The following is a 60,948-nucleotide window of genomic DNA, read 5'->3' as shown; positions in this document are numbered from 1 at the left end:
AAGAGGCCTCCTCCTCGGAGTTGGCTTCCAAGGGGGCGAGATGATAGTTTCAGCAGGTTAGTGTGGGTATCCATAAACACAGGAGCCTGCCCTGATTCTTGTCTGCAACCCTGGCATCCTGCAGGTGTTCCTCACATCGCTAAGGCCTGAGAGGAGAAGGCAAAGACTTCTGGGAGAGGCTGACAGCAGAGAGTGCCTGAAGCAGCCATCCTCAGTTTCCTGAGGCTCCAAAGCAGCATGAGAGAATCCCAAGTTTTCCTGGGTCTCCAAGAAGTGCATGAGAGAGAAGCAGCCCATGGATCCTGATGATGAAGCCGATGGACAGGTAACCACACCTGAGGATCAGGCAGAGGGCAGCTTAATGGTGACAGATGACACCCAGGTATCAGATGCCTCTCCACCTTTAATGCCTTTTCAGTGAATGAGGCTTAGAATTCAGACAGAGTCTTAAGGGGCATGGAGACTTTTACAGAGATTATCAAGTTATAAAAATTACAAAGTAGACATGAATTTCTATACCCATGAGATGTATTTCACTCTCTGTGAATAGCTGTTTGTGTGTCTGGAACACCATCGGACCCAACTGAGAAGTGTGTGAAATTGCTCTGAAAATGAGCTGATTTAGAGCCAGTATATCCTGGCAAATTGAGGCTGTGTCCCCTCTTCCTCAATCACTTGTGTCACAATCAGGAGGCATACATGTATGCATTTCTCCATCATTCACTCACTGATTCCCTCAGAAAACATGAAAATCCTGGGTGAACTGTGGAGCTCCATAAATGTGAGTGGAGAGGGGAAGTGGAGCTCTAACACAGCGCCTTGGATTTGCATGTTTTTATTTTTAGCTTTTTTGTTTTCTAAAGTTTTACCTATCCTGTCACTCTATCTTCACAGCTCCAACACAAGTGAAGAGAAGAAGATGGTGTTAACTTCGCTGTACAGGTGATGAAAAGGAGAGAGACACTGAGATGTGACCAGAGTGACACAAAAAGTTAGGGCAGAGCTAGGGGGGAAAAAAATCCTTCTGTTCTTGACTCTGTGCTTCATGCATCTAGGTAGAAGGACATGGGAACATATGTTTGGGTTAAAATTGCCATCAGCTCCCAGAGGTCAAAGCTCGAAAAATTTGGGCAACAAAAGAAATCAAGCAATAGTAGACTATACTCCAAAGAATATGATCAAAATTCATGGGTCTCTACCAGTAGACATAAATATAAGAGAATAGCCAAACTTCCCTGCAGAAGAATTACAAATAATTTATGGATGTATTACCTGCTCAAGGAGGGAATTGTGGGCTGTGCCTAGTGAAGTCTTTTAGAGGAGGGGGAGGGGGGAAAGGAAGAGGAGGAGAGGGGAAGGGAGAAGGAGGAGGAGAAGAAAGAAGGAGGAGGAGGAGGAGGAAGTGGAGAAGAGGAAGAGAGGAGGAAGGAAGAGAAGGAGGAGAAGGAGAAGGAGAAGGAGGAGAAGAGGAAGAGGATGAAGAAGGGGAAGAGAAAATGGAAGGAGAGGAAGGAGAGGGAGAAGAAAAGGGAGAGGGAGAGGGAGAAGGAGAAGAAGAAAGCAACCCAGCAGCCACGGCCAACACAGCAACCAGACAAACACCACCTCAGCCAGGTGCTCAAGGTCAACATCAACAGTGATAGGTCATGTTGGCAGTATGTTCCCTTGATATGATGTAAAGGCACTTTACCTTTGTGATCTGCCTCTCAAAACCCAAAACCTCAGCTTAACCATGAGAAAAAATGTCAGACAAATCCCAATTTATGGACATTCTGCAAAATACCTGACCAGTATTTCTCAAAACTGTCAAGGTTTCTCAGACTTTGACGAGTCAAAGTCTGAGAAATTGTCACAGCCAAGAGGAGCCTAAGGAGACATGATGACTAAAGGTAAATGTAGGATCCTGGATAAAGGGTATTAGACAACATCTAAGGAAATCTGGACAAAGCATAGACTTTACTTAATAATAATTTATTGATTTGGGTCCACTCATTGTGACTAGTATCCTATCTAGACATGAGCTGTTAGTAATACGGGAAACTAGGTACAGCGGTATATAGGAACTCTGCAAATTTTTATGAGTGTAAAATAAAAAGTATGTTTAAAATGAATAAATTTTAAAAACAAAGACGAAATAAAGATAAAATTAAAAAGGTGCAATTAATTTATTGCCAGCATTACAAGGGAGGTGAAGGTAGCATAAGTCTTTATCCTCCTTACCATGAATCTGTCAAGTTTGCAATCAGCTTTTATTGAAGTAGTACATAAAGGGCTGCATTCCTAACACAAATATATGGTCCTTCCAGTGCCTGGCAGATCCCGGATAAACAATGTCATCTCCAGAAGCTCTGTTCTTCCAGTTCAGTTAGCCTATGTACATCATTTTGGTCATAATTCAGCTGTACCTAGAACTTGAGACTCTATTACATTCATTTGTTTTATTTTCAGAGCCCAGAAAGCTGTGGGAGATTGGGAGTCAGAATGCCTTTGAATATCACCTAAGTTCCATGCTTTTCTTATCCTGTTTCTTTAACTATGAATAAAGACAGTGATGGTCCCCGAAACAGTACAAGGTTAACAGTTACAAGGTTTGTGGAAGCCTTCTCTACCTAGAAAGGGTTTTGGAGTTTTATTTGGGCATGCCTTTATCTTTGGAGAGATTAGGGTTTCCTGAATTTTTTTTCTTCTCTTAAGCATCCCTCTGGCTTATTCCTCTCAATCCAGTTCAACAGACGTTTGTCAAGTATCATTGATGTGTTAGGCACATTAAGAAATACCTCAGTCAGGTAATGGCATTCCCAGAAATACAAGAAGATGGAGAAACCTGGGCTTGCCAGAATTCTCATGGGAATTGCTGTATGTGACTGGCCAGATAGATAAACTGCCCAGAGTAGGGATAATAACCACAGAGGCACGTATCAATTATAATGCATTTGGTCACTGGGAATTGAAAATCCAAATGGAAATAACCTGAACCAGGTTGTTTTTATTTATTTTTTATGGCTGTTTTAGCTCGCTTTTTCACTGCCGTGGCTAAAAGATGTAGCCAGAACAATTGTAGAAAAGGAAAAGTTTATTTGAAGGCTTATAGTTGCAGAGGTCTCTGTCCATAGGCAGCTGGCTTCATTCCTTGGGCTTGAGATGAGGCTGAACATCATGGCGGAAGAGTATGGTGGATGGAAACAGCTCACATGATGATCAGGAAGGAGAGCGAGGGAGGGAGGGAGGGGGAGAGAGAGAGAGACAGAGAAAGAGAGAGAGACTCCACTTGACAGACACCAAATATACTTCAAAGGCATGCCCCCACTAACCCACCTCCTGTAGCCACACCCTACCTACCTTCAGTTACCACCCAGTTAATCCCATCATGGGATTGACTCACTGATTGAGCTAAGGCTCTCACAACCCAATAATTTCTCCTCTAAATCCTCTTGCATTATCTCACACATAAGCTTCTGGGGGACCCCTCACATCCAAACCATAACATTCCACCCCTGGCCCCCAAAAGGTCATGACCATCTATCTCACAATGCAAAATACATTTCGTCCATTTCCAAGAGTCCCCAGTCTCAACAATTCCAAGATTTCCTAAAGTTAAAGTCCAAAGTCTCCTCTGATACTCAGAGTAAGTTTGCATCGTGAGTGTTCCTGTAAAATTAAAAAGCAGTTTACAAGTATACAATATGTAAAGGTACAGAGTAAACATTTCCATTTACAAAAATAAGGCAGGGAAAGAAGGAATAGGACCAAAGCAAGACCAAAATCCAGATGGGCAAATAATTCCTGTAGCTCCTCATCCAGCATCCAGGCCATATGGCATTGGCCTTTCTGTTGTCTCTCTTTGGGTCCTGTAGCTTTCTTTGGTGGACGTTCCACACTATTGGCATTTCTTAATCTTGGCGGACTCCACTGCAGCTTTGACTTCCTCTTCACATTTCCACACATTGCCCTCTCAGGGGCATCCAACAGAGTCACTGAGCCTGGAGCACTTTGCCTGGCCTCCCACGCCTTCCTTTGAAATCCTGGTGGAAGCCTCCATGACCTCCTAACTCTAGCATCTTGCATTCCTGAAGAACCAGTACCACATGGTTGGCACCAAGGTCTGCCACCATCTCAAGCAGTAGCCAAGCTTCCAGGGACCCCGGCTGCAGTAGCCTCTGAGTGCATGGGTGGCTGAGCATGTTGAAAAAACTTCCTCAGTCCCTTTATGCAAGAAAGGTACCCCATGGCTCTCTTCTCAAGAGGATTTTTACTTTTACTTCCTTGAGTCTGAGATGAATATGATCTTGCCAGTTACTGAGATGCCCTCAAGCCCTTTCTTACTGTCTCTGGGCAAAGTCTTTAGCATTTCTTCAGTGGCAGTAAAGTCTTTAGCAACAGTAACTTCCTTAGCCCCAGTTTTACTCCCACCTTTCAATTTCAAGTTTTTCAAATTTTTTGCTCTGCATTCTGCTCCTAATTCTCAAAATAAATTTGGCTAAAAGCTGCCAGCATTATCCATGTCACCACCTGAATGCTCTGCTGTCTAGAAATATCTTCTGCCAGATCAAGAAGTTCATCACTTTTTTGTGGGGGGTGGGATACTGGGGATTGAACTGAGGGGCACTCAGCCACTAAGCCACATTCCCATCACTATTTTTTTTGTGTGTGTATTTTATTTAAAGACAAGGTCTCACTGAGATGCTTAGTGCCTTGCTTTTTGCTGAGGCTGGCTTTGAACTTTTGATCCTTCTGATTCCATCTCCCCAACCACTGGGATTACAGGTGTGCACCACCGCACCTGGCCAAGAAGTCCATCACTTTTAAAATCAAAGAAAGTCTCAAGACATGAGTAAAATGCAGACAACTTCTCAGCCAGAACATAATACAAATGGTCTCTAATCCAATTATCAATAGCGTCCTCTTTTCCTCTAAATCCTCTTGAGCCCTGCCTTCACTGTCCATGGTCCTATTGTCATTCTGGTCTTCTGAGCTCACACCAGAATTGGCCATAAGCTCTACTGACAACAATATAAAGCATTTCCAACTTGCACTGCCAAACATCTCAAAATTTCTCCAGCCAATTCCAAAAAGCTCCAAATGCTGATGAACCACATAGTCAGGTGGGTCACAGTAACAACCCCACTCATGGTACGAATTTCTGTTTTAGTAAGCTTTTTCACTGCTGTGGCTAAAAGATCTGACCAGAACAATTGTAGAGAAGGAAAAGTTTATTTGAGGGCTTATAGTTTCAGAGGTCTCTGTCCATAGGCAGCTAGCTCCATTCCTCAGACTTGAGGTGAGACTGAACATCATGGCAGAAGAGTATGGTGGAGGGTAACAGTTTACATAATGATCAGAAAGCAGACACAGAAAGAGAGAGAGACTCCACTTGCCAGACACCAAATATATACCCTTCAAAGCCATGCCCCCACTGACCCACCTCCTGAAGCCACACCCTACCCACCTTCAGCCACCACTCAGTTAATCCCATCATGGGATTAATTCACTGATTGGGTTAAGGCTCTCATAACCAGATAATTTCTCCTCTAAACATCTTGCATTGTCTCACACATGTGCTTTTTGGAGGACACCTCACATGCAAACTATAACATTTGCTCACCTAACAATAAGATCTATAATTTAGGTGAGCTTCACATTTCAATAGTATACATTGGCTTATCCATAGCTTGAAGGACTCAATTTTTCATTCTTTTGTTCTCTTTTCTACATTGATGGTTTTAACGTAAAAGTAACTACTCTCAGAGTATTGAGATGGCTGCCAGCAGCAAGGAGGGCTCTTGTCTCCTTGTTCACAATGTTTATTATGGGGAGGGCACTGACAAAACCAAAGTCACAACCCATGACCTTGACCACACCTACCTCTAGTCTCTTGCCAGTCCCTAAGTCTGAATTATTCCTTTTAACATTTGAAATGTTTATTAGTACTTTGTGTTATTTATTTTTTATGTTTATTTGTTTATAGTCAGTTCCACCTCTGAAATATAAGTTCCATTAGATCATGGGTTTCATCTTGGTCACCATAGGTCCCTAAGTCACTCTTTCTAAGGAAACTAAGTCCCTTCCTCAGTCCATAAGAATGAATCTGCTGCAAAGATTCCTCCATTTCTGCCTCCTTTCTATGCCCATAATGCCTCCTGCCTGAGTCCTGACAATTAGGCAGGGGTGCTGCCAATCAGGGTTTTCCTGGAATAAGAAAACCATAGATGTCCCTGGGGGTGTGTCAATTGAAAACAGTCTGAGTTGGTATAGTCTGGGTGGAAAACAGGACTGGTGACTAGAAAAGCCTGGGTAGAGATGGAGACAAGACTGATGCAAGAATTGTTCTTTAAGGAGGAAGACTGGTGGTAATAGCAAGGTTAGTAGACAAATAGGTGAAAAACAAGATGGTATGAGGAGAGCAGTTCAGGATTAAATTTGAATAGGAGACAGGCATAGCAGAGCTCCTCTGTCAACATTCCTGAGCAGAGTAACCATACTTTTACATGTTGATGTTCCATGAGTACTGTAAAACAATAGTCCTTCATATTTCAAGAGCATTTTATAACTTATAGAACTTGCTCTCAGATATTATCTCCTCTCACTGTCACAGCCATTCCATGGTGGTTGGCTTGAGTATTCCCATTCTATAACTGGAAAAACCAAGTTTCAGAGCAACTACCCAAACAACACACAGCTAAGAATATCTGGATGCAGGTATTCCCCTACAAATCCTGAGCTCATTTTCCCTCAGTTGAATTGGAAATTGGGCTAATGTCCTGAGATGGCAATAAATTTAAATCCCTTTAGGCTATGTTTTCTGTTTTTCTTTCTTTCTTTCTTTCTTTCTTTCTTTCTTTCTTTCTTTCTTTCTTTCTTTCTTTGCTGTTGTTTAGAGTTGGGATGCTGTAAACTTTTATATACATGTGAAATTTTCCATGATAAAAAGGTTTTACAATTTAAAAGACCAGAGTTAAGTTGCTTGGTCAGCTCCTGGCTCTGCAAAGAGGAAGTCAGGCCCCAAGGAAGTCAGGTGCTGAAAGGTTTGAGCTTCAGAGCTTGAAGATTTGACTTTAAAAAAAGAAGAAGGAACATGTGGGAATAAGGAATACAGAAAATCATATGAATGCTCAAACAGCTAAAAAAATAAAAATAAAATAAAGGCACCAAGGAATGATTTGTTCCCTCCGGGTTTTATATTCTCTTGCCAGGTCTTTTAATTATGTTCCTATTCTTTTTTTCCCAAATTTAATTTTCCCCCAGACTTAAATAAAGAACAGATGATGCCTCATAGAGGACTTGGTAAAATAGCCTTTCCAAGTTATTCTGCCTGAATTCAGGTCCTGGATTGTTCTACAATTCACTGTGTGATCTTGGGTTATTAACCTCGTAGGAGGTTCTTTCTCTCAACTGTATCATAGGATTTAGAACATTTGCCACCCAATGGTCTCCCAAGGAAACTGAGAGGAGGCAGAATGACAGCCATGAAGGTGCTTGGAAAATTTCCAAAGAGGGATGCCTGAGGTTGGGTCCCTATAGACCAATGCCCTGGCTGATCTAAGCTGACAGAGCCTCAGTGATCCAGGTAGCTGAGAAACAACCTCAGATCTTCTGAATCCCATCATCTTTCTGCTCATCTAAGATGTCTCCTGGTTTGCCTGGTTGTTTTGACACAATTTTCATCTCAAAAAGTGTTGCCAGTTTGCTCTAGTGCATCAGGAAAGAGTATTCTGGAAAGAGATGTGTTCAGTCCTTGATTGTCCAAGCTAAGGGGCAGAACGCAATCTGAGAGAGCAGATAATCTCAAGGACTGTGAATCATTTTACTTCAGCAATGTGATGATGATAATAAAGCTTTACCTTCTTAATTTTGTTCTGCTCAGGCTCAGCTTTGCAACATGGAAGGAAGAGGTGGACGTTCTATGGTGGAAAGAAGGTCAGCTGAAGTTAAGCCTGCCTCAAGATTTTCCTCTTTACTGTCATTTTGAAGAACTTCAGTACACATGCTGATGGCTCATTTACAGCCTGGTGTTCCTGTTTCTTGTCTTCTCAGTGCCACTGCGACTGTTGACCACCAAGTCTTCCCTCATTCAAGAATTGAGTCCTATAGGTCAAGAACTTCTAAAGGATCAGCAGTACAAAAATCAGAACTCTTCCTTCACCTTGAGGTCCACTGGGGGAAAGAGGGGAGTAAACTACAGTGTAATTGGTGACTAGCAACATGGGATGTATTAGTAAGAGCCTGTTCTAAGTTTAGGGTGACCAGAAAAGAGTTTGGGGAGGTAACACTTGAAGTTGAACTTGAAGAATAAGTAGGAACATTTAGGTGGGTGGATAAAGGTGAAAAATGAGCAACGTCATGCAGGCAAGGGAAAATATTGGAATATTTGAGGAACAGCAAACAGTTTGATGGGCTATTGAGCAATAAGAGATGAATCCAAACAGGTCATCTGGGGTCAGATCCAGCACTAAGCTTAGCCTGAAGGAGAAAGGGAGCCACTTCAGAGAACCGAATCAGATTCTCATTTTAGAAAGCATGCCCTGGCAGACATGTTCCATGAAAGGTGTATGAGTATGAAGGAGTGGGGTGGACAGCAGCGGAGACCTGTTGGGACAATCACAATAAACCAACTGAGAATGGTTCAGGACCTTAACCAAGGCAGTGTCTATGGAGAATGTGAAGATCTAGAGAGAGAACTGAACTGAGAATACAAGGGACTTGGGGGCTATGGAATGTGGGGAATACATGTGAGGGAGAGGAAAAGTCTAGAATAAGTTTCAGTTTAGGTGATTGCATGGATATTCAGGCTGTTGGTCTACATAGGATACATAGCAGGAAGATCAGGTTTGGGGAAAAGAGTGATATATTTAGCTTGGAAAATACTGACTTTGAGGTGGATATGGTGGGACATCTATGTGGAAAAAGTCTGAAAGTAAATGACTTGAAGGATGTGGAAGTCAGAGGAGAGGCTGGGGCTGCAGACCCTCACCATAAATGTCAATGAGATTGCCAAAGGAGATTGGGAGGGGGAGAAGAAGAGAGTACAGGAGAGAGTCCAATCTGTGTCTCTGTGCAGGAGGAACCAGGTAAGAAGACTGAGGAAGAGGTTAGAAATATACTAGGAAAACCAGAAGGCAGTGGTGTCAGGGAGACCTGGGATGAGGGGAGGTTTAAGAAAGGTGAGAAGACAATGTCATCTAGTTCTTCAGTGGGATACATATGATGAAGACCAAAGCTGGGGACAAGAGAGAGATGCTGGAGTAAGTCCCAAGCAGCTGATGTGCTTAAGGGAGAGCCTTAGATAGCAGAGTTGTCTTTTCCCGCCCACGTTCCCCGTGGGCAGTGGGAATGGGGTTCCCCTGGGTGGAATGGGCTGGCTGAGAAATAAAACTGCAGAAAAAACCCACAGAACACACACACACACACACACACACAAATAGTTTCAAAAGCAGGGGCAGGACAGGCAAGCTGAGGGATGGAGCTTCTAGACAAAATGGAGCCCGCGCCTGTTTTATTTATATCAGAAAACATCAAAGAGATTCTATAGAATCTTCTTTTCCAGAAAAGGTTAAAGGTGGGCTGCTCAGTTCCAAATAGTTATGCCCATCTCTGGAGCTACTATGAGGGACCTTCCTAGAAGAGTGGAGGGACAGATCCCGTGAATTGGGCAATCTATCACTGTGGGACAGCCACAGAAAGTTCCCAATGCCAGGCCTGTCTCTCCCAGGCTACTATGCCCAGAGAAGATCCTCCTGTATTTCAAAGATGGCTTCCTGAAGTCTTTCTTTCACTAATATAAGATGAAAGGAAGTGTGTATGAGGGCAAACTGCCTGGGACCCCTGGTCCTAATCTCTAGCCAAGGACTGTTTCAAATTCATCAGAGCACCTCTGTGTCAGTCGGTTTTTCAGTGCTGTGGCAAAAACACCTGACATTAACAACTTAGGGATGGAAAAGTTTATTTTAGCTCAGTCTATGGTCAGCCTGATCCATTTCTCTGGACCTCAGGTGAGGCAGAACATCATGAAAGTAAGGTATGGAGGACGAAAGCTGCTTGGCTTGTAGGAGATGGGGGGGGAGGGGCCAGGGATAAGACACAGTCTCCTAGGGCACACCCCAAGTGACCTACTTCCTCCAACTATGCTCCGCCTGTCTGTAGTTTCCACTACCTCCAATAATAGTCCATTTAAATTATTAACCCATTAAATGGATTAATCTACTGATGAGGTTAGGGCTTTCATGAGCCAATCTTTTCCTAAGGGCCCCACCTCTGGACATTACTGCATTGGGCCCAGCCTTCAACACCTGAGCCTCGGAGGAATATTCCAGATCCCAACCATAATAACCTCTGATGAAAATATAATTGTAACTAATTGACACACATTCGCTTTCAGGTCCGATGCTAGAGAGAGAGTTTATGCAAATAATCTCACTGCCGCCCTTTGAGCCAGAAACCTAAATGTCGCACTCACGAGGAAGTCAAGGCTCAGCAGGACCAAGGCACCCTCTTGTCTCTTTTCTCTCCTTGTCACCAGATCACACTCCTAAGACAGATCTGTAGAGAGCCTTTGAGCTCCTCACACTAAACAGAAACAAAGAAGGCACAGGATGCTAGCTCTGCGACCAAGGGAGCTACGCAACAGTTACATCAACAGTCTAGAGACAGGACTCTGCACAAAGATGCTTTCTTTCAAAGAGCAAAGGACAGCCAGGGGGATGGTATAGGGAGGGAGGAAGGTCAGCCAGAAGGACTGCAGTTTCTGCCCCTGTAACTGAGTGGCAAATCTTCCCCACCCCATCCCCCCCACAATGACTAGACTGTCCAAGGTTCTTGGGAACACACTGGTTCACTCTGACCTTTAAGATGGATTATCATTTTTAAATGAACACTTTCATAGTATTTTCCTATCCTAGGAGGTTCATGTCTGATTGCTGTCATCTGCATTTTAATAATAAATGAAGAGGTTCAGACATTTGTCATGGACTCTCAGCTATTTAGGAGCCAGGCCTCAATTTGGTGTTCTGAACCGAGATGCTGAGGTCTTTATAATACCTGGGCATGGACGACTCCACAAGAACTCCCACTAATAACCGCCCCCCATGTGAGCCAGCGGGCTCACAGTGGCTTATGAGGCCCTAGGCACTCGGTCATTCAGTACCAAGAAAAATTCAGTTAAAGGAAAAATAACTTGTGCCACTTGTTAAGAGCGGAAAGGCAGACTTTATTCAGGGAGATTCCTGCAACGAATGCTGAAGGCAACAAGGAAAAGTGGGGAAGGATAACCAAGGAGCAGTAGCTGGGTCAGAGAAAAATTACTGTGAAGAGCCAGCAAGGCCAACGCTTCTTGCTGAAGGCAGGCAGGGTTTTATTAAGGGGGAGGTGTAGGAATTGGATCCACCATCAAGGGTGGGAAATTTTCACTAAAATGACCAAGTAGGAGACTTGCTAAAACTGAAATAAACAGATTACAGAGCCAAAGGTCAGGGACTAGGCAGAAAGACTTAGAGAAGCCTGACTCAACTCTGATCAAGGGAGGGAGTCTTTATCACCTCCCTGACCTCAGTGCTAAGAAGATTCTCCCCTTGCCCAAAATACTCCCTTCAGGGCCTTGGCCCCAGGCTCTCTCTAGCTCAGGTCTGGTGTTTCCTGTGGCCTCTGCCTGGAGGCCTTTCCCAGTGGGCACCTGGGGGACCCAGGCCTTTGCCTCTCAGCTCTTTACTCAATACCCCCTTCTTCATGAGGCCGTCCACACACTGCTGCTCATGTGCACACACCTGCCCAGCCCTGGGCATTCTCTGTGCCTCTTTCCTGATTTGTTCTCCTCCCTGGTATTTAGCATTATCTAACACACTGTATATTTTACTTACTTATTACCTGTTTCCTCCTCTCTAGAATGTCTGACCCATGAGACAAACACTTGTGTCTCCTTTGTTCACCACCTTAACCCCAAAACCTGGAAAAGCATCTGGCACCTGGGAGCACACCTGAACACACTGGTGGTCTGGATAAAGGGTTCCTTCCACAAATATCCTCAGATCTTGGTCATCTATGTCAACAGCAAAAGATGATAATTCCCAGTGATAGATGACCCACTCATGATGTCTTGTATTTCCCCCCAATTTTAATACAGTAACACAAGATATTAACATATTAACATAGCTGTCCTTATGCATCATGAAGAAAGGGGTATTCAGAGTTCAGATGAGCCATAAAATATTGGCCTTCTATAAAAATTTTATGGAGGTCCAACGACTGTGAGAGGAAGAAAAAGGAAGTCCAGAAATATTGAGATGAAGAAACCCTTCTAAGATTCGGGTTGCTGCAAAAGAATGCACATGGATACAAGATCACCTTCCTTGCTCCCTAAAATAACAGATGAGTCAATATATGAAACATGAAGCATGGGCTGGGCCCTTAGTGGGAATGTAATCACTATTCACTCTCATTATCATCTCCCCTCCAGACATCCTGTGCCGCATTCTTCCAAGTGCACCCCATGCTGTTCCAGAACCCTGCTGCTTCCTATGCCTGAAACACCCTCTTTCCCCTACCCTGCCTCTGCATGCTGCGCCCTCACTTCTTGTCTCCCTGGCAATGGCTCACTCACCCTTCAAGTCTCAGCTGAAACACTGCTTCTGCAGGGAGGAGATCTACCTTATTCAGTACTGTACCCCCAAATCATAAATGTGACAGCATAGGACTGGGGTGAATGATGGAGGGACCATAGGCACCCCAGGCAACGTATGAAAGGAAGGAAAACATCTCAGCCCAGGCACGTGTTTCTCATTCATCATCCATCCTTTGCCTGGAACAAAAAAGTAAACCTCCTTCCGATGAACTTGACATACTTAAAAGTGCAGCTTCAGAAGAGGGTGAGTCATTCATGCATGAGGGTTATTAATTTGAGGGAAGAGGTCACTATGGGTTCCTTTAAATAATAAGCCACTTTTTGCTCTCAGAAGTAAGAGCCACCTGGCCAAGGTGGGATACATCTGTAATCCTAGCAGCTGAGGAGGAGGAGACAGGAGGATTGCAAGTTTGAGGCCAGCCTCAGCAACTTAGCAAGGCCCTAAGTAACATGGGGTGACTCTGTCTCAAAACAAAACAAAACAAAAAACGAAGTGCTGGAGATATAGCTCAGTCTAAAGCTCCCATGGGTTCAATCCCTGATATATTTAAAAAAAAAAAAAAGAGCAATTTTCAGATTGGTAACTCATTTCAGCAGATGCGTCATCAATGCATTGCACAAAGTAAAGCTCCTGTGTTGAAAACCTGGGTGTCTGCAGCACTTTCTGCTTGCCTACACACGCTTCTGTGTTTGCTGGCCACAGGCATCTATGAGATGCCAACAGAGCTACAAAGCTTACAAAGGTATCTGATTCAGATTAAGGGATTGGGGCAGGTTAGCATGTAGGTTGAGCAACAGGCAGTTTTGTCTTTTCTTTCATTCTAGCATCCCCAATGCGTGGACCAGTCCCAGGCACCTAGTTGACACCCAACAAACCTTTGTTGAATGAATGTGTGAATCAGGGCCCCTACAACATCACCGGGAAAGAAACAAGGTATCATAGTACTGTAGTTGGAAGGAATTCTTTAATAAGTCACTAAAGGTCGGTTAGGTGGGTGACTAGCCCAAGAGGCATGCTCAGGTAATAACAGATGGTGACCAAATGGCCCAGAGTGTGGGTCTGGCTAACTGAAGGCCCCTTGTTTTTGTAAGTGGAATACGCAGCTCCCGTCTGGGCACAAAAGACTCGCTCCAGTTTCCTCTTTTCTCCTTGATATTCAGCTTCTAATCTAAGGAAATACTGAGATCATTTGCTTAGATGTCAGAAAATTATGGGAAATCTGGGGTGACCACATGCTTCAGTTGCACTATGGCCATTGTTGATCCAAGGCCATTTTTAAGAGCTAGAAAATGCAGATCTCTTCAGGTGTATCTACATGAAAAACCTCCCCAGGTGGGCTATAGCCCTAATTTTAAAAGCTTGGCCATATGCAAAGGAAGCACTTGAACGTTTTCTCTATTGCCAGTCATATACCACAATGTAGAAACCAAACAGTTGTGGTATATTTTTTAAGCATAATGACAATGCTTGAGGAAGTTGGTATACCCCTTTTGCAGACAAGAACTGAGACTCAAAGGTAATACTTAAACTTGCCTAACTAAGCTCACCCCAGCCAATTTGTCACAGATTGTCTGATTCTACACTGATTTGTAATGCAGCTCACTGATGGGATTCCGAAAATGATTTAAGAGAATCAAATACTTTTGCTGAGAATGTCTTTCTGGTCTTTCCATTGGCCGACAGACTGCATGCATTAAGTATGGCCTGGAACAGGGCAGCAAATGACCTGTGGGCTCTCCTAGGAGATTGGGTAGGCTCCAAAGTATTTTTCCCCACATTTTCTTCCATAAGCCTCACTAGTCTACTTTGACTTAATGACTTCTGACTGCAGCAAAAGTCTGAGTGATAATGAGCTGTGTAGCAGAGTGAGAAAGTGCTCTGTTGTGCTGAGCTGGCTCCTGATGAGAACAGCTTAACTCCCCTTGCAAAGCAGCTCGAGTGCACAATGGCACCGCTTCTTGGAAAAATACCATCACTGATGTATTGCAGGGATGTAGGTGGGAATGGCACAGAATGTAAGAACATATTGGCACTGTCTATTTCAAACAGCAAAAGCAGCAGAAAGACATAAATGCAGTAATTCTAACCTTGTTAAAACTGAAAACATTCCCCAGGTCTTCTTGGGAAACTTTATTTTACTTCATGAGGAGGGAGTTGAACCAGCTTCTTTGAGGTCAGGTTTCATTTGGAGATTTTCCTCTTCCACTCTCCATCTAATTGGGCATGTGGTGCCATAACCCAAAGATGCAAAAAAAAAGGATGTTTGGCATGAGCTATATTTTTAGGTCTTTCTCTGTGTGAATCCATTAATGAACCTTTGACCCAGGAACTGAACTCTTGAGAAGGAAAACAGAACTCAAGGCCTCCTTAGTTTATTTGGGCTTTGCCACTTACCTTGGGCAAATAACCCAACCTCTGTGCTTGCTTTCTCATCTGTAAAATGGGGATAGGAAAAAATCATCTACCTATAATGTTTTTTGTACTGATTAAACGAGACAGAACCCAATTCATAAGTAATACTCAATTTTTTATTATTATCTTTAAACCCCAATCATAAATATGGTCCCTGTAGCATTATTTATAATAAAAAAAAACTGAAAAAAATCTAAAATTCCAAATTTAAGTGAAGGATTAAGCAAAACAGTCTGCATATTCAGTTCTGAAAAGTGATGGAGCCATTGAAAATTCTGGCTATGTTGCCTAGAGTGTGAAAGGCTCAGGGTCTAATCCTCAGCACAGTACATAAAGGAAAAAGAAAATTCTAGGTATAAAACTCTACAGTATTTTTAAATGCTTATAATAAGTGGGGATAATTAATACTATATAAAATTATATACATGGTATATTTGCAATGTAGAAAATTCTATGAATAGGTGGGAAAGGTTGAGAAAAGGCGTATGAAAACATGTTAGGATGAATGGATTCAGTAATTTTTAATTTTCTTGTCTCTATTTTCCAAAGAATTTCATATAGTTATATGATTTTTTTAGGGTAGAAATATATGATTTAAAGTTATTACTTTTTTTACTATAATCTTCACTAAGGCTCAAGGGTTGCAGAACTAAGTGCTATTTCTGTTTATTTTATTGTTATGTTCAGAAAAGAAGGACCGAGGGGAAATAGAGTAGGTGAAATAATTTTCCAAGCTTATGAACTGTTGATAGTAGGTTTGATGAAACCTTCAATAAACAAGCTTGACTCTCGCTTATTCAGAGCACAGTAATATTCACACCCCAGTTTCCAGTTTCTCATTAGCTTTCCTGTGGTTGCTCCAAATGTTCTGAAAAAGCTGAAGGTCAGGTTCCAGACAGTCAGTTAGAGCCCAGCTCAGTGCTCATGATGAATGATATGAACTTGCTGAAAACCAAAATCTGTCTTTCTCAGTCTCTGTCCTCCACAACACCATGCCTAACCACCCTCCATTCTCTCTTTTCATTCAACAAACTGTCCTTACCGTGAGCCCAGTGCTACACTCCAACCTGGAAATAGAGGTAGATGAGACTCAGCCCTGCCTCCCAAGAGTTTGGTTTCAGGACCACAAAAAAAAAAAAAAAAAAAAAAAAAGGAAAGACAGTAAACACCATCAATGTAATATTACAGGGGCCATGAAGGAGTATCAGGGCTGTAGAATCAAAGAGGAGGACTAATAACCATGTGTGGGGCTGGGGTCAACAGCACAGCAGAGAGATTTGGCCAAGCAACAGCAGGCGCAAAAGCATGGTTACCAAAGTAAAAAAAAGAAAAAAAAAAAAAAAAGAGAGAGAGGCTGTGAAGTTCACCAGCAGCACTGGTGTCGAGAGGGGTTCAGCTGGGGAGAGGGCAGTCCACAAGGAATCAGCACGTGAAGAGTAGGCTAAGGCATTTGGCATGAGACTTACAGGCTAACAACAATGGAAGTTCTGAAGCTGGGGAGACACATGCTCAAGTTTTATTTCAGGAAGAAAATGCTGGTGTCAGTGTGGAGCACGAGCTTGTTTGAGGGGTGGCAGGGATAGAAATGAGGGAGTAGCTGCAGTAGTCTGAGGACTGCTAGCCAGGGCTTCTTAAGGCCTTGCAGTGGGAAAGGAGGTGAGGAACCTGATCAGAGTGTGACTAAGGCAGAGGTGACAAGCTTGGTTTACTGCTTGGCTCCTGGGGTTGAGAGAAGAGAAACCAAGGATGGATGGATGGACAGACAGACAATGAACCATGGTGACCATACCATCAACTAAGATGAGAAATTTCAGAGAGATATGTGTGATGGGGGATAAGGAAAGGTAATGACAGGGTAAGTGAGCATGCCCGGTGACACTTATGCAGTTGAGTAGAGAGGTCTGGTCCTTAGAAACAGTTTAGGCTGGACATGCTGATCAGGAAGGTGACAGGGCAGAAGTGTGCTCTAGAATTGGAGGAAGTGATCCTGGTGAACTAGAGGTTGGAGTTCATGGGGATAATATTGCTTCGGGGCATGCAATTCTCAAAATTAGATTGGATGGAGCACTGTCTGAGGGTTTATTGAGGCTCTATGCTGTATGAATAGCGTCTTCTTTTCCAGGCCCACACTCAATCAATTTTCAGTTCAAAAGTTTTTTTGTTTTGTTTTGTTTTTTAATTTGTTCTTGCTGACTCTTTTCCAGAGTGAGATGTACGGTGAACGGGAGGCTCTGGAATGAGACGGACCTGGATTCCTGTCCCAGCTCCCTGATTAAGGATGAAGCCCTTACAATCTCTTTGATCCTAGTTTTTTGCACCAAACACCCAGAGTGGTTAGATTTACAGTATGATGCATGTATGGCTGGTAACAGAAAAGCCTGTGACCTTAGTACTGCAGTGTATCATATAACTTCAACCAAAAGGCTGCTCTTGGTAAAGAGACATCATCTATAAAACTGTCTTCAGGCCACAACTAGCATATTTTAGATTGATAAGAGTGTTGATTAATGTTTGAGCTGGCCCTGGAATTTCAATTATTAACAGGTAGACTAGAAAGTTCTAAATGAGAGGGCATATTCTTCTTTCCATTATGATTTTTTAAAAAAGAAATAGTACACAACTTGTAAATGCCAAGATAAACTGAAGATCTCAAATATGCATTATTATTTTCAGAGTCATCTGATTTAGAGACAGTGGAATAAATCCAAGTAACAATTTTATTCTAATCTACAGCACAATTTTTACATACATTTTAGTGGTTTTTGACAGTGTAACTTTTAAGCAGATTTTTAAATCAATCTACAAAAGTTCATATGTTAAAATAAAATATACACAGTAAAACAACAGGCATCCAGATGTTCAGAATCATGCAGATAGAGGTGGTCTGGGTGGTGATGTCATGGGTACCTTGCCTAATTAAGAACTCATCGGCAAACATCAGTTCTATTCCCCTATAATTTACCAAAATCATAGAGTTCTAAACATACACACAAAATAAACTCTCTTTTAAAGCTACGTCAGTACAAAATTTGAATTAATAAGCTAATTATCAATTCAACAATTCCATTGAGCAAGTGCATTGCTAGAAAATAGGCAGTATTGGCACCCAAACTAAGGGCAAGGTTATTTCATTTCTGACAACACCAACAAGAGAGGTTAACCAACAAAGCAACTAACACATTAGCTGTAATACAACACACTGAGGAAAAACAAAAATAATATATAAATACTACTCCATTGAGCCAGGATATAACTCATGGACTACAGATACAAGTTTCTACCTGTCAAACAATGCTTTAAATATTTTTGTAGTTTAAAAAAAAAAAGTATATCGGGAGATGCAGAGGAAAGGCAGAAATGTGAATTTATAATCTGATTTCACAATTTAAAATGAATATCAAACTGATACTATAAACTAAGTGACAGTGACCTAACCTGTTGGGCACAGAACAGGCAATACCACTCTTCAGTGTAATTCATAATGCTCTTGAGAAGTTTTCAGCGGATGGCCAGCCCAACAATACTAGCATAACACATAGAATACTCATCCACTGTTGAAAGAGACCCTGAAGAAAACATGGCAAAGGCATAGAGAAAAGTTGGATTTTTTGAAAAAGTTAATGATATCAAAATGCTTTTCCATCACTGGTAAGCCAAACCGTGTCAAGTGTATGGCCCAAAGCAGCACTGAATTCAGAGTCAGAGGTTGGCAGAAAAGTTTGGAAAACTGCAGTTTTTAAAAATTGGCAATTTTTCCACACTTCATAAAACTATCAGAAGAGGTATAATGTTTGTTCATTTGTGGAATGTTGACTGCTTGCTGCAAAAATTCACAACATGAATGAGGAACCGCAGAGAAGCAGGTCAATGAAGTATTTTTAAAAAATTTACAAAAAACTAAAGTTTCTATTTAAAAAATAACCATGTTATGCCAAGATGAAACATGGTAAAAAGTAGTGTAAGTTCTGTTCATGATTCTTTACACAGTGAATGGGAAAGTGATAGAAAGAATTTTTTTTCTTACAAAGGAAGTTTTGTTATCGCACTGACTTTTATAACATGACCTACTAATTTAGAAAAATCATGTAGTAAAATCTGTAAAATTAAAATACAAAATTCTGGTTTGTAAACATCAGTTGGCCAAAGTCTATCCAGAGTCCTTCATGATAGTGGAATGGAATGAATAATGAACTCACTGCCTTATTTGTTTGCTGTGAGGGGGGGAAATCCAGAACGCAGCTTTTAACCTTTCACAGTAATTATATTCAAAAGATATAAAGAAAGTCAGTGCATTGCTTTTTTTTTTTCCCCTGTGCAATTTTCAGCTCTTACCCCACTCCCAAGTGCCACAGTTGAGATAATACTGTTTGGAGACCTAGTCCAGACTGGTCATAAATGTCGAATAAAGTCTGTAGGACTTCGGTATAAGTATTTCCAAATGGCGTAGTAGTGCACGGCAGCTGCTGTGGCCACAAAGAGGTGCCAGATGGCGTGGGCAAAGGGAATGATGCCATCACTCTTGAAGAACACAACTCCCAAGCAATAAATTAAGCCCCCATAGGCAAGTTCCTGAAGTCCGTCGGTGTTATTCTGTCAACAGAAGAAAAAAAAAATAAAAAGGGTTTGATGTTACTCTGATCTGACAAGCTGCAGAGACAACTATAATTCCCCATAAGGCTCCTGATTTTTCTAGGCAATAAGAAGCTCAGTGTGAAGAGAGTCCTAATCTGTAAACAGAAACCAAACATTAAAAGGTCCCACACACTCGATGGGTACACCCTTTAGAGTGGCAGTCTTGATTTGGTCCATGTCATTACAGGCCCCACATGAAAAAGCAGCACATTCTGCTCATTTATTACATGTTTAAGCAGACTGTAATCACTGCCAGACATACAAGTTCATTGTAATATACAGTGTAATCCTCAGTTCCCATCTTCCCCTTCAAAAGCTCTATGCAGCAGGCCCAAACTCCTTCACTTAAAAAATTTACATCTCGGCCAAGGTTTTCATTTCCCTTTGACCTCCTCACACACTGCTCTACACTGATTGCTTTTCTGAGACTTCCCCTGCTTGTGTGAGCTTAGAGCTTCCTTATGGCTGACACAGGAAATCACAGCCCAAGTGACCTTTAAGATTATAGACCATGTAGAACTAGATATTTCCTAACCTCCTAGGGGTCTCCAGGGCTTTTTGTCTTGGGGGTTGGGCATTTTTTTGGCTGAAAAGGAAGTCAAAAGTCTTGTGTGTTTTAGGTCAAAAATAAGATGTTGGGCTGTTGTGGATTTTCAAACACGTAGGCCCAAGATGAAACTGGCTTGTATAAATGAGAAGGAGAGTGAAGAGAAAGTGCTTAGAAGATGACAGGGAAAAAGTCAATTCTCTGGATTCCTGAGGCCAGGTACAGCAAGGCCTTGGGGAGTAGAAACCTAAGCCAGCTCATGGCAGGGTCAGATAGGATAGGTGTGTGGCTGTCCTGGAGGCCTGGGGACTGGTGACAGCAGACTTATGAACCTTGGAGCAGTTCCCTGTGGCCAAATCTGCCAGAAGCTTGGATTCAGACACCTGCTCTATGTGGGTCCTAAAGGCAAGGACAATGACAGATGAGTATGAGCTAAGGACCAGGTGTGAGGCCAGGTGAGCAATCCTATCTTCAAAGTTCCCAGGAGCCATTTTTGCAGGATTGAAGATGGGGAAGGCACCAACCCATATTGACTGATATCAGATTTCTTCTTATACTTGGTAAGAAGAGACTTTAGCCAGATTTTTACTTAAGTAAAAACAAAAACAAAATCAATGTATCACACACATCTATAACTTCCTCAAGGTTACAGAGAAACTAATACCCATTATACAAAATTCTGTGTGTATATTAGGAGCACTTTTCTAGGAGAGGGCAAAAGCCTTTGTCAGATTCACAAAGGGACACAGGACCCCCAAGTGGCAAGAGTTACTCATCTAAATAAAAGTTGATTTTGAAATATTTAGTTAATAGTTCCTCAAGACACCCCATTTACTTTATCAACTTTCAAAGACAAGAACATAGGCAACTCTAAAACACAGTGTTTTCGTCCTTATTATTACTACATATACCAGGTGCTTTTTGAAGCACTTCCATGTATTTACTCATTTTGATCTCCACAAAACCCCTAAATTAAGTCTAGTTATAAACTCCACTTTACAAATGAGAAAACTAAAACAGAGGGGTTAAATAATTTGCTCAAAGCTACATAGCTTTAAAATGTCAGGCTCAGAATTTGAACTAAGCTGGTCTGGTTTTTGAACTTTCATTTTGTGGGGGCAGGCAGGGGTATTAATTTCTTGATGACTAATTTACAAAGCAATGCATAGATCTTAAGTGAATGACTTTTGATAAATGTACACATCCATGTGACCCCAATACCCGCAAAGTTCACTGCCACCCTTTCCAATCCTGTAGGCCTCCAGCTACCAAAGCAAGCACTGTTGCTACACTAACACATACCAAGTCCAATTCTTCCAGAATTTCACATAAGTGGAGTTTTATATACATTTCTGTCTCTGGTTTCTTGTCTGCTCAATGTTTTTCTGAAATCCACACATGTACTAGCATATATCCATGCATCCCTTTTTATTGCTTAGTAGTCCAGTGATTTACTTAACACGATTTGTCTACTAATTATTTCCATTTGGGGGCTACTATGAATAAAACTAACATTTACATTATTGCCCAAGTCTTTTTATAGATGTAAGTTTTAATTTCTGTTGGGTGATATCTGTTGAATCACAGGATTAATATGTTTAATTTTATAAGAAAGAAAATAATTTTCTGAAGTGATTATATCATTTTATACTTTCCCAACAACATATTAAGGGGTTCCAGTTTTCTGTCTTTTTAATTATAGCCATTCCACAAGGTTTGTAGTTGTAGTTCACTGGGGTGTTAATTTTCACTTTCCTGATGACTAATGATACTGAACACCTTTTCAAAGCCTTACTGAATATTTTTTGGGGTGTATATGTATGTGTTTGTGTATGTGTGTACACACACACACACACACACACACACACACACACACAGCATGTGTGTGTGTGAAACGACTGTGCAAGTCTTTTACCGAATTTTCTAGATTATCCTTTCATTATTGATTTGAATATATGTGGGTGTGTGTACATATATTATATAAACCAATAATTTATACACACATGCATCCATATATACACACACATTTCTTAAACCATCATCAACACAAGCAACTGAAGTAGTACAGGTCCTTCCTGGTGCTGCTTAGGCTGCTTACCACCAATTGTTAGATTGCCTTTTCATTATTATTCAGTGCAAATACCCATGGGTTTATTTACAAATATCTGGGGATTTTCTATATCTTTTCTGCTGCATGATTTCAATTCTTTGCAATTATATTTTTAGGATGTATTCCTTTGTCAGATATGGAGAACACAAATATTTCCTCCCAGTGTGTGCTTTTTTCATTTCCTTAATAGTGTCTTCTGATGAGCAATACTTTTAGCAAATAAGCTCAACTTCTTTTTTTCTTGGTTATTCTATGACCCAAGAAATTGGTGCCCAACCCCAAACTGTAATGACAAGGTGCCCCCATGTTCTTTAAAGTTTCTAGGATTTCTAGAAACTTTATAGTGTTGGCTTTATAATTAGGTCTATGAGACACCTCAAATTAATTTCTGTGTATGGTGTGAAATTGAAGTTCATATTTGTTGAAAAGACTTCCCTTGCCCACTGTACTCTTTTATATACATATTTACTCTTTTATTTCAATTTTGCATCCTACTACTTTGCTAAATTTGCTTCTCAGATCCTATAACTTTTTGTAGATCCTTTAAGATTTCCTATACATGAACAATGCCATCTGTGAATAAAGATGGTTCTATCTATTCTCTTCCACTCTGTGTGCCTTTTAATTCTTTTCTCCCCTTACTGCATGGCTAGAAGCTCAGTTCAATGCTAAACATAAGTAGCAAGAGCAGACATCGTTGCCTGTTCTCAATCATTCAGTCTTTCACCATTAGTTATGTCATTACCTGGCAGGTTTTTTATAGAAGAGATTTATGAAGTTTCCAAGTTTTCTGAGAATTTCTTTCAAGCCATGAATACTGAATTTTTCCAAATGCTTTTCCTGCATCTACTGAAATGACCAATGTTTTTCTCCTTGATTCTCTAATTGTGATGAATTTAAAAGACTAATTTTAAGTGATGTATCAATCTTGCATTCCCAGAATAAATCTAACTTGATTATAATGCATTATTCTTTTTATATATCGATAAATCAGATTTACAAATTTTTTTTTGAATTTTTTTCCTCTTTCATGAAGTTTTCTTTAGCAGTTTTCTTTTCCTGTAATGTCTTTGTCATTTTAGCATTAGGGTGATACCAGCCTTATTTCTACCTTAACTATTTGTTAGAGTGTGTCAGTGAAGTTATCAAGACCTAGGGTTTTCATTGTAGAAAGGGTCTGATTATAGATTTAATTTCTTTAAAGATGAAGTAGGCTAGTCAGATCTTTAGTTTCTTCTTGAGTCTGTTATGGGACAGACTGCCTTTTAATAAATTTGTCCATTTCATCTATATTCACTGGTACTATATTTAGTGGTATACAGTTGTATATAATATCTCCTTATTTTGCTTTTAATATTTATAGGATCTATGTTGATATTCCCTAATTTATTCCTTACAACATTATGTTTTCTCTATTTCTTGATCCATCTATCAAAATGTTACCATTTATAATCTTTTCAAAGAAACTACTTTGGTTTCATTAATTTTCTACATTTGATAATTCATTTTCTATCTTACTGATTTCCATTGTCTATTTTTTTTTTTTTTTTTTTTTTACTGCTGGTTTTTTTGAGGTTAACTCACTCTTTCTCCGGAGCTTAAGGTAGAACCTTAGATCAATAATTCTAAAACTTTCTTCTTTTCTAATTGGGTTCATCAGAAACACAGCCAATAGGACATGCATGTGTGCTTGTATGTGTGTACTGATTTATTTTAAGGAACTGGCATATGTAATTATGGGGGCGGCAAGAGTGAATTCTGCAGGCTTGGTTGGCAGGCTGGAGACCCAAGGAAGAGCTGATGTAGCCCAAAACCAAAGGAAATCTAGAGGCAAAGTCTTTCCTAGGGACCTCAGACTTTTTCCCCTAAGCCCTTTGATTGATTGGCTGAAGCCTACCTACATTATGGAGAATAGTTTTTTACTCGGTGTCTACTGAGTTCAATGTTAATCTCAACTAAAAAGTAACTTCCCAGTAACTAGACTGATACTTGACAAACATCTGGGTACAACAGCCTAGCCAAATTGACAGATAAAAGCAACCATCACACCAACACAAGCAACTGAAGCAGCACAGGTCTTTCCCGGTGCTGCTTAGGCTGCTTACCACCAATTGTTAGATTGCCTTTTCATTATTACTCAGTTCAAATACCCATGGGTGTATTTACAAATATTTGGGGATTTTCTGTATCTTTTGTGCTGCATGATTTCAATTCTTTGATATTCACTGAGGATTATTTTATGGCCCAATATATTATCTATTTTGATTAAAAGAATTTGTACTGCAGGATTTGGGTGGAGTATTCTGATATGCCAATTAGGTTAACTTGTTGATTATGTTGCTCAAACGTACTGTCCCTATTACTACTTTTGTTCATATGTTTAATAAATTACTTGTTATTGAGAAAGGAGTATTACAATCTCCAATTGCAACTTTGGGTTTGTTTCTGCCTTACTTGTGTAAGATTTTGTTTCACGTATTTTGAAGCTCTATTGTTAACCTACACACCCACTTAGAATTGTTGTGTCTCCTTAAAATGAACTGTGTCATTACAAAATGCCCCTCTCAAACTGGTAATAGTCTTCATCTTGATATCCACTTTGTCTAATATTATATAACCACTTCCACTTTCTCATGATTAATCTTTCACAAGGTATCTTCTCCTTTCTTTTACTTTTAAACTGTCTTCATATTTTAAAACATGTTGCATGTAAAACACACATACCCTGAGTTTTGCTATATTTAAATCCAGTCTGAAAATCTTTGCTTTTTAATTTGAATTTTCATTTAACTGTTGCTATATATAATATACACAATTATTGACATGGCTGTACTTAAGCCTCTCATCTTACTATTTGATTTCTGTTCGGTTTCATCCATTCTTTGTCCCCACTTTCCTTTTATCCTGGCTTCTGCTAGAGTAAACTGAGTAAGTCTGGTATTCCATTTCATCTTTTCTCTTGGCTACTCAGCTACAGAACTATTTACTGGGTCTTGGTTGCTGTTCTATAGATTACAAAATGCATTCTAAACCTATCCCAATACACCTTTATTATTACACCCCCTTCCGCACAAGATCAAACTCATACAGCAGTACACTTCCTTTTTTTCCATCCCACCCTTAGTTGTCATTTAGTTTACCTCAAAATGTTACAACCCCTCACTTACCTTCTGAAGAAATTAAAACATGAAAAACAGTATTTTGTATTCATTTGCAGATCTATCACTTCTGGCTTCTTGATTGATTTTTGGCATGACCATCAGGAGAGCTTCAGTGTGCAGCTGATAGGTTTGTACCCTGTGGCATTTTAATGATACCACCACACTGTATTCTTGCTTCTATTGACTCTGACCATATGCTAGTGGTCAATCTTCTCTGCTTGCTTTTTTCCTTTGGCTGATCTTATGATTTTCTCTATTTTCTCCCCTCATGGTTGTTTTTTAGTGATTTGACTAATGTGCCCAAGTGTAGTTCTCATGTTTATCCTGCTTTGCTTTGCAAATCTGTGGGTTGATTTCATCACATTTGGGAAAATTTCAACTATTATTTGTATTATGCTTCCTTAAGCCACTCATTATTGTCCAACATTTACTAAGGTTCTATTCAATCACTTCTTTTTCCTCTTGCTGTCTGGTCTGAGTAGTTTCTACTGACCTGGATTCAAGTTCACCAACTTTTTCTTCTACAGTAACCAATCTATTGTTAAACCTCTCCAATAATGTTGTTTTTCTCAAGACAGCACAGTGTTTATGTCTAGAATTTCCATTTGTTTCCTTTTTATAGTCTCCTTTTATTTTCTGAGATTCCTCATCTATTTACTCATTATGTTGTAATGTCCTTGCAAATTTCTACATCTCTGTCATCTTTGGATCTGTTTCTCTTGACCTGATTTCCTTAGGTATGTGTGATTTTCCTGCTTCTTACCTACCTGGTAGTATTTATCTAGATGGTGGATACCAAATTGTTAATGAGTGTAGATTTTGTTGATTTCCTTGGAAGATAGTTGAGACTTGTTCTAGCAGACAGTTTTATTTCCTGAATGATCACTTTTACTTTTTCAAGGTTTGTTCAGGAGCATTGTTATGGTAGGTCTAGAGTAGTACTCAATCTAGGGCTACTATAGCTCTGTTCCCAAGCTGTGGCTTTGGCAGGGTCAGCTGAATGCTTGTGATGTTCACGGTGATCTCTCCACTCAGGGCTGGTTGAAACTCCATGTTTCCCAGCACTGTGCACTTTCTGGAATTTCCATTTATCTCATGACCTTCAAAAAGTTATTCTCAGTAAGGGCTGGCAGAGTTTTGCCCTGCACATATTCAGCTTGACAGTTGGTCAAGGAAACTCTTTTGCAGATTTCTGGAGCTTCTCTCAGCAGGCCCCACCTTCCAGTTCCCTGCCCCAAAATGCAGCTTTCTCTGCAGCCTGAAATGCCAACTTCTGCTTCTTATGCCCAGACTGCTGCTCTCTGGGCTCCACTTCCTTTTATTGCTATTTGGAAGGTACCCAGGGAAACAAGCGGGGAGAATTCAAAGCTCTTCTCTCAAGGATCACAGTTCTATATGTCTGTGTGCAATGCCAAAAACCAGCTGCTTTCATTCTTTTGTAGTTCTCTATGGCCAAAGGGTTACATCTGATATCCATGACTGACTGGAACCAAAGAATTTGAGTCCTCCCTCACACTGTGCCTTTGTTGGTTCAAATGACTTATACGGCCCTTTCTGCCTACCTCTACAGCATTAACACAAAACTATGCCACCAGCATACCTATACCACCACATATATGAGCACAATCAAGACACCCTGCATGTTCCTAACAACAAACCATTTTCAATTCTTCAAAAATGCTGAAGCTTCTTCCCCCAGTCCAGGCTTCCTTCATTTTGTTCTATCTATAACCCTTGCCTCATCTCTTGGCTTCTACTTATCTTTTCAAATCAGCTTAAATATCTCTGTTATTTCTCTCTTGAGTTCACATAGCAGTCTCAACCTTCCCTAATCAAAGACATTATAAAATTTCATTATAGCTTCTTACTGAATATGAATTATATTTGCCTGCTGGATTCTAAGATATATGAGGGCAGTGTGGGGATTATCCTGTTTGATTATCAAACTTTAGTCACCTACTATTGTAACACTTATGAAAATACCAATTAAAGATTTGGGCTAGAAAAAGTACTGGATAAACCTGTTCTTATAATACCTAGAGGGAATTTACTTGAAATTCTACTCTAATAATTAGTAACCTATCTACATAGACTTTGCTTATATTGCTCTGGGTGTCCTGAGTTGCCCTCTAACTATATGGCTGTCTGGCCAATTTAGTCATTTGCTTCCCTCCATTTAAAAATTCTCTGTTGCCAACTAAATTACATGTATTTTTTTGGTGGTAGGTAATTATTAAAGCCATCATAAAACTCATACCTCAAAGAAACATATTTTGTTAGATTTTCCTAAGACATATTACCAGAAAAAAACAGAACCACATTTTAATTCTCTAGAAATTTTTGTGACCAAGGCAAGCACTGTATATAGTAAGGTGCTTATAATGTGCCTATGATCTCAGGAGTAAAATTACAGGTACACTTATTCTAACCATTGCAGGCTTGGAAGAGAGTTCAAACTAAACATATCGGCGTCTCTTTAATCAATGTCATGGCTAATGGCAAAAATGTACAGCATAAGTCACTGTAGTATTTGAGCTAAAGGCACAAAAAATAGTTGGATTAAACTATAAGCAATGATATCAAAGCGACAGATATGCATTGATTTCTCAACAGAAATTCAATGTGAAAAGAATTCAAAATATATATGCAACTGACTACTAAAGGTAATGTAATACTTCTCCCCATGAAAGTTCCCAAAAGATATTTTCAAATAAAGTTAAAACAAAAACAAAAATGAAAAAACCCACAACACTTGAAAAGAGAAATAGTATCACTTAAAAACAAACAAAACATTAAAAAAGCATTCACCATGATCAAGTTGGTTTCAGGAATACAAGGTTGCATGCCACACTGCAAATCAATGAGTGTAACACAGCAGATGAATAAAAATCAAGGATAAGAACCATAAGATCATCTCAATATATGCAGGACAAGCCTGTGTTAAAGCTTAACATCCCTTCATGATAAAATTCCTGAATAAATTAGGCACAGAAGGATCCTAACTCAACATAATAAGGACAACATGTGACAAACCCATGGCCAACATCACACTAAGTGGGGAAACTGAAAGCATTTCTTCGAAGATCCAAGAAAGTCCACCTTCACCCTTATTTCATATAATACTAGAAGTTTTAGCCAGAACAATTAGACAAGAGAATGAAATAAAAGGAACACAAGTAAGGAACAGGAAAGTCAAATTATCCCTATTTGCTAATGATTCTATATATAGAAAATACTTGCACTGAAAGACTTTTAGACCTGATAAAGAATTTCAGTAAAATAGCAGGATATGAAAATCAACATACAAAAATCAATACTCTTATTATACACCAATAATGAAGTTACTAAGAAAGAAATCAGAAAGAAGTCCCATACATATTAGCCATACACAAAATAACCCTTGGAATAAACCCAATCAAGGATGTGAAAAACCTTTACATCGAATATTGCAAAACACTGAATAAAGATACTGAAGGAGATACTAAAAGATAGAAAGACCACCCACATTCTTCGACTGGAGAATCAATATTCTTGAAATGGTCTTTCTACCCAAAGTGATCTACAGATTCAGTGCAATCCCCATCAAAATACCAATGACATTCTTCACAGAATAAACCTAAAAATCCACATGGAAACATAAAAGACCCAGAATAGCCAGAGCAATCCTGAGCAAAGAGAGCAATGCTGAAGGATTTATAATACATGATTTCAAAACATACTACAGAGCCATAGTAACAAAAAACAGTACATTATTGACATAAAGATAGATATGTAGACCAAGAGAAGAAAATCAAGGACCCAGAAATAAATCCATGCATAGTCAACCAACTGATTCTTGACAAAGGTGCCAAAAACTCACGCTGAATAAAGGACAGTCTCTTCAACTAATGATCTGAGAAAATCAGATACCCACAAGCAGAAGATTGAAACTAGACCACTATCTCTCACCCTGTACAATAGTCAACTCAAAATAGACCAAAAACTTTAATGTAAGACCCAAAACTTTAAAACTACTAGGAAAAAAACAGAAGGGAAACACTTCATGATATTGGCACAGGTGATGATTTTTTTGGGTAGAATTCCAAAGCTCAGGAAAAAAAAAAAAAAAAAAAACAAGAACCAAAGAGAGGGGGAGATTCCAACATGGCGGCGGGCGCAAAGAGATCAAGTCTCTGACCTCTTCAGCTGTGCTGGCATAGGGAGTTGTAAACAACCTAAATCTGTTTGCTCAGGATCACTAGGCAATGCTGAGCTGACATGGATCTGGGGCGAACAGTCTGGGCCTCTCAGAACACACACTGAGCCCGGATAGGCTGAATTCAAGCTCCCGTTCGCCTGCTTCCCACAGACAAACAGCTGTGACTCACCACTAATCCATCCGGCTGAAACAACTGGTCAGCCCTTCTCATCCTACAGAGGTAAATGCCTACCGAGCCTTCATAGGTAGTGGCCACAGGTTTGAAACGGGGCTTGGGAGAGACAGTACGGACCCACCCGTTGCATTGGTCGCCCAGCAAAGGGAAACGAACTGTCACCATTTGCAAGAGATACCACCATGGCAGAGAACTGACGTCATCAGACTGCGGCGGAGGAGATAACTTCATTGAAACCTGCGGCTACAGGTGTGTAATTCCCTAGCCTTCCCTCTCCACACATCGGGGAAACATTAAGGGCCCCTCCCAGCTCTCCCATAAGGGCCCCTCCGAGCTCTCCCATGAGCGCGATAGCCAGACCCAGGGAATCAGAGGTGGCGCGGGACCCGCGGCGCGGAACTACCGCTCCCACCAGTGCTGACAGCTGAGGTCTCTACAAACTTAGGGTCTGAGGGAATGGCAAACTGGAAGAGTGTGCCCAGTCGTTCATGAAAACAGGGCTCCCGGGAGCAGCAGACCTGGCGTATTGTGGTGAGCGGCACCCGTGAGAGGGGCCTGGCTAGAGGAAAAGTAGGAAGTGACTAGACACAAGAGGAGGCCCTAGGCACTCAGGATTGGAGACTCGCCCAGTCTGGGAGGAGCTGCTGCACATTGATGGGTTCCCGCGTATTGACAGGAGAAACTTGGCCTGGTGGGCAGAGCGCCACCTACTGGAAAAGAAGTTAATCAAACTCTAAGACTGCATTTACTAGTTTTTTTTTTTCTTTTTTTTTCTTTTTCTCTTTTTTTTGATTTGGGTTTTTCTTTCATTTTCATTTTTCTTTCTTGTTGTTTTTTTAAATTTTTTTACAATTTTTTTAAATTTTTTTCTTCTAATTTTAATTTTAATTTTTTTATTATTTAAAAAATTTTTTTTTCTTTTTTTATTTCCTATTTTTTTCTTCTTTTCTCTTTTCATTTCTTTTCAATTATCTTATCCCCCCTTCCTTGAATTCTACCTGCTTACTCTCATTCTCTTTAGTGACTTCTTCCCTTCCGTTCTAATACCTTCCCTCCCAAGCATCTAATAAATTTATAGGAGTAAACAGTAACTCATCAAACAGAACAAGAAGTAACATGAGCAGCTTCAAAAAGCAAGGAAGAAAAGGAGTACAAACAATGCAGGACAGCCTAAATATTCAGGAGGACCTAGAGTCATCAGAAAATTGGTCATATAAAAAACTCAAGGAACACCTTAGACAGATGGAATGGAACCTTAAAGAGGATACGAGACAGCAAATTCAAGCAGCGAAAGAACACATTGAGAATGAATTACATAAACAGATAAAAGAAGAAGTTAAGCATCTTTATCAGGAGATAGAGATTATAAAAAATAATCAAACAATAATTCTAGAAATCAAGGAAACGATAAACCAAATTAAAAACTCAATTGAGAGTATCACTAACAGAGTGGAGCAAGTGGAAGCCAGAACGTCAGATAATGAAGACAAAATATATCATCTTGAAAAGAGTCTAGCCAACTCAGAAAGGCTGGTAAAAAATCACGAGAAAAACATCCAAGAGTTATGGGATAACATAAAAAAACCAAACTTAGGAGTCATCGGGATAGAAGAAGGTACAGAGATTCAAACCAAGGGAATGAGTAACCTGCTGAATGAAATAATTACAAAAAATTTCCAGAAATAAAAAAGGAAACAGATATACAAATTGAAGATGCATACAGGACACCGAGCACACAAAATCACAGTAGACCAACGCCAAGACACATTGTTATGAAGATATCCAATATACAGAACAAAGAGAAAATATTAAAAGCTACAAGAGAAAGGAGACAGATTACATTCAGGGGTAAACCAATAAGGTTAACAACGGATTTTTCATCACAGACACTGAAAGCAAGAAGGTCATGGAACAATGTATTTCAAACACTGAAAGAGAATGGATGCCAACCAAGAATTCTGTATCCAGCAAAATTAAGCTTCAGGTATGACAACGCAATAAAAATCTTTCATGATAAACAAAAGTTAAAAGAATTTGCAGCCAGAAAACCAGCATTGCAAAGCATTTTGAGCAAAACACTACACGAGGAAGAAATGAAAAACAATAACCAAAACCATCAGTAGGAAGTGCCTCGGTAAAGACAGAGGGCGAGGGGAAGGATAATCATGGAGAAACAAACTAAATTTTTTAAAAAAAGGATAAATAATCAAACATGGATGGAAGTACAAACCATATATCAATAGTAACTCTGAATGTTAATGGCTTAAACTCTCCAATAAAGCGACATAGGCTGGTATCATGGATTAAAAAAACAAATCCAACAATATGCTGCCTCCAGGAGACACATCTGATTGGAAAAGACATACACAGGCTGAAGGTGAAAGGATGGGAAAAAATATACCACGCACACTGTCCTCGTAAGCAAGCAGGGGTGGCCATCCTCATATCGAATAAAATCGACTTCAAGACTAAGTTAATCAAAAGGGATAAAGAAGGACATTATATACTGTTAAAAGGAAACATTCACCAACAAGACATAACAATTATCAATATTTATGCACCAAATAATGGTGCTGCGACATTCATAAAACAAATTCTCCTCAAGTTCAAGAATCAAATAGACCACAACACAATAATTATGGGTGACTTCAACACACCTCTCTCACCATTGGACAGATCCTCCAAACAAAAGTTGAATAAAGAAACTATAGAACTCAATATCACAATCAATAACATAGACTTAACTGACATATATAGAATATATCAACCATCATCAAATGGATATACTTTTTTCTCAGCAGCACATGGATCCTTCTCAAAAATAGACCATATATTATGCCATAGGGCAACCCTCAGTAAATATAAAGGGGTGGAGATAATACCTTGCATTTTATCTGATCATAATGCAATGAAACTGGAAATCAATGATAAAAGAAGGAAGGAAAAATCCTATATCACATGGAAAATGAATAATATGTTACTGAATGATCAATGGGTTACAGAAGACATAAAAGAGGAAATCAAAAACTTCTTAGAGATAAATGAAAATACAGACACAACATATCGGAATCTATGGGACACAATGAAAGCAGTTTTAAGAGGAAAATTCATCGCCTGGTGGTCATTCCTCAAAAAAAGAAAAAACCAACAAATAAATGAGCTCACACTTCATCTCAAAGCCCTAGAAAAGGAAGAGCAAAACAACAGCAAATGTAGCAGAAGGCAAGAAATAATTAAAATCAGAGCAGAAATCAATGAAATTGAAACAAAAGAAACTATTGAAAAAATTAACAAAACTAAAAGTTGGTTCTTTGAAAAAATGAATAAGATCGACAGACCTTTAGCCATGCTAACGAAGAGAAGAAGAGAGAGAACTCAAATTACTAACATACGGGATGAAAAATGCAATATCACAACAGATGCTACAGAAATACAGAAGACAATTAGAAATTAGTTTGAAAACCTATATTCCAATAAAATAGAAGATAGTGAAGACATCGATAAATTTCTTAAGTTATATGATTTGCCCAGACTGAGTCAGGAAGATACACACAATTTGAACAGACCGATATCAATGGATGAAATTGAAGAAGCCATCAAAAGACTACCAACCAAGAAAAGCCCAGGACCGGATGGGTATACAGCAGAGTTTTACAAAACCTTTAAAGAAGAATTAATACCAATACTTTTCAAGTTATTTCAGGAAACAGAAAAAGAGGGAGCTCTTCCAAATTCATTCTATGAGGCCAACATCACCCTGATTCTGAAACCAGACAAAGACACCTCAAAGAAAGAAAACTACAGACCAATATCTCTAATGAACCTAGATGCAAAAATCCTCAATAAAATTCTGGCGAATCGAATACAAAAACACATCAAAAAAATTGTGCACCATGATCAAGTAGGATTCATCCCTGGGATGCAAGGATGGTTCAATATACGGAAATCAATAAATGTTATTTACCATATCAATAGACTTAAAGATAAGAACCATATGATCATCTCGATAGACGCAGAGAAAGCATTCGACAAAGTACAGCATCCCTTTATGTTCAAAACATTAGAAAAACTAGGGATAACAGGAACTTACCTTGACATTGTAAAAGCTATCTATGCTAAGCCTCAGGCTAGCATCATTCTGAATGGACAAAAGTTAAAGGCATTCCCTCTAAAATCTGGAACAAGACAGGGATGCCCTCTATCACCACTTCTATTCAATATAGTTCTCGAAACACTGGCCAGAGCAATTAGACAGACGAAAGAAATTAAAGGCATAAAAATAGGAAAAGAAGAACTTAAATTATCACTATTTGCAGATGACATGATTCTATACCTAGAAGACCCAAAAGGGTCTACAAAGAAACTACTAGAACTAATAAATGAATTCAGCAAAGTGGCAGGATATAAAATCAACACGCATAAATCAAAGGCATTTCTGTATATCAGCGACAAAACTTCTGAAATGGAAATGAGGAAAAACACTCCATTCACAATATCCTCAAAAAAAATAAAATACTTGGGAATCAACCTAACAAAAGAGGTGAAAGATTTATACAATGAAAACTACAGAACCCTAAAGAGAGAAGTAGAAGAAGATCTTAGAAGATGGAAAAATATACCCCGTTCATGGATAGGCAGAACTAACATCATCAAAATGGCGATATTATCAAAAGTTCTCTATAGGTTTAATGCAATGCCAATCAAAATCCCAACGGCATTTCTTGTAGAAATAGATAAAGCAATCATGAAATTCATATGGAAAAATAAAAGACCCAGAATAGCAAAAGCAATTCTAAGCAGGAAGTGTGAATCAGGCGGTATAGCGATACCAGATTTCAAACTATATTACAGAGCAATAGTGACAAAAACAGCATGGTACTGATACCAAAACAGGCGGGTGGACCAATGGTATAGAATAGAGGACACAGAGACTAATCCACAAAGTTACAACTATCTTATATTTGATAAAGGGGCTAAAAGTATGCAATGGAGGGAGGATAGCATCTTCAACAAATGGTGTTGGGAAAACTGGAAATCCATATGTAACAAAATGAAACTGAATCCCTTTCTCTCGCCATGCACAAAAGTTAACTCAAAATGGATCAAGGAGCTTGATATCAAATCAGAGACTCTGCGTCGGATAGAAGAAAAAGTTGGCTCCGATCTACAGATTGTGGGGTTGGGCTCCAAATTCCTTAATAGGACACCCATAACACAAGAGTTAATAACAAGAATCAACAAATGGGACTTACTTAAACTAAAAAGTTTTTTCTCAGCAAGAGAAACAATAAGAGAGGTAAATAGGGAGCCTACATCCTGGGAACAAATTTTTACTCCTCACACTTCAGATAGAGCCCTAATATCCAGAGTATACAAAGAACTCAAAAAATTAGACAATAAGATAACAAATAACCCAATCAACAAATGGGCCAAGGACCTGAACAGACACTTCTCAGAGGAGGATATACAATCAATCAACAAGTACATGAAAAAATGCTCACCATTTCTAGCAGTCAGAGAAATGCAAATCAAAACCACCCTAAGATACCATCTCACTCCAGTAAGATTGGCAGCCACTATGAAGTCAAACAACAAGTGCTGGCGAGGATGTGGAGAAAAGGGTACACTTGTACATTGTTGGTGGGACTGCAAATTGGTGCGGCCAATTTGGAAAGCAATTTGGAGATTCCTGGGAAAGATGGGAATGGAACCACCATTTGACCCTGCTATTGCCCTTCTCGGACTATTCCCTGAAGACCTTAAAAGAGCATGCTACAGGGATACTGCCACATCGATGTTCATAGCAGCACAATTCACAATAGCTAGACTGTGGAACCAACCCAGATGCCCTTCAATAGATGAATGGATTAAAAAAATGTGGCATCTATACACAATGGAGTACTATGCAGCAATAAAAAATGACAAAATCATAGAATTTGCAGGGAAATGGATGGCACTAGAGCAGATTATGCTTAGTGAAGCTAGCCAATCCCTAAAAAACAAATACCAAATGTCTTCTTTGATATAATGAGAGCAACTATGAACAGAGCAGGGAGAAAGAGCAGGAAGAAAAGATTAACATTAAACAGAGACATGAGATGGGAGGGAAAGGGAGAGAAAAGGGAAACTGCATGGAAATGAAGGGAGACCTTCATTGCTATACAAAATTACATATAAGAGGTTTTGAGGGGAATGGGAAAATAAACAAGGAGAGAAATGAATTACAGTAGATGGGGTAGAGAGAAAAGATGGGAGGGGAGGGGAGGGGAGATAGTAGGGGATACGAAAGGTAGCAGAATACAACAATTACTAATAGGGCATTATGTAAAATTGTGGATGTGTAACCGACGTGATTCTGCAATCTGCATTTGGGGTAAAATTGGGGGTTCATAACCCACTTCAATCTAATGTATGAAATATGATATGTCAAGAGCTTTGTAATGTTGTGAACAACCAATAAAAAAAAAAAAAGAACCAAAGTGATTATATCAAATTTTAGTTTTATCACAACTAAGGAGACACTCAAGTATAGACATAACCTAGAGACTGCAAGAAAATCTTTACCAGCTATTCACCTGACTGGATTAATATCTAGATTAATATAAAGTACAAAAAAATTTAACAACAAAAAACAAGTAATCCAATTTAAAAAATGGGCAAGTGACCTGAATTTATTTCTCAAAAAAAGTACAAATGGCCAATAAACATGAAAAAAATGTTCAACATCTTTAGCCATCAGGGAAATGCAAATCAAAACTACACTAAGATTCCACTGAACCTTAGAAAGGATATTATCAAAAAAATAAAAACTACTGGCAATGATGTAGACAAAAAGGAACTCACATACTGTTGGTGGTAGGAATGTTAAGTTAGTATAGTCCATGTGGAAATAGTATGGAAATTCCTCAAAAAACTAAAAACAAAACTATCATATGGTCCAGTTATACCAGTTCTGGGTATAAATGGATCTGAAGGAAATGAAATCAGCATAAAAAAAAGAAAAGACACCTGTATATCCATGTTTATTATAGCACTATTTAGCACAGCTAGGACACAGAATCAACCTAGATGCTGTCAACAGATGAATGGATAACAAATATGGTGTGTGTGTGTGTGTGTGTGTGTGTGTATACGCACAATGGAGTATTATTCAATCATAGAAAAGAATGAAATCCTATCATTTACAGGAAAATGGATGGAACTGGAGAACATATTGAGTGAAATAAGTCAGGGACTATTAGGGGCTAGGAAGGGTGACACACTGGGGGTTGGAGAGCAGTGAAGAGAAATGGGAGACTGAGAAAAGGTGAAAGAGACAGTAGACATAATCGATGGATGATATATACATGCATGGAAATGTCACAGTGAAACCCATTAATTTGTACCATTTATACATATTAATTAAAAAAAGTGAAAGACAAAATAAGCCCAAAGGGATCTAAAGAATATCCAAACTACTGAAGAAAATGGCCTTTTAAGGTCCTTCTAATTCTTGAGATTTTAGAAGTCAGTAGTTTATATTTTCTTCAAAGAAACCTCAAAATTTACCCTCTTCCATAGATTCAGGGTTAAGAAGCTAAATAGTTCAATCAGAAATATAATGACATACTTCTTTGGGACAAGCGTAAGGTAAATGGTGGGATCAAAAACAGAAAAGAAACAAATAAATACTGAAGATATCAAAAGAAGAAAAATACATCTAAATACATAGCTTCTCCAAGCCTCAGAGAGGACTGAGTGCTAGTGTCTAGCACACTTCATTATTTATTTATTTTTCCTTTTAATCTGTAGTTAAGAGACATGCAGTAGTTAAAACACACACACACACACACACACACACACACACAAAGAAAACCACTATGTATCATGTATCATATTTATAATCATATTACAAGCCCCAGAAATTTAAAAGGAAATAACTAAAATTATGAAGTCTTTTCTTACCATTGACGTCACCACCAAGGCAGGAGAAAATCCCATTGTGAGATAGAAGAAGAGCTCAACCACTTTATACCTGCAAAAAAAAGAGAAATGCTTTTGAATTTAAGCATTTCTTTGTTACATAGAGCATTAACATAAAAGATTTTCCTTTTTTATTTTAAAAGAGAAGTGTAAACTTTTAACCACTTAAGTGATATATATCCCTCAGAAGAAGACCACTAGGCCTCTACCTAACATACCATCAGGGAGTAACAATGACCTAGCATTTCCTCTAGGATTGAATAGGCAGCAAACATTACATGCTACTTAGAACACGTGTCAAAAGTTACCAAATTGAATTCAATCCACCTTATATCTTTCCCTTTCCAACCCTAGAGTGTCTGTCTTCATTACCATCCACACTCAAGAGAACATCAAACTATGAAGGCAGATGGGGATGCAGTTTGGAACCTAGTTTATCAAGGGCAAAGAAACAACAGCCCTAAGGAAAGAGATGCATTTTGTCTGTGTCTTCATTTTATATTTGTACAAACTCCAATTCTCTAGCCTAATAATTATCAGATTAGGCTACAGAATACCTGAAAATTCCAAGGAACTCAATGTACTAAAATTCAACTTACATGTCTATCTAATCATAAAAGACTGGAGTCTCTTCAAAGGCAGGGACTGAGTTTATTTATGTTTTGATCTACAGGGCCTAGAACAGTGCTGGATGCAATTTAAGTTCTCAATAATGTCTGCCAAACTAAATGGTCAAGGGCGATTCACTTCGTTCTTAGTGTTTAATACTCAAAACCTGTTGTGAAGTAACCATATCAGGAGAAGAAGGAGCTTGGCAGTTTGGTGTACATCAGAAGGCCTTCCTTCCTTTACTTCCTATTTTATCTGATTATATGATTTAAGAGTTTGAGCCCAAGAAGCAAAGTGTACCCTTGGATTTATATATATCACATATACCCACTTGGTACTGCAAATTATGGTCAAAAGAGATTTTGAGTGAATTTCAAAATCAGAGAGACATTAGTGAGAAGTACCACTTTCTCCTGAAAGGAGAAAATAAGACAATACTCTCTGACAAACACAAATTATATTCTGAAAGCCCTTCTGCCAACCATGGAGATAAAGAATTTAATAAACTGTAAATTAAATGACAATGATATCATGGTTATGAGATTCTCAAATTCAAGCATCTTAAATAATAAAAAGAGCTATGGATCAGAAACTGGAACACCTGGGTCCTAATTTCCAGTGAGTCCCTTATGACAAATTTCAATAAGCCTTTCTTTTTATATTGTTCAATACTTGTGACTATGAGCTCTAAATAAGGAACTGTCAAGTGTGCCCCAAGGCCATAATAGTAAGAGTTTAGATATCCTTCCAAATGGCCCTTTTTTTATGGAAGCCTATTTGGAACACCCAGTAGGTTCCTATGTTGGTAGATTATGCTGGGCACTTAATATCTGTTACCTTCAATCTTCATAGAAATCTTACAAAAGGCTATTTTTCTTACCTCAAGACTGTAAATTACAGAGGACAAGGCTAGTTGGCCTTAGAATGAGAAATGAGGTCCCACTGATTCCAAAATGCTTGGCCATATTGTCCCTCATCCACATCATATCATACACATGTCATTCATATCTTTCCATGGCAATCTGTTCACCAATAATGAATACCAAGTGGTTCTAAAGATTTATTAAAAACAATATAGTCTATTTATGTATTTCTACTATTTTGAAGTACAAATATAAAGGAAATTGTATTGAAATGCAGGTAAAATTTAGGCAGTTAATTTTAAAATTATCAAACGTAAATTATTTTCTCTTACTTTTCATGGTAGAGAAATACATAAATGGTTCCTCCAGCTGCCATGAGCCAGATAAACCAACGCATATGAGATGCCAGGGGTCCAAGTTCACGGAGATTTAACCTACAAACGTAAACATGACAACAAAGAACAGAAGGGATAAATGAAGGAAATTCACAGAACTTTTGTTTTCCTCTAATCACTGAAAACTGAGAAAATAGTTAGGATAAGAGCAGGAAGAGAAGGTATCAGAACAATAAGGACGCAGGTGGGCAATTTGGGTAAAATTAATAACTTAAAAAAGATAAAATTCTCGGTCAACCTGTAAGACTTAAAATTAAGTTCTAGCATGATTTAAAAAGAGAACCAACTAAGAACAGACAAGCAGAAGTGAGTCCCAGCACACCTGTCATGCCTGAATTTGCCTAGGAGTGCAGACTGGGGTAAAGGATACTTGTCTTTTTATTTCTGAGCATGTTTTGGGGAGTGAATTGCTTACAAAGCTCCATGAGAAACCTGAACAAATTTCTGAGCCAGAATCACATACCCATAGCAGATACCTAATACACAGACAACATGTCTCCATTACCTAGCTCTCTGCCAAGATGAAACATGAGAAGAATTATCCCAACATGTGTGATGGAAGATATTCTGTTAGAATTTAACTGCGGACCATTGTGAGGTCTGAATTTTAAAATGTTTCGGATTCATCTGTAATAGTGTCATATTAAGAATATGAAAAAAATGCTCTAATTGTCTATGACTATAAAATTAATATTTTCAAATGGAAAAGGTGCCCTTGCATAGCTAAACTAAATGTGAATAAACTGCCTACTTTGATACCTGATTCCTCAGCTCATAGTTAAATTTTTTTTACTTATTTACTTATTTTAAATTGAAATGTACTTCACAAAAGCATTCAAGCATTCTTGCTCCAATATGAATCAGACCTATAATTTAGTAAGATGTATTGGAGAGAGCTAGCACTTATTTTTATACTAACAGATAATTATGCTTCTTTGGAACAAGTGAGGCTACATTAGCCAGAATCTAGAAGTCTACTTTTCTAATGACTATAGCAATTGATGGCATAATAAGAACTTCTGAGTGTTTAAAATTGAACCATGTCTTGATAAGGGAAAACTAATGTTTCTTTAATTATGTGCTTCAAAGCAACATAAGATTGCATTTGATCTGTACCAACAGGAAAGTAAGATCAAGGAAATGGAAGAGAATACGAGGTATTTTAAATAGTTAACTAATTTGGCTAGTTCACTTACTCAGATAGCAAAGAAATGAGAATGTGCTGCATAAATCTCAAAAGGAAGCTTGCTTTTCTCATATATATTTACAGCACTGTTTACTTGAACAATTCAAGTTCTGAAAAGCAGCAGAGGTATATGGAAAGAATATAGAAAGCAAAGTTTATGTTTAAAAATGAACATGCTACCTACAATTAAGTTCATAGCATTCACGTCCTCTTAGACAATTCAATTCTCAGATATTCATTCTAAACAGCAATATTTCTCACTTCAAAACTACAATCTGACCCAAGTAATCAAATAAGAAAAAATGCATATATTTATGTCCTTCAGGGGGAAATGGGATATATGCATGAGAGCTGGGGGCAGGGAGAGGAGGAATAGAAGAAAAGAGAAATGAGGAATTCTAATCATAAAAATATTGCCTTCAAGAATAGTTTTATCTTACCATGGAGCATAAGATGCTGCAATGAAGAAATAAATTACCATTCTATCACACATGTGAAAACAATGCTCCACTGTCCTGGTAAGGAAGAAAACACAAGTTAGCCGCATTAAAAAAAAAAAAAAATGTTTAGACTGAAAGTATGGGTTATCACTGCACTATGTTGCGATTTCCATTCCTGTTCTAGTCTCTCATGACATTTATAACTTGCTCTTGTTTTTTTTTTTTTTAATATTATGAAGCCACAAATAAAAAGCTTTATATTGACTTTCAGGTTGTTCACACAATACATATTCTTACCATGTATAAGACAGAAATAGAGCCCCATGATAATTAGGAAGTCTAAAGTGATTAAAAGAAATGAAATCTGTCTTTTCTGATATTGTCCATTTCTTTCAGAGCTGATCTAACAGAGAAATGAAATTCCTTGACAGCAGATCACCTTCTAGTTCTTCCCACAGCGCAGGGCATGAGGTCCTGATGTTCAGCAAACACTCCCTGAACTCAGGCTACACTCTTCATATCTGTTTAGAATGTCTTTTAAAAAGCTTTCATTTTTAAATACCCCAGAGTAGACAAGAGGATGTAATAAAGGCAATGCAGTAATTTAGGAAAAGCCATAACAAAAACACAAAACATTGCATTTGCTACAAGAGGGTGGCCACTCAGATTTCTAAGCAAGTTCCTCTTTCCAAAATCGAAGTCAGGAAATGTATGCACCAAGATCTGCCTCATGGATGTCTACTCAAAATGGCTTAAGCAGAATCTGTCCTTTACTGAAGTGATTTAAAAGTATAAATGCATAGCATCACCTTGTATCTCTCTTCAGTGTGCAGGAGGTTCTAAGACAATCTGAAGGAGCACTAGCATTAGGCTTGACCTCCCCCCACACAGTATTGACCCAACAGACTGATCAGGACCTGTGTTAGTGAAGTGAGAATACATTTGTGAGGAGGAATGGTTTTTAGTTTAGTGGCCGGAAGCTACAACTCACCCCCAATGTAACTCAGATCACAGATCTAAAGAAGCAAGCACTAGATCAATGCTTCTCAAATTTGACTACTATGTATTACAATCACCTGGGGAGCTTTAAATTGTAGCCATGGACTCCAGCCCACACAATTCTACTTTAAGGCTAGAAATGTGATAGAGGGTCCAAGGAAAGGGAGTATCTGTTTTGAAACTTTTTTTTTTTTTTTTCCATTTTCCCTAAACTTCTGGAATGACTGCAACTCCTAGCAAGGTTCGGGGCCTTTTTTATTCTGCTTTCTAGATTGTCAAGACATTGTTAGAATAGGGAGCCACACCTGGAACTTAATCAAGATCTGCCACCCACTTCTCTCTCACTATTCTCACAAGTAAAAATGAAAGTAATTTCTTTCTTACATAGAATGTGAAGCATTAAATGTGATAATGTAGGCCATGTAAAATATTTAGCACATAGTAGCACCTAGCACATATTAATATTTCCCTTCTCTTTTCCACTGAAATTAAGGCATTATTTGGATATTTAAAATATTTAATGTAGAGCAAAAAATCTAAATGTGGCTTTTGATTCTACCAGTGCTACCTCGAGGTTCAAGAGAGTCTGATTTCGTTACACTTTCCTTGTCCCTGGCAAGGAGGCCCTGAATACTGAAGTAGGCATCTACAACTCTTTATTGATTCAGAAATCTAGACATCAAAGCCAAGTCTGCTGAGGCAACCACAAGCATTGGAATATGCCAAGATGATAATGAAGTGCTCTGCTTCCAGACTGGCCTCCTCGACAGTGTGCCCTGAGGAGCCAGGGTGGGTACTTTTGTGGTTGTCTTATGAGCATGTTCCAAAGAACCCTTGAAATTCATTGCTGTGGTTTTATTTTAATCCCAGGGAACTGTCACCTTATAGGAAAGGGTAGCAGACAGCAAACTGTATGCAGTATTGTGAAGGATACGGAGAAAGAAAAAAAAAGTGCTTAGGGGTAAAAGGTCTTGGGATGATCCAATTCTGCTGGTTTCACTGAGCTAGACAAGTCAGGTTACTTCTTTAAGTCTCAGTTTGCCCAACTAAAATTAAGGAGTTTGGATTAGATGATCTCTAAATATCCTTCCAGCCCTGTTACTCTCGATTCTACATGTGACAAAATCAGTAGTCATCTCCAAAATCCTGCTTGTAAATGAAACATCTTTTCAATACTAGATTTTTTGAATATTTTGAGATTATTTTTTTGAAATTCTATAAAACCAAAAAGTACTTTCAAGTATTACTTTAAATCTCTCTTAGACTGCTCTGACTCCTCCTTTTTCAAGAAAAAAAAAAAAATTACCCTCTTGGTTTTAATCTACTAAAAAGCTATTTCACAAGCAACCCACCCCCATCTGAATGTGCTGCTCCTTCTAAAGTTGCTCAAATGATTCCTTTACTGAGAAGGAATGTTTCTGTCTTCTTCTTGTTGGTAGGCCAATGGCCACAGCAATGTTTGCAAAGTGCCTGACAGCTAACAATAGCAAAATACTTAAATGCTATACATGGAACTTCTTTCTAAAAGCTCAACTTCACGAAATGGTAAACCCAAACTGTCATATATCTCCTTACATCACATAGTCCTATGGTCTTTTGTAATTTTCCAATCATTTTCATATACATTATCTTATTCATCTATCACAATAACTTGTGAGTCAGGTATTATAACTCTCATTTTAGCAGTGAAGAAACTGAAGCTCCTTGAGGTTGAGTGACTTACCCAAAATTAAGGGGCAGGACTAGGACTCAAAACCCACTTGCTGACTCCAAAGTCAATGTGCTTTGTCACTAACCCATGGCTATTGCTTCTTACAGTAAGTTTCCTTGGTGTGCTAGATAGAATTACAAAATTGCTCTAAGGATTATAAGTTGTTAAGTCTTGGGGAACCAGTGAGTTATTATTTGTGGTTATTAGCAAAGGCTTGCTTTCTTAGACGCTAAGAGGGAGAGGAATCCTCATGCTCTGTCCAACCCAAAGAAAGTGTTCTGATTACAAAACAGCACTTTTTTAGACCCTCCAACATCTACTGCTGCCCTCCTGCAACAAGAAGATGTCCACTCTTTGCCCCATGTGACTAAAAACATGCCAGTTTGGGAGGATGACAATACACTGAGTCAACTAGTTTGGCCTATTTAAATAGCATTTTATCCACTGTACCTTAAGTGACTCTTTTTCCATGATACAATGTGAAATACTGTGGAAACGATGAAGAGGGCACAAAGGCCCATCCCATAAATCCATGCTGTTATCTTTTCCCAGCAGTCATCAGACAGCCGATGGAGGAGGGCACTGCCCACAATGGCCGGAACAATGAGGAACTGGAGGAAAGGTAATGAGAAGTAAACATCCTAGCCATCATGAAAATAAGACTTTTGCTAAAAATAGAGGCTTAGCAAAATAATTTTCTAAGAAACATTTTCCTTTCTTGAATAATCATGAGAGCACAATGAAGTGGTTAGCTGTTGCACTGGAAGCACACTGTTCCCAGGGACTGTGCCAACCAAGGTGTATACCAATAGGCAGGCAAAGATGCAACATTACTCAGCTGTTGCAAAATAGATGTTCTTTATCCTGATTTCATTAAAGAAGGGCACATTTCATTCTACTCTCTAATCTGATTTGGAATAGGTATTTAAAATATTCAAATGCACTAGGTGCATTGGTGCATGCCTTTAATCCCAGCAACTCAGGAGGCTGAGGCCCCAGTTCAAGGCCAGCCTGGACAATTTAAAAAAGTAAAAATAAAAAGGGCTGAGGATGCAGCTCACTGGCAGAACACCCCTAGGTTCAATCAGTACTTCAAAAAATAAATAAAATAAAATAAATACAGTGTTCAAATGCCACTCATATGCCTAGATTTCTCACGGAGGTCCAGATTTTAAAATATTCTGTTCTATTGCCCCCATGGGCTACTGAAATTCCAATGTTTCAGTAAAGGGTCAATGAATGAATCAAGTCAATGACTAATATTATGCATACAACACCACACACACACAAAATCAATTATTCAAGTCATGTCCTGATTTTTAGTTTGAATCTGTTCATTCTATCCATTTGGGAGTTACTGCAGAATGACAGTAATTTTGCAGCATTTCATTTTTAATACTTTTGTTTTTAAGTACACAAGAAAAATCCGCTTTTAAGGCTCAACTACTCAAAAAATTTTAAGAAGCCAGAATCTTAGAATTTTGATCTCTGTGAGGAAGAAAAGGGGAAGAAAGGAGAAATACCAAGAAATGATATTGACCAAATAATATTGTTACATCATGTGCATGTATGAATATGTAACAACAAATCCCACCATGTGTATAATTATAATGCATGAATAAAAAATATGGAAAAACAGAGAGGAAAAAAAAAAAAGAATTTTACTCTATGCTAATCTAGTTATATGAGTGTAGCTGTGACTAGTAAGCATTTTATAATACAGAAACTCCCAGTAAAAATTTCCAGAAATTCCCACTTTATTAATTATTAAAATAAGCACACCTAATAAAGAACAAATATTTTGGCACTCTTTTTGTCTTTTTTTGGTCTTATTTTTTTTGGTCCCCAACATCTACTGTTGCCGTCCTACAACAGAATATGAAATCTTGAGAGTTGTGACTGGTACAAATTTTCAGATGCCAAAGATTTTATTGGCCCAGAGCAAAATTAGAATAAGGGCAACGACATAAAGATGCTCATAAACAAAGTTACTTGATTTAATGAAACATCCTTTGAGACATGAGGATTTTACTTTTTATGTTAAAGTGTCCTCTCTTTAATAAAATGATGACAAGAGAAGGTTGTTCTTTAATCTGTTTTAGACACTCCACTGGTTTCTGAAATCCAATTATCTGTATATTAAGATTACATTTTCTGTTCTAAAGACAATATGAGGTTTTTGTCAGTTTTTCTTTAATTTCAGCTTACATAAGTGTTCCTTCACTTGTGACATATTCAGAAGTATAAGGATTTTTAGGTCTGTTCTAAATAAGTATTATTCCTAAAGGTGAGCTGTATATCTCAATACCCAGACCATTACACTGTACCAGCACTGTCTCTGACAATTAAAGTAGCTGCTTGTAAACACTTGTCATTAGAGGAATCATTTGGCCATTTTCTATATTGCATTTCTAGACTATCTCCCAGCCACTGTTTTCCCCTCAAAAGCCTCACAAAATTCAACTGGCAAAGGGAATAATAAATCAAAGATAAAATGAAATTTATAATGACATAAGGAAATGACAACTATGTGACATTAACAGGAAAACTATGGAAATATATACATACCCACAAATACTACATGCACACACAAAAGAAATGCATCAAAGTGTTAACAGTTTGTTTCTGAGTCATTTTGTTTTTAAAATATTTTTCAGTATTTTTAGAGTTTCTTATACTATGTATATTTTGCTCTTTTAAAGGAAAAAATTAAAAGCTTGGTGATCAAATCCAGCTTTGTCTTCAGCAATACAGAATAATATCGCTCTGAGAAATAGTGGTCACTGTGGAGATGGATGTAGGTGCCTCATTTCACTGAGTAAAAAAAAGCATCTTTTTTTTGAACAAATTGTGAACTCTCCTTGCCAAATGGGCATGGCTGGATTGTCTTGAAAAGGCAATTCCAAGGGTGACAGTCTTCATAACCAAGGTGTGTTTTTGGCTGTCCTATAACTAGGAGATTCACTTATTACTATTCTTTTAAAGATGATTTTACTGGGAAAAGGAAGTTGAGGATAGAGCAGACAGCAGGTTAGAATACACAAAGCATTCTCCATGTCCACACAGTTTCTGGTGAACAAGACGCACTGCTGATTTCTGGGTAGCTAAGGTCACAGAGGTGAGTAAACCCCACTAATCATGCCGAGGTTATTAGAGCTAATTACCCTTCTTCCCACCAGAACCCTATGGGCAGAACAGCAATAACAGAAAACATGTACTCACTGCATGTGTGTAACAGTTAGCAGCATGTTCATAGCAAGTTGGTTTGTAGCGGCCATTGGCTGGAGCTGGATGGTTCATGAAACTGTAGAAACAAAAAGCCATCATGTGAATAAAGCTTAAAGCAATGGGAAGAACAATAAGGTAGGCCTGCAATGACTGTTTATTCTAAATGAAGAGGTCACTGGTGAAAATACATAGTTACAGGAAGAAAATCAGAAGCCATTAAAAAAATGTAAACTGGGGTAATACCAATGATCCTAAAGCAAATACCCAGGTCTACTAAATGAAGTTTTCTTTTAGTTTACTCAAAAGATAAACCTTCTACCAACCAAAACAAACAGAAACCATATTCAACACTTGAACTGGTATCCCTAATGAGCCAAAAAAGTCATAACCAAATGGTTAATATTAAATATTAATAGGAAAAAAAACAAGGGAATTTTCTGGACTTCAGTTGTTGTCATTAAATGAAAAGATATATGTTGTATTTGAAAGGTTTCTGTTTTCTCTCCCAGAATGTATACAGCTTTATATATGCAGATCTTTATAAAGCCTACATCCCACAATTAAAGGCTTGCCCAACTAGTTTCCCCATATTGTGTTACCTGTTCTGGCAGCAGACGGTTTAAATGATACCTGGCTTCCTCTAGGCCACCTAAACAAGCAGGTATATTTTTCACCTTCATTCTTCCTGAATTAAAGGAGTTTGCTTCAAAAACCAAACACATGACTAGTACCTGATATCCTGGCTATAAAATTTATATATCTCACAAATTAGCATATGGATGTAAATATTAAAACCTGTTACCAATACAGATACATGCTGGAATTCCATACTTCCTGTGTACCCAGACACTATCATAACCAGCAACAGAATGAAAACCTAAATACACAAGACCAAGAGATGACAGTGCTCATCTATTTCAGTGTGCAGATGAGGATGCCCCTAAATCTGCATTCACCCAGGTTTCATGGTGGATCCAGGATTACTCTGACCGCTCCCGAGGAAAAAAAAAAAAATTGTCTGAACAAAGAAGTAGATGCAAAGCAGAAATAAAGAGGGGTCAAAGAGCCCTGGGCAGCACTTAGGTCTCAGAGGTCAACAGGTTTCATACAATAAAATTGTCTTTTTGTATGAGCTAGTTTGGAGGAGGGGAAAAATTTTTGCCACTAACAAGTTTTGACTAGTCACACATTATTTGTTGACATGATGAAAACCCAGACCAGGCTGACCAAATGGCAGAGCCATATTATCAAAAACTGGCTAAAACATGGTAGCAAGCCATTCTAAACAGGGCCCAGTTGGTGATCAAAAGACTGGCCAATATTTTCTCCCTGATTAAGAAGGGCCTTAAATCCTTAAATCAAATAAATAAAAACCAAATGGCAGTTCTGTCAACCCCATACACACAGTTCAGGTGGAATATCTACTATGGGATGAATTTGGGACAGTGAAGATCTTGAACCATCAATGGGTTAGATATTTAATTAGTAAAATATCTACTTATTGATGTTGTCCACCTGGTGACTTGAAAACTATTTTTAAAAAATCTACAGCAAGCACTTCTGAATTTATCCAAACTATTCTCACACATAGAGAAATTATTTCAAGCAATCATCTTTTCTCCCATGATAATTCTTTAAATAATTTTGCTAATTTCCTAAGGGATGATGGTGTTGCTATACAGCTCTTATTAGTAAAAAGAAAAATAATTACGCTCTTGGGAAGAATGCTTTCAGTGTCTGAAGCATTGAAAGACCTACCACATCATTACCCTGAGACATAACAACAGAGCTACAAGTAGCACAGCCTAGTGGGAATTTCAATGGGTAAAAAGTGAGGCTCCAAAATGGCTGAAGTTAGATTAAATTGAAAATGCTCCATGTAGGGTGCAGTAAGTAGGATCTGTCTACCCACCAAGAGGCTGCAGCCTAAGATAGCAATTTATATCTCTGGCAGCCCAATCTAAAAATAGACAGGCCATTACACAGCATCAGGGATAGATTTTCACATTTTTCTCCTATAAGCAAAGAAGCTGGTAGCCATGTTTTTGGCAGCATGGTCCCTGCTCACCTGGAAAAATTCGGGTTAAAAATAAGTAGGAAGTTGTAGAGAAAAAAAGCCCCTGTCTAGTGACTTAAGGGAGTCTATTTTGATGGACAGGGACAAGATTAGGGCAATAAGGAAAAGTAAGAAGCAAGTATCTTGAGAGCATTTCACTGTCTGGGGCTCAGAGGGATAGACAGCACAATTGTTCTGCTAGAAAATTTTAATAGAATTTTTCCATTTCTCTCTGGTCTACCAGCATGCCATCAAGCCTCCTCCTCAGTGTTCTGAAGAAATTACTTCTAAGACCTAACTGGAAAAGCAGATGTAAAATGCAAATAAACTCCCACACATGTGCCTAATCTCTTCCTCCAAAAAAGAACAGAGAAAGGTTCAAGTGTTATGGAGAATAGGTACCCATTTACAGAAGACATCTCTGTTAAAGTAGAGTAACTTAATGGTTACCCAGTGCTTAGAAAAGGGTAACCAGCATGCTGGGAAGGGTCTGAGGGAAGGTGATTTAGTCAGAGGGATGGGAACCACACTTAATACATTATTAGTTAAGTAGGGTTTTTTAATTCATTGCCTCACTTTGTCTTTCAACATTCTCTCTTGCCTCTCCCTTGCCCAGTGTCCTTATGTGGCCATCCCATGTGACAGAATGCAAAACTACAGAGGGAAAGAACAATTAGGGATCCGGAACAAGCCTTAGCAATTCACCAGCAGATCTCAGAGGCCTATGATCAAATCCTACAAGCTGTCTTTGATTCCTCTGTGTTCCTTTCTCCAAGTGCAACATCATTACCTTCAAAATACATTCCAGGTCAGTACTTCTCTCTACAACTCCACAATTCCTACCTTCAATCAAGACACCAACATCTGAAGTCTGTGAAAATATAGCCTCATAACTGGCCTTGCTGCCTGTCCTCACCCAGACTCTTCTTTAATACAGCAACCACAGAGTCTAACTCGCAGATCACATCACAACCCTATCCCAACTTAAAACCTATCTTTTGGTAACACTATAACATGTCCCTGATCCACAAGCCCTGGGCAGTGTAGTTTTCACTTCTCCAATCTCAAGGTACTCCCTTCCTGCAGCTACACCCTGCAGCTACAACACCTTTCAGTTCTTTCAACAGGTCAAGGTCTTGTCTGCCTCAGGGCACTGGATGTTTATTTCTGCAGGAAAACTCTTCCCCAGCAGGCTCAGTTCTCTTCTCATCCTTCAAGCTTAGCTCAGATGTCACCTGCTCAGAGATTTTTCCAGACCTTCCTACCTAAAGTGTCACTTCAGCCCTTCCCAACAACCACAGACTTTATCATAATTCGTAAGATTTTTTAAAACTTGTTTTTCGTTTCATCTTTCCCCACTGTGGCATCAATCCCATGAAGGCTGTCTTGTTCACCATGTCACTTCCAATCCCAAGGACAATGCCCAGCTTATTAATGAAGTTTAATTAAAAAAAAAATGCTCAATGAATAAATGAATAGAAAGACATTTCAACTACTGCTCAACTATTTTAACACAATTTAGTTTTCCTGGGAGTTCAGAAGGTTCTGTAAGAGAAATAGGCAGTTCTACAGTCAATGCAACTTGGAATCTCAAAAAATGAAAACAAAGATCGAGACAACAGATCCTCCAAGGGCCCCTTCAACATCACTTAGGCCAATCCTGGGCACAGCACCTTACTATTTATTAGCTCCCCTTTGGAACTGAGCATAATTGTTCAGGAAGTGTATAATGCCAATGTGACTTCATTATTAAATGAAGGGAGAAGGCATACCTAAGGAGACCACCCCAATCCTATGATTCAATGCTCTAAAAACATGCAAAACAGGCACCCATGGAAGACTTCTAACACTGCAAGATAAGATACTTTCCCATATGTTCAATCTTGAAGCTAACCATTATTCACAAGGCTGGGATGAGGAAGAGAACATCCATATCTCAGAGTGGACACAGAAAAAGAAAGGATGAGCTATCCACAAGGGTGGTAGGGAGAGAGACACAAAACTGAACTCCTGGGTCTGCCCCTTCTTAACTGTGCCTATAGGCAAGCTCTCTGTTGTTCTTTAAACCTATTTGTTCTTTTATTAAGTGGGTATAAAATTCTGTCTTCAAGGGTTATGGTTGATGAAATGGGTAAACTATAAGTACCCAGACAGTGCCTTGGCACCAACAGGCACTCAATTAATGTTAGCAGTTATTATCATTAGTCAGATGTTGTGAATGGTGAGGAATGACTATATATGTATGATTTGGCATACTGGGATTCTCAACTGGGAAACCAATAAAATAAGCAAGAAAATATTGTGTCCCACTGTAATCTTTCACATCCTCAGTTTTTTGAGAAACCACAATTGCATAAATCCCTCCAGTTAGGATAGCAGTCTGTTTCCTTACAGCCCTCCTTCATAGGAATGGCAGAACTCTGGATGCTGACCCAAAGCCACAATAACCACCAAGTTTCATTTTGAACAAAGCAGCAAGGTGTTCTTGTAATTTAGGCATAGCTACAAACTGTGGCCTAATGAAATGTCTTTACTGCAATCCAGTGCTTTTCAATTGGGTCTAAATGATCTATCAGGAAAAAGAACGAACTATTTGAAAGACAGCATGTCCCTCCCTACAATTCTTGTGTAATTTACGTACCTGCAACTATAGTGAATCCTCAGAAAGATGTGTAACGAACACAGCTTCCAGAAAATGTAGACTAGTATTCTCAACATTTTAATGTGTAAATCACAAAAATCAGGACTTTCTAGTTATATTACCTTTTATTTGCAAGTTTTATTTTCAAGTTCAAATTGATGCTTACAAATAGCTTTCCAATCTAGCCTATCATAAACAAGAAATTACAGAATCACTCAATCCTTCAATCAAAATCAATGTAGATCTAGATGTCATAAAGAAACTGTTAATATCCACAGTGCACAATAATATGCATCTGCTGAGAAAATTACTATCTATACTACACCAAAAGAAAATGCCTGTATTTTCAATTTTTAAATGGATAGAAGAATCTAAAAATCACATTACAGTGATGCTAATAAAAACTAGACAGATTACTGTCCAGCAAAAAGAAGGTAGTGCAATCAGCTGAGAAGGCAGGATTCTAAGTGAAATTGGTTGGGCTTTTTTTCCCCTTTCATTTCTTTTAGGACTGTTTGAATGTTTTTGCAACAAAAAATAAAACAGGCTTTTTTGTTCTTTCTTTAAAATAGAAGAATTCAAAGGGGCAACAGAGAAATACAAACTTAATCAAATAGGGAAGGGGTAGTTTCACAGAATAGAGCCACTGTTCTCTGAAAACAGGAAGAACACAGATGTGCAGACAAGTAAAACCAAATCAAACAAACCACATGCATAGAGCTTCACAAAGCATGCCTGAACCACTGTTACATTCTCCCTTATCCCCTATAGTCCCCAATTCTGATATAAGGTTTTAAAGCCAGAACACTTTCGTTCCCTTTTGCCCTTAGAAACATTGATATGAAGTTCCCATTTGGGAAATGGTGCCAGGCTTTGTACACCCTGAGGGATGAGCAATATTCAGAAGCCAAATCTTCAAGTTGGTCCCCTTCCTGATGGCACAGACTACCACAACTCATGGGGGGCGGGGGTTGTTGGCTCCTTTACCTTTTGGGACCAGGAAAAGAACAAGATAAGTATAATTTGTAAGTCGGCAGTGAAGGAAGATACTGGAAGCAAGAAAAAGGTGCACTTGAAAATTGTAAAATTAAGGCAGTGCCTAAAAACTCAACAATAACCTCTCTGGAAGATTTCAGGTATGTCTTATTTTAAGTTCCCCATCACAGCCTGCTAAGCTAGCTGGCTGGTGGTGAAGGTTTGGGAATAGGGATGGCTGCCTTGTTCAGACAAAGGGATGGAGAGTTACTACAAACACAGGAGGGGTGAACTTTCACCCACTTAAACGAAACAGAAAAGCCCAGAGCTTCCTCTGGGAACTATGGGCCAGCGGCCTCCATCCACTGCTGTAGGGCAGAGACCAGCAGAAGTGAAGGCCGCGGTGCGCACCCCCCACCCCTCGCGGTCTGGCGTCCCCACCAGCTCTTCAGTGAAGAAGCAGCCGACCTGCCTTCCGGTGGCGCCTCCTGGGTTCCTCCTCCTCTTGGTTTCCCAACCCAAGCGTCTCAACAGCAGGTCTCTGCACTCGAAAGCTCTGCACTTGCTCCTTCGCTGAGCCCAAAATAGCATGGCTCTGGCACTCTTAAGCCTGACAACCCAGCGAGGCCCCGACATGGTCAGAGAAGGCTGGGCCAGATGAGCATGCCTCAGTTTCCCTGTTGCTGAGGCCATTCACAGACAAAGCATCCAAACCACCCAGGCCACTCTCCCCGGCTTTACAACACGTCAGGACTCAGTAGCAACCCTCATTCCGTGCGCCCCGGGAGACCCCACCCCGGGGGGTAAAAGGATGGAGGCCAAAGCCTGGGCGGGAGGACTCGCGGGGGCGGCACTGAGGCTGGGGCTCGGGTCCTCAGGGCTAGCAAGAGCTCTGCTTGGATGGGGATCCGGCGGGCAAAACCAGAGAATTCCTGGGAACCAGGGCAAGAGCGGGCTCCGGATGTGCAGATCGCGAGGGGCCACCCAGGTCAGGCGCGAGCTCCGCGGAGGAAGGGGATCGCCCAGGGACAGAGGGCAGGGAATCCCTTGGGAGCCGAACCAAGCCAGGGCGCGGGATCCACCGGGATGCACCCAGGTGAGGAGCCAGGACCCACGCGCGAAGGGGCGGAATGTGGGGACCCGTTCCCAGCACGGGCGCGCCAGCCTTCTCACCGCTGGAATCGATTCTTGAACCGCATTGATCCTCCGCTCCTCCTCGGGGGCCGGGAGCTCCGTCTCGTCAGCACCGGCGGCGGGGCGCACGGCCCTCATGGGCTTGGGCTGCTCCAGAGGCCGCCTGCGTGCCCGGTGGAGCCGCTGGGCCGGAGTGGGCCACGATGGGGGTCGGGACAGGGCCGGGGCCAGATCGGGCGGCTGGGGGCGGGAGGGAGGCCGCTTAAACGGCCCCGGCGCCTCCCGCCTCCCGCCTCCCCAGGTCCTCCGCCCCCGGGTGCCCGCGCCCCGCCCCACCGCCCAGCTCCACCCCCGCTCGCTCCGCCCTTCTGCGTGCGCCCGCGGCCGCCAGCGCGTCACCGCACCGAGCGGCCAATCAGCGCCCGGAGCGGCGCGGCGGCTACGCTGCCATTCATTTCTGAGGAGCTCGGGCGGCGGGGCGGGGCCTTACTGAGGCGGAGGCGGGGCGAAGAGAAAGGGGAGGGGCGATGGAAGGGCGGCGCTCTTCCATACAGCGTTGAGATGCAGCATGAATGGAGGTGGAGGAGGGGGAGAGGAATTATAAAAGGATTTGGACTAAGACTCTGAAAAGCAATTATGAAAAACATAGCAAACAAGGACCTCTGATCACATTCTATTCTTATCTCGGTATCATTCATCCATCCTTCGTCATTCATTTCTCCATCTTTCTATTCCTTTATTTCTTCATTATTTTGAGTGTCAACTAGCTATTGTGAGAGATCCAAGGCAGATTTTTTAAACCTTTGCTTGTCTGTCATATGAAAGGATTAAAACCTTTAGGAATAATCTAACACTGAGATTCAATGAGAACCATAAAAGGAGGGATCTTCTACAGGGATTCTTTTATGCTATCCTCCCATTTATCTTTTGATATTTTATCCAAGCAGTTTCTAAACCATCTAAAATATAATGCTGAATCAGGGTCTTGTAGCTAAAGCTTTTGAACTCAGAAAGTGGGCTTTCTGGAAGAGAGGTTCAAATGGATAAAGGAAATAGAAAAATGAATGAGTGATTTACTGAGTCTTCCTGGGACCACTTCTGGAATTCAGATGTGCTCCCCTCAGTTAATCTGTCCATATCATTCCCTTCTCCTCAAAATGGAAACTCTCAAGAGAGCATTAAGTCAGCTTGTTAGAGGGGGTTTACTCTGCTTGCAATGAAGCCTTGGAAAGCTGGAGGAGGATTCTTCCACCCATAATTTTAATTTTACCCATAATTTCCTTTTCTTTAAATCCTAAGACCAGAATCTAGAGGGATGTTTTCTATGGTGGTTGCATTATTTTTTTTTTTCAGGAACATTTCTGGATAGGCATTATCTTCCTCATTCCACACATAAGGAAACTGAGGCTTTTAGAGGTTAAGAAACTTGTCAAATGCAAAACTCATACTATCTTCCTCTAGCAATAAAGCTCCAGATCTTTTCAGTATGCCTGCCTGCCTCTTCCTATGTTTTAAAGTAGTATATGTCTCTTTAAATATACACACACTTTCTCTCTCTCTTTTTTTCCATACTAAGCCATGAAAATGAAGATGGACTGAAAAAGTCTATCATTTGACTACTTAGGAATACTAAGTTAAGTTATAGGGAAGGGAAGGTAACAAAGGAAAGAACTAATAAAGACAGATGAAAAATAACCATATGAAATAGCATAAGAAGGGTTATAAAAAAGGAACCTCAACTGTAACAAATATACCAGTCTGTCGGAAGATGTTGATAATGGAGGAGGCCATGCATTTTGAGGGGGGAGATTTATGGGAAATCTCTATACTTTCGCTGTGGACTTACAATGGCTCAAAAAAAAAAAAAAAGCCTTAAAAAAGAAAGTACTGGTATATGCTGCAACATGGATGAACTTTGAAAACACAATGTTAAATGAAAGAAACCAGTTACAAAAGACCACATATTATATGGTTGCATTTATATAAAATGTCTAGAATAGACAAATCCATAGAGACAGAAAATAGATTAGTGGTTGTCTCAGCAAGAGAGTGGGAAGGTATAGGAGAGGAAATGCTAAGAGGTATAAAGTTTCTTTTGGTGACTAAAGAAAATGTTCTAGAAGTATGGTGAGGGATACACACTCTGTGAACACAGTGTAAGCAATTAATTGTACACTTTAAATAAATGGTTTGGTATATGAATTGGTATGGTTTGGTATCTGAATGGGGCTGGTTTGGTATCTGAATAAGGCTGTTAAAAACTATTTTGAAAAACATCCGTTTCTGTAAAAAGATAAAAATCAAAACAGATTAAAATGGCTGGAGCAGGAAAACTATATTACTTATACTTTTATTAAAAATTTTCAAGAAGCTCAGACTTAGTAGGTACTCAACAAATACATGAATTTGAGAAAACATAATAGCTGAAAGCAACAACAATACTATGAACCAACAGATGCCAGGTCACATCCCTGAGAGTGGGTCATGGATGTGCAGAGATGTGTGATCAGAGTGTGGTGAGGCTAATTAGGGGAGGGAGGGAGAGAAAGAAGTCTGAGGAAGGAGTTTGAATGAAATGCCAGCATGATTTGGCATAGCCTTTCACAAAAATAGATTAAATAGGATAGAATAAAACACCTTGACCTACAATTGTCTCTTCTGCAGAATCATAGGCATATTAAAGGAAAGTGGCATATTTAACAAATATGATCAAAGTTTTAAATTAGCCTGATCATTCATGAAGCCTATCTTCCATGGTAAATGCAGGCCCCAAAAAATAAAAATAAAACACAATAAAAATAGCATCTTTTGAACACCTGCCACACTTTTTAAAATTTTTTTTTTTTAAACTGAAGTTTCCCTTTGCATCTCTTCCCGAGAAGGAACCCAGTTGTGTTTGCGGAAAAGATACACCAGATTCAGATTCAATTTAGAGATTAGGGGGGTGGGAGCAGAAGAAAATGGAAAGTTGTTGGTTCTAGTTTTTTTTTTTTTTTTTTTTTTTTTAATCAGCAGGATGTGACATATTTCTTGAGCTCAGAGAGGCAGTTGTTCTTTCTGAGAACCTGTAGGCACACATTTGCACACAAAAAAGCCTATGCCTAGATAGAAGGGATTTTTGACAGAGCAGACTTAAGGTTCAGAGGTAACCTTGTGGAGAATACTCACTCTGCTCACTGAGGGACACAGAGACCCTGGATAAGATGCCAGCCACACTAGGAAGCACCAGGGACGCCCTCCCCTTGATGTGACGTGATCAACAAATCAGAAAATAGCAGACCTGCTTCAGACTTTGACTCTTAATGTCCTGGAAAGGTGACTAAACTTCAGTGATTGGCTTTCGGTCTGTCTCTTTGCAAAGATGGCCAAGTAAATCAGTTATTCAAAGGTAGATGCTTCCAGTCTTTTCCCCATTCCTGAAGAGAATATCTTTTCCTATTTGATCTTTTGTCTGCATTTCCTTACCTGCTGGGAATGCTTGTTTCTGGATCCCCAGCTCCTAGACTTTCATGATAAAATAATGGGAGAAAACAATGGGAAGGAGGAAAAATCCAAGGGGGGGGGGAAGGGAAGAACCTGAGAAAATAAGATGTATTGCTCTATATGATGAAGATGAATGAAAAAAGAAATCCATTATCTAGGGGGATGTTGGTCAAGGTGTTTTGAGAGGTGGAGAGGGATTTAGCAAAGTAAGAGGATTCTCAGAATAAGGAATTTGAGTAGAATGAGAAGAAAATGAAAGGGACTGGGAGAAGTTTTATTAAGCGTGTGTAATAGATATGCTAATATTTTCTAGCAAATACAATTTTGGGTCCCATTTAAAATTATGGTTATTATCAACTGTTTGGATGTATTGATTCAACAGTGACTCAGAGATGAGATGGCATGGAAAGGGGAGGTACATTGGTTACACGGATTAATTTCTTTGAGTGCCTAACATGGTCCTAGAACTTCTGTATCCATTATTTCATTTTATTCATTAAACCTTCCTGTGAGGTAGATAATATCATGCTTATTTAATAAATGAAGAAGAGAATGCTTACAGAGGTTTGTTTTTTTTTTTTTTTTTTTTTTTTTTTTGCAAAATGCTTCAATTTGTATATGGAAGTAAAAAAAGTTAAGATATAGACATGAGCCCAGGTTTTCTGACCCCAAGCTCAATGCTTTTCCTGTCCTTGCTTCATCTCAGTATATGACTGTGTCATTCCTCATGGCACAAAGCAGCATTCTTCTCTCAGTGGACAATCAATAAGTGGCATTCTGTTGGCTATAGTGGTTGTTTCCCCTCAAAAAAAAAAAAAAAAAAGATTATTCTTTGAATGTAGGACACTTTGCCTGCCTCGTGACTTTCTTACTGAGCATGGAAAGAGGGTTAGGATGCTCAGCTCTTTCTTTGAAAGAATTGGTGAGAATAGGGATGGGAATACCAGAAAGTGCAAAGTAGACACCCCAAACCCACATCCAACGAAAAAAAAGCTGATGGCAGTTGTTCTCACCATGTGGTTCAGAGACAACAAGATCACCCAGATGTCAGTCTGTTTAAAATTGATGTCTGAGCTTTTGCTTTAGTCAAAATAAAAAAGTAATATTTAACAGAATGTAGATGGCCTTCCATTAGGGTCATTTAGTCCCGATGCACCTTACTTCTTTAGGTAGAGATGGTAGGAACCACTGTGGATACACACCTGTCGAGTTCTTTTATTGTGCCACAGTCAACCGAGAGGGGAAAGAGTTGAGAGATTCTTAGTGCCTCTCTATGGTCTCAGTTATCCTATGTGGTCATGATAAATAAGCAGAAGTAGCAAAATGAGGCATAACTTCCCTTAAAAAGGGAATAGCAGAGTATATTGATGGAAATGCTCAGTACTATTTTTAACTTGCCCGCACTGAAAGCTGATGCGCTGGAACATGCTTACTATTGTAGAGGGTCCAGATACAGTAGTTTATCATCATTCATTTATAATTCAAATCCAACTGGGCCTTTTTGAACAAGCCTTGCACCTCCATTGCTGATATATACTTGACTCTATTTCTGGGCTCTGCATATGCAGATTCAACCCATGTTGGATAGAAAATATATATTTTGTTAAATTCCAGAAAATTCTTAAGAGCAAAACTTGACTCACTGCACTGAGTACTATACTGAATTAACACAAGTGAAGAGATGTGATAGGCAGGCACTGTATTAGATATTGTGGCTACTCTAGAGACCAATGTAAGTATGCAGAAGAATGCACAGTCTATATGCAAATACTGTGCCTTTTTCTATAATGACCTTGAGTATCCTCAGAGTTTGCATTCTGAGATCTTGTAGGAGAGGGCAGGTCTTGGAACCAATCCTCTGTGGATACTGAAGGACAACTGAACTTGGAAGCAACACAAACCTAAAAGATACTTTGAAAGCACCAATGTTGCTGTTACCAAAGTCTCTTGTGAATATGGAAAAGGGAATTATTTTTCCTATCACACATTTATTCAATGAACACTTGTTGAAAGTCTCATGAGCATATAGGTCCAAGAAACAAAGTCAAATAAGATAGACTCTCCTCAATGACCTTCAGGTGATGGGAGAAATAATCGCCCATCAATCACTGTGTAGTGTGTTGTGTGCTATGGTGATGGAGTATTTATTGTTCAGGACATTTTAGAGGTACATAATACAAATCACTGGTGATATTAAGGTGGGGCAGCAGGAGGGGGGGTGGTAAAAGAGATGACATTGGGACTTTGTCCCCAGTGGTTAGTTGGGAGAGAGCAAGTAAGCAAGGCAAGAGGGATAACAAAGTTGGGATTCAGGGAAAAGAGAATATAGCACATGCGAAAGCCTGATGGGTCTGAAGGTCTGCGATTCCACATGACACAAGCAAAAGGCCTTGTGCAGAAGTATAGCTGATGAAGATGGAGGCAAGAATGTTCCCAATTGAAGAAAGGCTCAATGTGCTAAATTAAGGAAATTTGCAGATTACACTGAAAGCAGGAAAGACCCATTGAGAAACTTGAAACACACAAATGAGGTCATCAGTTTTTTATTTAATCCATCTCCCCGATAAAATTTGTATGGAGAATGGCTGGAAGGATACAGAAGAGATTGTTTATTGTCTAGAACAGCTCTAGCAGTAGAGCTTCTAATGATGATTGACATGTTGTCTAAGCCACTAAGCTGCCTCTTGTGGCTACTGAACACTTGAAATGTGCTCAGAGGAGCACACTTTTTACTGTTACTTAGTTTCAATAAACTTAAGATTAAATAGCCACATGTGATGAGTGGCTACCATATTGGATAGTGCAGTTCTATATTATTTTTCTCTTCGTCGTTGCACTGATAGACACCCCAGTTTGTTAGTTGGGCACATGACTTACCAGAATAAAGACCACATTTTCTAGCCTGCCTTCTAGCTGAGTTTGTCCATATGACTCAGTTCTAGACAATAGGATGTGAGCTGACATGCAATCTATGTATCATGCCTTTATAAGTGAAAATTCCCTTTCTTAATTTTCTTTCTCCATAGGTTGAAATGTGGACACTGAACAGTGGCATTTGGACTAGATGTCAAAGGTAACTCTCTGGCACAGCAGAGCAGCAAAATTCCTGGACCCTAATGACTTTGTCCCAGAGTTTCCATGCCAGTTCATGCTTTTAAATGACAGAAATAAATTTATATCTACTTTATACCACTCTTATTTTGGGCTTCTGTGACATATATCTTATCCTAACAAATGCTGTAAGTGAAATTGGAAGGATAGGGACTATTTACAAAAGAATTACAATAGTCCACGCAAGAAGTGATGACTATTAGAACTAAAGCCACATCAACTCAAGGGCAGAAAAAGGGAATAATCTGCTGGGCCCCATGGTACACATCTGTAAACCCAGCAGCTGGGGAGGCTGAGGCAGGAGGATCGCAA

At 39.4% G+C, this 60,948-nt stretch overlaps 1 protein-coding gene across 2 annotated transcripts; it reads right to left on the bottom strand.

The window, feature by feature from the left end:
- Positions 1–17,716: 17,716 nt before the first annotated feature.
- MMD (monocyte to macrophage differentiation associated) lies at positions 17,717–54,390 on the bottom strand. Of its 2 annotated transcripts, XM_081272314.1 has the most exons (7): positions 54,082–54,390; positions 47,231–47,312; positions 44,459–44,619; positions 41,299–41,373; positions 39,610–39,711; positions 37,788–37,857; positions 17,717–19,610 (listed from the first exon to the last, which is right to left on the bottom strand). In XM_081272314.1, the coding sequence occupies exons 1-7, from the start codon at positions 54,105–54,107 to the stop codon at positions 19,410–19,412; spliced, it is 717 nt and encodes a 238-aa protein (XP_081128440.1). In that variant the 5' UTR covers positions 54,108–54,390; the 3' UTR covers positions 17,717–19,409. The 2 variants fall into 2 exon arrangements, with proteins under 2 accessions (XP_081128440.1, XP_081128441.1); XM_081272315.1 differs by lacking the exon at positions 41,299–41,373.
- Between the last annotated feature and the right edge of the window lie 6,558 nt (positions 54,391–60,948).

This window comes from Spermophilus citellus (assembly GCF_964194105.1).
Source record: "Spermophilus citellus genome assembly, chromosome: 17".
Taxonomy (NCBI): domain Eukaryota; kingdom Metazoa; phylum Chordata; class Mammalia; order Rodentia; family Sciuridae; genus Spermophilus; species Spermophilus citellus.
This window is presented reverse-complemented; position numbering and strand designations above follow the sequence as displayed.

What these genes read in the sequence shown, in the direction of transcription:
- MMD (XM_081272314.1), bottom strand. Translation starts at nt 54,107, where the DNA reads ATGCGGTTCAAGAATCGATTCCAGCG. An exon ending in TTCAAGAATCGATTCCAGCG is followed by an intron (nt 47,313 to 54,081) that starts GTGAGAAGGCTG and finishes TTGTTTCTACAG; the next exon opens with TTTCATGAACCATCCAGCTC. An exon ending in TGGAAAAAGAGTCACTTAAG is followed by an intron (nt 41,374 to 44,458) that starts GTACAGTGGATA and finishes CTTCCTTACCAG; the next exon opens with GACAGTGGAGCATTGTTTTC.